The sequence below is a fragment of the Calonectris borealis genome, chromosome 17 (genome assembly GCF_964195595.1).
Source record: "Calonectris borealis chromosome 17, bCalBor7.hap1.2, whole genome shotgun sequence".
Taxonomy (NCBI): domain Eukaryota; kingdom Metazoa; phylum Chordata; class Aves; order Procellariiformes; family Procellariidae; genus Calonectris; species Calonectris borealis.
The window spans coordinates 16,961,282-17,020,008 of record NC_134328.1 but is presented as its reverse complement, the minus strand read 5'-3'; the positions used below and the strand labels follow the sequence as shown (position 1 = coordinate 17,020,008).

At 56.6% G+C, this 58,727-nt stretch overlaps 4 protein-coding genes across 13 annotated transcripts; 1 reads left to right on the top strand and 3 right to left on the bottom strand.

Annotated features, from left to right (window-relative positions):
* Window positions 1-2,782: 2,782 nt before the first annotated feature.
* Window positions 2,783-5,660, top strand: NRSN2 (neurensin 2). 2 transcript variants are annotated; one of them, XM_075166119.1, is made up of 3 exons: window positions 2,783-3,526; window positions 4,670-4,851; window positions 4,963-5,563. In XM_075166119.1, the coding sequence occupies exons 2-3, from the start codon at window positions 4,675-4,677 to the stop codon at window positions 5,344-5,346; spliced, it is 561 nt and encodes a 186-aa protein (XP_075022220.1). In that variant the 5' UTR covers window positions 2,783-3,526; window positions 4,670-4,674; the 3' UTR covers window positions 5,347-5,563. The 2 variants fall into 2 exon arrangements, with proteins under 2 accessions (XP_075022220.1, XP_075022221.1); XM_075166120.1 differs by lacking the exon at window positions 2,783-3,526 and having other exon boundaries at window positions 4,331-4,851; window positions 4,963-5,660.
* Window positions 5,661-7,724: 2,064 nt separating this feature from the next.
* On the bottom strand, window positions 7,725-19,143 carry TBC1D20 (TBC1 domain family member 20). 5 transcript variants are annotated; one of them, XM_075166865.1, is made up of 8 exons: window positions 19,004-19,143; window positions 16,278-16,463; window positions 14,982-15,065; window positions 13,341-13,527; window positions 12,403-12,504; window positions 11,363-11,504; window positions 10,489-10,673; window positions 7,725-10,343 (listed from the first exon to the last, which is right to left on the bottom strand). In XM_075166865.1, exons 1-8 carry the CDS (start codon window positions 19,044-19,046, stop codon window positions 10,088-10,090), a joined length of 1,185 nt encoding a protein of 394 aa, XP_075022966.1. In that variant the 5' UTR covers window positions 19,047-19,143; the 3' UTR covers window positions 7,725-10,087. The 5 variants fall into 5 exon arrangements, with proteins under 5 accessions (XP_075022966.1, XP_075022967.1, XP_075022964.1 ...); XM_075166866.1 differs by having other exon boundaries at window positions 14,982-15,062; XM_075166863.1 differs by lacking the exon at window positions 19,004-19,143 and adding an exon at window positions 17,904-18,460.
* Window positions 19,144-20,377: 1,234 nt separating this feature from the next.
* CSNK2A1 (casein kinase 2 alpha 1) lies at window positions 20,378-44,911 on the bottom strand. 5 transcript variants are annotated; one of them, XM_075166859.1, is made up of 14 exons: window positions 31,506-31,801; window positions 31,095-31,294; window positions 30,649-30,856; window positions 29,943-30,054; window positions 28,954-29,055; window positions 28,478-28,528; window positions 27,605-27,664; window positions 26,840-26,923; window positions 26,318-26,428; window positions 25,388-25,489; window positions 24,388-24,488; window positions 23,550-23,698; window positions 22,134-22,220; window positions 20,378-21,685 (listed from the first exon to the last, which is right to left on the bottom strand). In XM_075166859.1, the coding sequence occupies exons 7-14, from the start codon at window positions 27,620-27,622 to the stop codon at window positions 21,570-21,572; spliced, it is 768 nt and encodes a 255-aa protein (XP_075022960.1). In that variant the 5' UTR covers window positions 27,623-27,664; window positions 28,478-28,528; window positions 28,954-29,055; window positions 29,943-30,054; window positions 30,649-30,856; window positions 31,095-31,294; window positions 31,506-31,801; the 3' UTR covers window positions 20,378-21,569. The 5 variants fall into 5 exon arrangements, with proteins under 5 accessions (XP_075022960.1, XP_075022961.1, XP_075022958.1 ...); XM_075166860.1 differs by having other exon boundaries at window positions 30,649-30,809; XM_075166857.1 differs by lacking the exons at window positions 30,649-30,856; window positions 31,506-31,801 and adding an exon at window positions 44,791-44,911.
* Window positions 44,912-51,776: 6,865 nt separating this feature from the next.
* TCF15 (transcription factor 15) lies at window positions 51,777-54,331 on the bottom strand. The gene is made up of 2 exons (XM_075166118.1): window positions 53,855-54,331; window positions 51,777-51,933 (listed from the first exon to the last, which is right to left on the bottom strand). The coding sequence occupies exons 1-2, from the start codon at window positions 54,329-54,331 to the stop codon at window positions 51,859-51,861; spliced, it is 552 nt and encodes a 183-aa protein (XP_075022219.1). The 3' UTR covers window positions 51,777-51,858.
* Window positions 54,332-58,727: the final 4,396 nt, after the last annotated feature.

The following is a 58,727-nucleotide window of genomic DNA, read 5'->3' as shown; positions in this document are numbered from 1 at the left end:
GCCGTGAGCAGCGGCAGCTGATACCAGTGGGCGCGTGGGGTGTGGGCGATGCTCCGGCGTGTTGCTCCTCCACGCAGCACCATGCTGTGCCCCGCTGCCGGCTCCGCCAAGAGCAGGGCACCCCGGCAGAGCGCTGCCAAGGATCTTGCCGGCAGGAAGGTCCTGCTGCAGCCGCTCCTCCAGCTGGGTTTTTCTTTGCTTTTCCTAATGGCTCCTTCCTGCAATGAGCCACCTCCTCCTGCTGCTGGGGAGCACGTGGCTGCAGCGCCGGCTCGGCGGCTGCCGCAGGCTGCATTTGTGGGGCAGGGGCTGCGTGTGGGTATGGCTGTGCTGTGTGGGGGGCAGCGGGGACCCTGGCCACCCTGAGCTGCCAGCCCTGGGGACATGACCGCAGCAGGGGCTGGCAGTGCCCGGAGGAGCTGTACTGGGCTCGGCAGGGACCGCCGCTTGAAGCAGCCTCTGAGGTCCCCCATGGCCCCGATTCCCCAGGGGCTCTGGGTGTGCGGGAGCCCCTCGGACCCTTCCCGGGCAGTGGGGTGCTGGGGGCAGGGGGGCATCTGCTCCCCGGGGCTCTGCCTCCCCTTTTTGGGGCTGCCGGTTCCTCCGGTCGCATGCTGCCCCATGCCTGCCCATTGCCGTGGGGCTGCGGAGCTGTGACCAGGGGAAGGGCATTCCCTCACCGGGTCCTGGCATCCCCCCGGGGCGGCTCAGAGCAGGGGACCTGCCTAGCCCCGCTGCCGGAGGTGCCGGTGGCCCCAGCTCAGCCCTGGGGACAGGCACTGCGGCGCAGGGAGAGGTGTGTCCCCGGGCCCTTCGCAGGGGTGCTCAGAGTCCCCCAGCCCCATCCCGGGCGGCCTCGGGGTCCCCTGGAGGTGCCTCCCTGACGGCCAGCCATCAGCAGTGTAGATGTGTCGGTGTGTAGCGGTAGCTGTGCGTGTGTGTGTCAGCGTTGCGTTAGCCACGGTGTTTCAGTAGCCCCGGTGCGGGTGCCAGCCTGCGGAGGCAGGCGGGTGTCATGCATCCGACACGTGTTCCCCGTATAGAGCGCGTCCCCATCCCTGCCCCCCCCCGGACCCAGCCCCACACAAGCTGGAAAAGCCAAATAAGCGCCGGGCCAGCCGCGACGCCGGCAGCCTGCTCCTGCCTCACCGCCCTGGGGGGCTCCGCCTTCCCACCCCCGGGCAGCCCCATGCCAGGAGCACCCCAAGCCCCCTCTCATGCGTGAGCCGGGTGTGGGGTTCTCGTGGGGTCCTGCGGCCCCAGAGCTCTCCAACACGCACAGATCTCGCCCAGCACCTCGGTGCCTTCTCGGGGCGCGCGGCCACCGCGTGCCGTGCATCACCCACGGGCCGGGGCGCTGCCTCCACGGATTGTCAGGCGAAACGTTTCCTCAGGAGCAGGTTCTGGGTCAGCACCAGAACCGGAGCCAGAGCCGGGGCCCCCCCGCCCCGGCTGCAAGCACAACACCATCCGCTTCATCCCCGTCCCGTCCCCGTCCCCGTCCCTGTCCCCCTTCTGCCCCCTCCTCGCGTCTCGCTGGGTGTATTTGTCGGGGGAGAACCGTTGTGGACAGTGGTGGATTTTCTGTGCCGTGTGGTTGTAGTGCTTAGAGACCCCCCCAGCGTGCGGCCCCCTCCCGCTGCGCCCCCCGCCTCCCCGCTGCCTGGTGCTGGCTGGCATGCGTGTGCGAGCGTGTGTGCGTGCGCGTGCGCCATCCCGTCATCACTAGAGACAAAGCGAATAATAATAATAATAATAATAAATGAATAATAAAAATAAACCAAACCTCTCTCAGGAAGAAGCCGCCCCGGCGGCGGCCGAGCGGGCCGGGGGCCCCCGGAGCTGGCGGGGCCCCGGCGCAGCCTGCGGACGGGCGCCAGCGCTCGGGGTCACCTTTGTAGTGTCGTGTTAGTGAAGGGTTCCTGTATCTGTTGTCTTGGAGAAACGGGCTTTTAGCCGAGGGGCAGCCCCGGCCCGGCCCGGGGGGGTGCGACACGGCCGGCTCCGGCTGTGCGGAAGCTCGGCTAACGGTTATCCTGACTGTTGTGACTATGGAATAAAGTGTGTTGGTCTGCTGCCCACGGCTCCGGCTCCTCCTGTGCCGCCTCGCTCCTCCCAGGGGGCTGCGGGGCTCCCCGGGGGATGTGGCGTCCCCAGGGGGATGTGGGGTTCGCAGCGGGATGCGGGGTTCCCAGGGGCCAGCACCCAGCTCGCGCCCTGGTCCGTGGGCTCCCGCCCTGGGCCCTGGTGCCTGTGGGCTCCCACCCCGCCCTGTCCCCTGCGGAGGGATCACGGGAGCTGGACGTCCCCTGGGAGCAGGGCCCCGCTGATGGGGGCTGTGAGCGCGTGTGTGCACGCGTGTGCGTGCGTGTGCATCTCCCTGCGTGTGTGTAAGCACTTGCTTGGCGTGCAGTGCGTGCGCCCCGTGCGCGCTCTGTGCGCTGCTGTGTGCGGGGATGCACAGCGTGTCTCTGTGTGTGCACATGCATGTGCTGTGCACGCATGTGCTCCGGGGGTGCCCGTGCCTGCCGTGCGCTGTGCACGCGTGTGCTGTGCCTGCTCTGTGCGCACGCAGCCCCACGGCACCGTCAGCTCCACCCGGGGCGGGGCAGCCCCGCCAGCGCCCCCGGCTCGGCTCAGCCCGCGGGGAGGGGACCGGGGGGGCCGGGCACTAATCCAGCCCCGCAGGAGGGTCCGGGGGGGCCACGGGGGGCACGCGCCGCTTGCGTCACTCCTCCCCCCCCCCCGCCCGCAGCTGTTGCCACGGCAACAAGGGGAGCCCGGAGCATCCCTGGGTACCGCCGGCCCCCCCGTGCCGGGGACCGGGCTGTCCCCGGGGGGGTGGAGGTGTCCGGGGGGTGGCCCTGCTGCAGTCACCCCCCCAGCCCCATGGGAGCGCAGGGCTGCACCCACTCTGGGACAGCACCCAGCACCGCCCCAGGCCCTGGGGTGCCCCGGCCACATCCCCGAAGCCGGGGTGGCAGCAGTGCCCCAGCACAGCGGCACAGCAGCCCCCGGCCGCGGGACACTGCCTGCCTCGGCCAGGAGCCTGGAGGCCTGTGGCTCTGGCCTGGCCGTGGTCCTGGCTCGCCGGCCATCGCTGCTGTCCTCCTGACCTCGCCACGGGCCGGGGCCACGCAGGTGCCCGGTGCCCAGTGTCCAGTGCCCAGTGTCCGGCGCTGCCCGTGCAGGCACGTGCACACGTCGCTGCCACGGCCCCGGCTCTGAGTCACACACAGCGGCTGCACGCAGCATCTCACCGGCTCCGCAAGCAGTGGCGGCTCCTGGCCTCGCAGCAGGGACCCGCTCTGCCCGTTCCCCTCCACCCTGGCACAGCCCACCCGCCGTCCCCACCCCGGGTCCCTGGGAGGAGGACGGTGCCGGGGCTGTGTTGAAGCTGGGACTGGCTGCCCACCCGTGGATGGTGCCGTGGGATCCCTCCCAGACACGAGGACAGCAGAGGGACCGCTGCTGGTGACGGCCCTGGGACAGGGAAGGATGTGCTAAGGCCTCTGCCCCCCCAGAGGTAAGTGGGGAGCAGGCAGGGGTGTGGGCAGGGGTGTGGGCAGGGGTGAGCCTGTGTGGGGACACGGGGGGATGCAGGATGAGGGCAGCCTGGAGCGGGGGGCAATGTGATGGGCACCAGGGTTGTCCTCGGGGTAAGCCCCCTCCCCAAACCGTGGCAGCACCAGGCTGGGCCCCCCAGACCCCTGCATGTGGGAACGGATGGAGGAACGAGTGTGTCCCCAGTTCCGGGGACACCCAGGCTGGGGCAGAGGAGCTGGGGCTGTGCCGGGGGGGGACAGCCGGTCCCGCGGGCAGCGCGTTCCCCCCGCGAGGCCTCTCTGGCGCAGGGCTTTGTTCAGCGCCGCAGCCGGCACCGAAAGGGTCCTGGTCCCCCCTCCTTGCCCTCCTCCGGGCTGACATTTCCACACACATCCCCCGCCCCCCCCGCACCCGCACCCGCACCCGCACCCACCCCCACCCTGCGGGGCCCTGGCAGGGGCTGAGCCGGCCGTTCCCATGGCAATGCCCCATCCCTGAGCAGGCGGTGGGGAGGGGACGCGGTGGCCCCGTCTCCGCAATGTGGTGGCCATGTCCCCCTGTCCCTGCAAGGCAGTGGCCCCTTGGCCACCCCAAAAGGTGGCCGCATCCCTCCCCGCCACCGCCCCTCCCTCCCCATCGCCGGCGATTGGGTGGCTGCGGATGGCCTGATGTCGGGCCTGATCCTGCCAACAGAGCGGCAGGGGCCGTGCTGGAGCTCTGCCGGGTCTGGATCCAGCCCAGGACGGGCAGGACCCCGTGGTGCGGGGGGCGGCTCCCTTCCATCCCGTGTGGAAGCCCCACCGGGATACGGGCAGCGGTGCTCTCGGTCACCCCGAGGATGTGGCCTCGGCCTCGCTGCCCCAGCTGGGTCCTGGTGGCCAAGACAGAGCCCTGCAGGTGGGGGGAGCAGCTCTTGGGGTCCCTTTTGGTGCTCCCCAAAACAGACAATGGCCCCTGCATGGGGGGGTGCATCCAGCACCCTGTCCCCCATTCTGCACCCCGGGGCGAGGGCAGGAGCCTACTCAGCCCCGCGGGTGCTGTGGCTGCAGGAGGGGAGTGGCTGTGGGTCCCTGGGTCCTGTCACCCTCCCCACGGCCTGGCCCGGCCCCCCTGTGCCCCCCAGGCCCGATGCCCACCCACGAGCCGGATTGCAGCTGCGGCCGCGGGCCCAGCGTGGTGCAGGGGAAGTGGTACGGGGTCCGCTCCTACCTCCACCTCTTCTACGAGGACTGCACCAGGGCTAGCCCCGACTGGGACGGCGATGGGTCCTCGCCCCATGGAGCCTGGGCCCCCCTCATCTGGAAGGTAAGAGACCCCAAAAACCCTTCCTCCCGCCTCCCCCTGGAGATGCACGCCCCTGCCCGCATCCTGCGCGGGGTGCATCCCACCATGGCGTTTGGGTGGCCCTGTCCCCAGGTGAGCCTCTCCACGGGGACCCTGTTCCTGCTCGTGGGGGCTGCCGCGCTGGCTGCCGGCTCCCTGGTGCCCCCGAAGCTGGAGGGGATCGGGGAGGAGGAGTTCATGGTGCTGGACGTGCAGGCGGTGTGGTACAACCACGCGCTGGGGACGTGCCGGCTGGTGGGCATGGCGCTGTGCGCGGCGGCCGGGGCGCTGGGCGCCGTCGGGCTCCTCTCCTGTGCGCTGGCCCCGCGCCGCCCCCGGGAAGAGGAGCAGCAGCTCTCGCCCATCCTGTGTGGCAGCCCCCCGCCGCAGCCCCCCCCCACCTTCACCCTGGCGGGGACGGCGATGCCCTTCGGCGTCTCCCAGGTTCACGGTGTCCAGCCCCGGCGGGACACCTGAGGCTCGGGAGGCGACGGGGGATGCCCGGCACAGGGCCAAGCCGTGCTGCACCCCGGGAGCCGGCTGGATCACCTGGAGCTGGACTGCTGCGAGCACTGTGGAGCATCCGGCTCAGTCCCGGCATGGCCACCACGTCCCGCCACCCCTGCGGCCCCCGCACCCCCTTCCGCAGCTGCCGCTGCTGCCACTGCTCAGTAAAGATGCCAAGAAATGCCTCCGCTGGCGGCTCGGTGGCTGTTGCTGTGTCTGTGTCAGAAACGCCGCGAGCGCCGGGTTTCACGTGGTACCCACCGCCGGCAGCACCTCATTCAGTTCGGATCAGAACCCGGGAATGAAACCATTTGGTCCAGTTTCCCTTTCGGAGGCTGCTGAGGCCGTTGCTGGTGGCTGAGCGCAGCGGTGGGCACCCGGAGGGCACAGGGTATGGGCATGGAGCAGGAGGCACAGTTATGGGGGCACATGGAGCCATGTGCCCTCTCCTGCCAGCCCGGCACAGCCCCGTGCACCACCTGCCTCGGCCACCAACATCTCAGCCCCCCTGGGAGGCCCCTGCACCCCGGGGTGCTGCTGCGTCTCGGCAGGATGGTCCTCGCTGCACTGCTGGGCCGTGCTCGGGGACCAGTGTCACTCTGGGAGCAGAGACCCCCCGGAGCCCCCGGGGGCATGGCTGCCGCTCGCCCGGGGGCTGCCCGCACTCCCCGTGCCGTGAGGCTCCTGTCCCACGTCTCCCTGAGGCTGGGACCCGCCAGGGCCTTGCGTCACCCCACAGCAGCCCATGTGTTGCAATACACAGGCGCTGTGCAGCACACCCGGCACCACCGGCTGGGCTGGGGCGCAGCGGGGCAGGGGCAGCCGTCCCCTCCGCCGGGCACCAGGGTGGGAGCGCGAGGGGGGGACGGGGAGTGAGAGAAGGGCCCGCCTCCATGCCCTTGTGGGGTGCCCATACTGGTCATGCACGGGGAGGGTGGTGGGGCAGCGAGGCAGGGCAGGCAGGGCAGGCAGGGGAGCCGGGCCAGGCCAGGATGTTACAACTGGGGTCACAGCAGCATCAGCCGCAGCAGGGCAGGACGGGACAGGAGCTGGTGGCCACCAAGCCCAGCCCGGATCCAGCCCAGAGGAAGGAGCTGGAGGAGCCCAAGGACAGCCCTGAGCCAGCGAGGCCAGAGCCCCCGCGCCTGCAGCCCTGCGCGGTGCCTGACTGCCGGCCCCATACGTCCTGCTGGAGCTGCAGAATGGGGCTGCTGCGCCGTGCATGGCTCCACCGGCCAAGTACCGCTGCCAGGTACGGGCACCCTGCGGTCTCCGGTGTGGGCAACCGCTCGAGGAGGATGGGGAGGAAGAGCTGCGCAGTTACGTGCCCGGAGGTGCCGGCAAACAGGAGAGGAAGAGGAGGGCTCCAGGGCCTGAGAGCGGAGGTACCCAGGAGAGCAGCTGGTGGCTGTGGCAGGATGTGGCTGCCTGGACCAGGAGGCCACTGGGAGGGCTCCGTGTGCGGGTCAGCTCCGGGTACCCAACCCCATGCCCTCGGGGAACTGGGGGACTGTGCTGCCAGCAAAGCTCCGATGGCTGGGAGCAGGCATAGGGGGAGTCAAACACAGCGTGGCCCCCACCCTCAGCACGGTGCTGAGCCGTGCCAAGCTCTGCCCAGCCTGCCCGTGCACAGTGTGCCAGGCTGCATCCACACAACAGCTCCTGGGAGGGACCCGGCTCTTTGCACAGACCCCCATTTCCCTGTTCGTGCTCTTTTTGGGTGAATAGAAGTCGTGTGACATTTCCTAGGGGGCTGTTCTCTCCCCCGAGTCCCACATAAGCCCCAGCTGCCCGGGCCCCGGCAGCTGGGCATCACATTAACGCAATAAAAAAGGCACACGGTACAAGGAACAGTGCTTCGCTCTCCGGGCTTCCCGCCGCCCCCCAAAACCCCACTGAGCCCCCAGCAGCCCTCCACACCCTGCGGGCCTCTGCCTGCGTGTCCCTCCCAAAGGGCTTTGAGCGCTACCGAGAAAATTGCTCCTGGAGAGGAAGCCACAGGGAACTAAAAATAGCCCTGGCCCGATCTGGTAAACACGGCCACCAGCCTCCTGCCACCCAGCCCGGGGACGGCGGCTGCATCACCCCGGCTCAGCAGAGCATGCCCGGCCGCTGGAGGCTGCACGGGGGAAGCGGTGACGGCGGGGCCTCTGCCCACGGGCACCGTGCCCGGGATCTCCTCCCGCAGCCAGGCGCCCTGCAAAGGGGGCCGGCAGGTCAGGTTATTTACAGCCCCGCTCTGCCCGCCGTGCCGCTGATGGGGGGGTACGCCCCGGAGAGCCGACGGCACATGCACGTCCTGGCGTTTCACCAAAGGCAGGCAGATGGAAGGACAACAGCAATCGGGGCACGCAAGCGCCGTTTGGCTCCGCTCCTGCTTCTCTTCCCATGGGGCTGGCGGGTGTGATGCCACACGGGTCAGTGACCGCAGCGCTGGCCTGGCCACTGCAGGGATGTGCCAGCTCTGCGCCACGGGGTGCCACGAGAGCAGATCTGGCATCCCCGGCCTCACGCCATGGCCCCTGCCAGCACAGGGGGAGGGAAGGAAGTGTGTTTAGTAACTGTTTATTTTACAGTTATAGGGTTTGTACAAATCTGCATTTACACGGGTATGTATAAGTCTTTGTACAGAGTAACTGAAGCACCCGAAGCGACCGTCTCCTCCCAGGCCCTTCCTCCCCAGGGACAACGCAAGAACTAAAGTGCATCATGGCCAGAGAGCGAGGGGCTGCAGGGACTTCCCCCGGGGGGGCTCCAGCCATCCCCTCCTTCGGGGCAGTGGGGGAGTGTACAGAGGGGGCCCCAGGACCTCCAGCAGCACTCCCAAGTCACCACAGACACTCCTGCACCACGACTTTCTAAAGTGCTAAATCACCCAGCCCTCCGCCCCGCGCCGCTGCTGCCCTGGGGAGGTGCCGAGGGCCAGAAACAGGCTCTGCCTTCAACCACTGGGAAAGGAAACCCGCGAGCAGCCCCCGGCTTTCACCAGTGGCGCGGACAGCCCTGGCCTGAGCCAGCCGCTGGCACCAGTGAGCAGCAGAGGGAAGGGGTCTCACTGCCCTGCCTGCACGAGAGCAGATTCACACACTCTGGATTTCAGCCTGCAGAGGCAAAGGAAACTCCTCTGCTGAGCTTTACAGAAACTCGGGTCAGGCGTGACGACTGCCCGCACACCCTCCGGCCAGCTGGATGGTCAGAAAGGCACGGCCCCTCTGAGAGCGAGGGCCCACAGGGCAACCCAGAACTTGCCCAAAGGCAGTTATGAACCGACAGGCAGGGGGTTGGGACAGGAGGGTGCTGAGTCTTGCAGGGCACGAGTTTTCTTCTCTATCCTGAAATCCGTAACTCTTCAACCAACACCTAATTTTCAGGTGTGCAGCCCCTGGGCACGGCACAGATGGCTTTGGGCACAACACAGCAACAGCGGGGGAGTTGGGTGGGAGCTGTAAGGGACAGGTAAGGGCACTTGCGGGAGGTTCAGCAGCTCAGGGGAGAGGTAGAGGCTTATAGTGTCTATTGGCTTTGTCTCAGTGGGACACCGAGTTGTCTAGAAGGATTTGCTGCTTAGCTTGGAGGGCAGGGAGCGCTAGGACTGTTAATGGGACTGGGTGGGGAGACAGGAGCATTGCAGGGATCGGGGATGGCCTTTCCGGGCAATTCCCTCACTTGCGTTATTCCGAGGGGTGACACTGAAGTCTGATCAGCTCGTGGGGGAGATTTCTAACAGACTTCCTACCACAATGACTTCTGTCCTGTGCAAAGTGTCTCACAAGGTGGAAAAAGCCTTTCTCCATGTTAGAGCCTGCTTCCAGGGCTGTAAAAAAAGTCTGCAACGGGTTTATGGTGCCACTAAAACTTGTGGTGACGTGACCTGGCACATGACAGCACATACCTCGGGCAGGGTGAGCGACACTCGTCTCTCACCTCGCTGACCCAAGATATGACTGCGGTACTGCCAGCGAAGGAGCCTCAGTGACCGAGAGCTAAGCTCCCCCTGGCAGCCCCGCAGATCTGCTCCTGTCCCCTGCCCTTCTTTCCCGTAAACAGATCAGGCTGCAAGATGAGGAAGCAAAAAGAGCCAGGGAGTGTTACACACTGGAGAGCACCTCGTGGCAGGGCGCTGACAGGGGTTTGTGAAAGGTTTGGCTCTACTCAGAGGTTACCTACAGGAAAGGGAAGGGTCGGACCACTGGCAAAGCTGAACGCAGATGGCGGGACATGCTGGCAGCCTGCAGACGGTGCAGGAGCATAACAGCCCCTCGCGCCCCCACACGCATGCACCCAGGCCAAACCCTGCCGTGACACTCTCCTCCAGGCGAGGATCTGCCCTCACTCCCACTAATTATCCCCACAGAGAACATGGGATCGTTTCAGCATAGCCCCCACACGACTCTCCACTCGTACAGTCACCTGTGCGCAGCCTGAAGAGCCTGACTCGTCCGTGCCTCCGGTTCCTCACGAGACGGCGGCACTGCCCATCTGCTCACCCCTGCACAGGGAGGAGAGAACAAGGTGAGCGTTGGTGTGAGGAACAATCCTGCTGGGCTGGTTCCCATCAGTCTCTGTCGCAAAGGCCAAAAGCGTCACTGGACGCAGCAAGAATAAAAAAAACAATCTTCAGACAGGTCGTTTCTGGACATGTCCTTTCATCAAGCATCAGCCCTTCCCACCAGGGAAGGACGTGGTGACAGGGAAGGCCCTTCCTCTGGCTTCAGGGGAAAATCTGCAGTTCAAACTTGGGCGCCCACTCCAGCGCGCTCTTCACCACGGCCAGGGCAGCTGCTCCCAGTGCGACCGTCAGCCCCATCACCGCCAGCTTGACAAAGCGGTTGGTCCTCGGCTTTGTCAAGATGGATTTTGTCCGCTCCTCCCCTCGGAGCCGCTCCCTGAAGCGCTGCCTCAACACAGTGTCTGGTCTCTGCTGCACTGACGCCAACTCAAAGTCCTTAAAAGTGGAAGCTGCAGTTCTGCAAGAGAAGAAACAGGTCAAGGAGCGTCCCCAGCTCGCCTTCGGGACCAGCCTCCTGCCAGGGAGGAAGATCTTCAGGAGGAAGCAAGACCTGACAAGGGGGCATACGGGACACGCGGGCACATGGGCTGTCCTGCACTCACCGTTCAGCCTGCTGCTGAGCTGCCTCCCTGGCAAGTTCGGATGGTGGGAACTGGACAAAAAGGTCCCCAGCTCTGCTGATCAGAGTCTCGTAAGGAAGGTCCTGCGGGATCTGGGACAGGAGGTGGTGGACAGACGCCATGTCGCACTCGCAGTCCAGAACTTCCTGCTCCCGGTACAGCACGATCTGCAGGGAGGAGCGAGAGCACTGAGGACAGCCGGGGAAGTGGGGACAACTCCTTGTCACTCGCTGGCACTCACTTCAGAGCCGGAAGAGAAAAACATTTCGCTTCCAGCTGAAAGAGCTGCCCTTCCTCTGAAGCATTCCCCATCTGGGAAGAGAAACCCTTCCCGAGATTCTGAGGCCATGGAAAGCCCCTTTCTGGGTAGTTAGGTCTGTCTTCCGAGCAGAGCCTGCTACTGGCAGGTCAGAGACATGGGTGGAACCTCAGCAGGGCTTGACTCCATGACTTGCCCTCAGAGATTTGTTTTTGTTGGATCCTCCCACAGGAGAAAGGGCAGACAGACGCACAGCGCAGGGCTGCGCGCAGCCAGACAGGCTCCCCAGCACCCAAGCAAGTGCCCAGCAGCAGGACTAGCACATGAAAGCAAAGAAAACACCAGGTCATGCTCCACGGCACTGAACTGGAGCAGCCTGCACGTATGGACACCCCTAGGCTGCCCCGAGCTCTCCTGGATCCCACCTGCCCTCCACAACCTCCAAGGACACTGCTGGCCTAGGGGGGCCCCTGCAGAGCAGGGTGCAGCTGGAGACAGCAGCAGCACTGCGTTTGCCAGCCCCCCTCTGCAGCCCCAAACTCCCGGCACCTCGCAATGGTTCAGTTAATCCTCCTACCCGTTCCAGCCAATACCTACCACAGCAGCAAAATAAATGGGCATGAGTGGATGGCAAGCCAGGAAGAAGTCATATAATCGCACGACGTGCCTGAAGTCAGACAAAACGTGCCCAAACCAGGTGATCAGCCAGCTGAGAGCAAAGATGGTTCCCACCTCCGCACTGCACAGAGAGAAAATGCTGTTAGGTCAGCTGCTGCCAGCAGCCTGGAAACAGCGCTGAAATGCTCCTGGGCGATCCCTGCGCCGCACCTCCATGCCCCGGAGGGGAGATAGACCTGCTCTCAGCAGAGCTTTCAGAGCTCAGTCCAGATCCATGAACTGTACCTCTGATACAACCTCAAGGCAAAGTACTGCCACTACTCGTCTTGCATCCAGCGGGATCCACAGTAGAGATCCAAACGGTCTGCTTTCAGGAGAACCTGAACCATGTCACTGTCTGGCACACTGACCCAAGGACATGTGAAGTCCTGCAGCACAGTCAACTTTTCACATTCCTTTCCACTCTAAAGGCTTACTAACTTCTGGGAGTTTCTAATCAAGCTTGGTACCCAAAGACATTCTGGCCATGAAACGTAACAGAGACACTTGCCCAGAAAAGGACTTTGGACTGAACCTTCCCCCTTACCTTCCTGCATCTGCTTTATTCTGCCCGGACTACGCTTGTGCGTCCCTGCTGCACAACCTGGGAATTATCCCCAGAACTAGCAACAAACTACAGCAAGGTGACACCAGCCACAAAACTGGGCATGTGAAGCGGTTGCGGCAGCTTTCTATGACTCCGTCTGTAACCCCCCAGCCTTTCCAATATGGACTGCAGACTACTGGGGTGAAGATGGCACCATGTAAAATCCCGCAAAACAGGCAGCATAGGTTTGAGACTGCTCGGAAGCCGAGTGCCACATGGCTTTGGACTGTCACCGTTAGCTGTGGGTCAGCCGTTGACTCACTCGGAGGAAGCCGCTGTGGTGCTGGGGACATGCTGGTGCAAGCAGCCCCATGAACAGTAAGGTGAGACTGACAGGGCAGAGCTAGGAGGCTCCGAGGGAATGTCTGCGTACCTCTGCATGAAGTCGTGCACCTCAGGGTTCACCTGGTCTATGATGGGCATCAGGTAATTTAAAATGTGCTTGGTATTATCCATCGTTGGGTCCATAAAATCCCTGAGGAAAGATTTAAAAGAAGGTCTGTCAAGCAACCACATCAGCAAGTTCTCCTCCAGGGAGGCAGCCAGAAAGCAAATAAACATACTTGTAATAAACAGCTTTGCTGGCAGGGTGGCCGCCAGCCCCAAAGAATTCTGTCTATTTGGGACAGCCTCCTTCCTACTTGTCAGGGACACACAGGGCTGATCCGCACAGAAAACCTGGACCCAGACAATCACGCTGGTGTCAGCTGACACTTCTTACTTTCCTGCAGTGCGTGCATGAACCGTAAAGCCTTTCCAGCACCCAAAACCTAACTCCCCATCTGGGAGAGGAGGGAGAATCCCTCCAAACCACCCCCCAGCTGAAGGCTTGTTCTCAGTGCACAAACAGGAGAGTCACTTGAGCCGGGGCTCAGGGCACTGGCAGTACAGACCACGCTGCCCAGGGCTGTACGAGGCTAAGTGGGAGGCACCGTGCTGAGCCAGCCCCCAGGAGCCGGAGAGGCCCTGACAGCAGAGGCGGCCAGAGAACTATGAATAATGCATGCGCGTTGGCTTTTTCAACTTCAAGAGGTGTTACAAATTAATTTGACAGCCTTCAATTATCCCTTCCCCAGAGCACAACTCCCTGCAAAGCCGCGTGCTATCGTGTGGTCACGCTGCTCTCTCACAGCACCCCTCTGGGTACAGACATGACAGGCAGCCAGCCTTAACCCAAGGTTCGGCCTTCCAGGCTCCGCGGCTCTGGGACAGGCCAGCCCCATCTGCACAGGCTTCCCCGCCGGCACAGGCGTCCCCACAGCTTGAGGACACGCAGGCGGTTCCACTCCCCCAGCTGAGCCCGGTGAGTACCTGAGGTGATGGGTCGAGAGCTTTTCCACCAGAGCCGTGGCCAGTCTGTCCCCCACCACCAGGAGGAAGGTGACCACGATGTCATGGTAGCCCTGGTAGTAGTGCAGCTGGGGGTTGCGCTTGAGGACGTGGAGGATAATATCAATGAGTTCCTCCTGCAAGCCTTCCCTCTGGTCATCTGGCATCCCTGCAGGGACAGCACCAGGCAGTGGTGGGACAGGCTGTGTCACCCACCGGTGCCTGCCGCAGGAGCGAGCGCAGCTGCGATACGCAAGGAGAGGACCTGTGCATTACCAACCCGCCCGATCCCAAGGGGAGGGAGGTAAAACGAGCAGAAAAAATGTCCCAAGCGCTAATCCTGCCCCTCAAAACTCTGATGGCCCAGGGGAAGCCGGCCAGTTGTTAGCTTGTTTCATCCTCGGAGCTGCAGTGCCCCTACCTGCGAGGAAGTCACCGTGGAATGACAGGAGCAGGTTTTACTGGTGTTTGTACAGTGCTGCGAAGAGCGAATTGCGCTGCACATCCAGCACTGCTGAGGACATTTTAATAATTTTTAATTTCCCAGGGGTTCTAGAAAAAAATTAAACAAGACCCATTTTCACAGAAACTGCGCCAACTGCATCAGGCTGCGAGGCCTCCATCGCCACAACTTTGTATCGGTCCCCTGCTAACAACATGTTTAGGGACAGGATGTCACAGGAAAAACATTGTTCCTGCCATGCACAGCTGCAGCCAGTTTCTGGCAGTCCTTGTCAACAGATAAAATGCCCAAAGGCCAAGCAGAAAGTCCCAGCGGAGATCCTGCAATGACAAAGTTCTCCTTTTCCCCTGCTTCACTAATGCGTCTAAAAATAGGCAGGAGGCTGCCATTCAAGGGCAAAGAAGTCTGTACTAGCAGACCCTCCAGGAATCAGGCTTGCACATAGTATCCGCACTCGAAAGAGAATCAGGGTGAATCAACTGTTTATGCAAAATAAAAGTAGCAGAAAGGGGAAGCAGATTCTGGCCAGGAATAACGACTGCTCTGCAGAGTTAGATAGCTGCTGGATTAAATGATTTATAAATAGCACAACAAGGCACCAGCCACCCATCAGAACTAAACACTGCAAAAACATTTTGCTTCTAAAGGTTCAGAGTTCTCTTAAATTTGGTGCATGAACCCCATTTTGAGACTGTTTTACACCAGAAATCGTTCTAACCACTGACAAACCTGCTTTCCATGCCCCTGAGCTAGACCATGGTCAAAAATAAACTGAAGTAAACGGTACATTTCTCAGCGCTCCATCTATCCTAATCTCACCCTGCTCACAGCAGGTGAGGGGCACGCAGGGTCCAGGCCTCTCTGCGCGGCAACTGTTCGACGGTACCGGCCTGCTGGCAGAGGGGCTCAGCAGGGCAGGGGGAGGTGTAACGTTGGAAGAGCCACATCAAAAACCAGCTGTAGCACAGGCAGCTGAAGGAAACCGATAGCCGCAGAATGGCTCCGCTGCGTGAAGAAGCTGCTGTAAGCTCAAAAGGAAAATGCTTTCTAGAAGCCAGGCTCTCGGAGCAACGGAGCATCACCTACTGCAACCCCCCAAGCAAGGTCTGAGCCAGGAGGAGCCCCACGGCACAGAGCGGAAGAGGAAAATCCCCTCTCACCTGGTGGGAAACGGCGCAGGGATCGCCGCACGTCCAGTAACACTTGCTGGTAATCTTTATTGTCCTCTCGCAGCTCCTTTCCTGCTGAGAAAAAGAGGAATATGATTAACACCGAGTAGTGCAAAGGTACCGGGAAGAGAGCTGGGCGAGGGAGCTCGGAGAAACCCTGCTGAAGGCAGGAGGATGAGGCTGCACACACAGACACACCACCCCATCGTACGTCCCCTTTTTTGTACGTCACACACCAGCCCTGTCCCCTCACTCGCATTGCCGCGTATTCTGATGCTAACGGCACTTCAGTGTGAGGAAATGAGACTATTATTTCTTTAAACAACATACATTGAAGTGCTTAAACTGACACCACTCCCAGCGTTCCTGGAAACATCTTTGCTCCACAGTTTTGCTGTGCAATGCAAAGCATACTCAGCAGCAGCCAGGCACGATACGCTGTGGAGACCACAAAGAACAGTTTATTAAATAGAAATAATTCAGAAGAAAACCCCACCCACGGGTAGCTAAGGTAATTAAAACAGAAGAGAAAAAATTTCCTGGCACACTGAACTATCGATGCGATCACGTGAAATTAAATGTTGTCTTCCAGTAGCTCTGATCACCTAATGTAATCCGGCTCTTGACAGACGTGGGGGGATGCACACTTCTGAATGGCCACAGATCAGGAACGACAACAAAATCTGTCCTGGGGACAGTGACCGTAAAAGCTACAGGACTTGGAGCCTCTGCATTGCCAAGGTTTAAAAACCACGCAGGTACTTCATCAAGAAGGTCATTTTCCCTGCTTCTGCTCTGACCAAGCACCACATGTGCTTCATGCAACAAACTGCTTCATCTATGCCTGGAAGAGACACCTGCCAAGCCAGGGCTCAGCACAGCCACCTCTCCATGGGAGCAACAAAAATTAAGTTTGATCCTTTCTGCTGCAGATGAACTTACACGTGCCAGCTAATTGGTCAGGGCCACACCAACCGCATCCGAAGGGAACCGATTTCCATCACTATCACTAAAGATAACTACACCCTACAGCACAATGGAAATGTTGTTTTTAGGAACTCGTGTATTTCCAAATCTGCCATTTACATACAACACGGCGCGCGAAGCTTCGGCATTCATGCTGCAGCGAGTCCCCTTCGCACATGAGCTTGGTGGGAAACACACCAGCGTACACAGGGAAAAGCTGGTCAGAAAGCACGTGCTTCAGCCTCTGCCATCCTTCCTCTAGCGTGCATAGAGATCACCGAGCTGTTCTTCCAAAGCACCCGAGTCCAGGCTGTTCCATACCTGGAAGAGGGGGCAGGTCGTCTGTATTAACACTTAGCAGCTTCGGCCACACTTTGCAACGAATCTCATCTGTCAAGAGCCCCCCCTCGCTGATCGCCATCCGCCTGAGCGCAGCCACGTCGATGGGGTCGCTGTTCAGAGCCTGATAAATTTCTGCCACTTTTCTTTTCTTCTTAGAATCAAAGTCTGTAAGAAGACCACAAAGAGGCAAGCTGATAGGGAACGCCAACACACGGGGGGCAGCAACTCAGATCAGGGGGGCAAAAAATCCACTCACAGCGATGTCACACAACACACACGTCACACACACAACAAGGGAGATGACACGGGACAGTCGGCACACGACCCACCAACTGACTGTCCCCATCTCAACAGGCTCAGCATCGGGGCACCCCACAGCTCGCAGGGCACCCCCCACCGGTCCCACCCTGGGAGGCAACCGCTGCTCCTCCCGACACGGGAGCTGCCACCGCTGCCCAGGCGGATCCCTCGCCCTCGGCTCCCATGCTCCCCCACAGATCACGGCTCCATTCAGGACTGCGACAGCCCTGCAAAGCCATCCTGCAGCTGTTTGCTCTCTGACGCAGGCGCCAGCTCAGGTGTCAAGTGTTTCCTAAGACCTAAGACTTCGTGTTCCTACCAACTCCCAGCTAGACAGCGGCTCCTGGATGCAGCCGTCCTAGGGAGAAGTCTGAGCATTTCCATTGACAGCATCAGTCACAAGAAAGGACATAATTATACCAGAGTTAACGAATCACAAGCATATTGACTTCTCTCTCAGCAAACACAAATGTGCCAGCTATTAGTGTACGTGCAGGTTAGCCGGTATTAAACAAATACCTCTGTTTTGTGGAGCACGTGAGCTCGGGGGCAGGTAGGGAAGGGAATAACACACAAAGCACACGGTGCTCTGGTTTCAGATGGGTTAAGCGCACTTACAGGACACAGGAGCGCTTCCCAAGGAGCTGAGAAGGGACACTACTTCACACTGCATCGTGGTATTTGTCACCGCTGCCTCACGCGAGGAAGGAGAGAGGGAGCCGAGGGCCACCCGATATCCCACACCGGAGGGGTTTCCACTAAGGAGGCTTTGCTGAGCAGCCACAGGGCTGGAGCGCAGGATGAGGCGCAAACAGTGCCTTTACTTAAAGGCTTTTTCCAACAGATCAAACTAACACCGCTCTTGGGATCCAAACAGGATTCGTTCGATAAGGGACGTGTCTGAATAGGATTTGGGGTGGGAGGAATTAAAAGGATCCCGATGGAGAAACAGCTGTTTCTCCACGCCCCACCCTCCCGGCAGCGACTTGGGGAATGCGTTCCTCTGCCCACGTGGCACCTCCGGCGTCTTGGCGCTGCCCCGGCCCTCTCCCTGCTCCCGGGAAGCTGCGTGCGAGCGCCTGGCTGGAAGCACCACTTTCTGCGGCGTCTGAATGGGAGACAGCGGGACAGCAGACTGCTCAGACACACGGACGCTAAGTAGGTCAAGTGGTGGATGAGGTCCCTTCTCAAAGTATCCTTTTTAAACACTTTTTGGATGAAAACAAGCTGTAACAGCCTACGACAGATCTCCAACTCTGCTCTAAACACCAAGTTCCTGGTAATGTTAAAGCTTCTAACGCTTACCCAGTGACCACAATTTCCTTTTATTTCCTTTCCCGCCCCTCATGCAAGCACAGTTGTTTGCACACGAGCAGAAACCAGCTCTGCTCAGCTGGCCGTTCCCCATCTCCTGCGACACGCAGGCACTGGGCTGTCACATACCGAAGCCTCGGGAAGGAGGAGACAAAGCCTACGGAAGAAGAAACTCCTGTTCACAGACAAAGAACTTAAGGAGTAGTACGAAGGAAGGAGCACGTATTGCAGGCTCCTCTTCTGGGACTGACTGGCAAATACCCCAATATTTACACTGTTCAAACATACAGTGAGCAATAGCTGCAGGTATTAAAAAACCCCTGTATTTCAAAACCTTTTTTGTGCACCCACAAAACCTCAACTCGCAGCATCAGTTACACCTTGCCGGACAGCCAGGAACACAGCCTCAGAGCGCGGGGGCTTACCGCACCCTCACTCAAACCGCACCGTCAGGGAAGGTCCACCTGACCGGCCCCGAGGGGATTTTTATTTACTTGCAGGGCTAAAAACAGCGCCCGGAACTGTTCTCACTGACGAGCCCCCGGAGAACGCAGCCGATCCCGGCGGGCCGAAGCGGGATGAACGCCCGCACCGGAGCGCGGTTCCAGAGAGGGAAGCAGCCCTGCATTCCCCTCGGCTGAAACAACGCGCAGGCACCCGGCACCGGCACTTACACAACGCTTCGCAAGGCCGGGCCAGCCCCGGCGCTGCTGCAGAGCCCCCCCCCGTTACTGCCGTGGTGGGCGGCCTGGAAAAGCCAAGCGCGGAGAGCTCAAGGGCCCGGTCTCGAGTCAGGCAGCGGCCAAACCGCAGCCCCGACTGCTCCCCGCCTGCCCGAGCCCGCAGCCTGCCGAGGGAGCCCGCTCCCGCGCCGAGGGACGGTTCCACAGCCGCGGGGGGTGGGCCCGAGCGGAGGGTTCGGGCCCCCGGGACCCCCGGGCCGGCCCCCGCCCGCCTCCCGCCGGGGCCGCTCCGAGCCCCGCCCCGCCGCTAGGGGGCGCCGCCGCGCCTGCAGGGGGCGCTCCAGCCCCCACCTGCCTCAGAGGAACCGGCGCCCCCCGCCCGCCCGCCAGGCCCAGCCCAGCCCGTACCGTGGCCGCCGACACCGTTGCGCGGCGGGCTCCGCCGGGCCATGTTCCCGTGCGCTGCGGCGCATGCCGGGCCGGAGACCGGGCCGGGCCGGGGCTCCGCGCTCCCCCGCGCCGTCCGGTCCCGTCCCGCCCCCACCCGCTCCCCCCGCCCCTCCGCCGCCGGCGCGCGGGCGGCACGTCACGGCATTTCAACGCGCAGGCGCAGCTCCTTGAGGCAGATCACGTGGTCGGAAGGGGCGCGGCGCGGTTGCGCATGCGCAGAGGGGAGGGCGCGGCACGCGTTTGCTCACGGGCGCTGCTCAGCGCGCGGGAACGTTCGTTTAAGGTTTTTATTAAACTTTATTTATTAAACCGTGCGAGGGCTGGGCGCGTCCGGAACCGCCCCTCCGTGCGCAGGCTTCCGGGCTTCCTCGTGCAAGGGCTGACGGGCTTGGGCACCAGCCGCTGGCCGCCCCGCTTCCCTGCGGCTTGTCCGCGGGTGTCGGCCCGGAGGGAGCCGCGAGCGCCCGGGTTGCAAAAATAGAAATAATAGAAGAGAACCGGGCCGAAGGTCCCGTGTAGCTCAGAACCTCGTGCAACCAACCACAAGCTGTTATTTTTGTCAGGCCGGGTGCTTTTGCGCTACAGCGCGTCAAGGAAACGGTCCACACGGTCCAACTTCCGCATCGCTCTAGGATATAAAAGATGAAGCACGATGTATTTCCACCGGATGGAGTCATCCCCGCTACCCCGGTGCACGCGAAAAACCTCATCTCCCCCGCCAGCGATCCTCACAGAAAGGGGCCGCGTCTCACCTTCTCCTGCCCCGTTTCTCTTCAGTCGGTTTAACCCAGCCCACACGCCCCACCCCGCCTTGCAAAATTAACTGAATTAACAGGGACGGACGTGGCCATCGCCCCACAAAGAACAAACTTCAGAGGACAAGCAGGAGCCCGAGGCCAAGGCTTCAGCACCAGCTGGGGAATGGGACGAGCACCCAACGCCCAGGACAAGCGACTGCTGCGATGGCTTTAGGACGGGAGGTGACCGAGAGGGACGGGTGCTGCTGTGCTTACAGCCGCTCCGGCTGAGCCCCGCAAGCGTCACGGGACTGAAAACAAGTCATTGAAATCCAGTGAATGGCAACACACACAAAAACCTAAGAATTGGATCAGCATCTCCACTCCCCATCCATCAGGGCTGAGATGAAGAGGAGGGTTTTTTGGTTTTATGGCGAAAGACCCTTCTCCCAGGAGATACTTTGGCTCGTGACGTTTGTGTAAGGCTTCTCTGCACTGCTCACCCTGCAAGGTGCGTGTGAACGGGGACACGGCCCTGTGTCAGGGTGCACCACCACCCCGGGGAGGCCTCTACACAGGGAACTTAAATCTAACCTCGATAAATAAAACCAAATGTTTATTTACACCAAAGAATTCCAACACTGGATCTTTCACATATGAAGGACAAAGTATATATACACAGCAAGGGGTAGCAGGGCTGTAACAAGGGTGCTTTTCCGTTGTCAATGATAATATTTGTCCACAATTACTGATCTACCATTTCAGTTTAAGTTAACGTCTGCTCGCTCCTTCCTCTCAGTGCATATTTACAAGACTGTGAGGTAACTGGTATTCTCACCACATGGCACGTGAGGGAGGGGATGGTGGGTGAAGATGTGATATCGGACTTGGCGCAGTCTGATTTTTCCAGCTTTAAGTAGCCACCAGCTTGAAACCTATATAAACAATTTAAAAACAATATACCCAATAACAAACTAATTCCAGAGATCCAAGCCAAGCAATGGCAGGAAGAGCCCTCCACGAGAAAGGGGCTGATCAGAGTACAGCTTGCTCTACAGGAGCACCTTTCTCAGGAGGTGGCAAGGACTCCAATTGGATCAGTAACTTCATCTTTTAAGACTAAAATTACATGCAAGGGGGCGAGTTGGCATTCTGGTTGGCTCCTAAGGAGGCATGATTCAATCCAATTAGGGTTTCAGACATTATCTGCACTTACTTTTTACGCTTACACCACCTCTCCATACTGGAATTGTCTCCTCAGTGTACCCCAGCTGAGTCATATACAGGACATGGGGTTAAAGTGAGTGGTACTCTAAGAATCCCCCTCCCCTGCCTCACGAAGACTTGGTTTGGTAGTCTCTGGAGAACAGCACAATCCCCCAGGGTGTAGGCTCGTGGAGGAGTAATGGTGGGAACATGAAGAGAAGAGATTTCCAGCAGGATGCAAGAGCTTGGAAATGCTGTTGATTCATCTTTGTTCTTAAATGAAGAGTACTTTTTTTGGGGGAAAAAAAACTGTCCGAGAAATATTCCATCTGTAGGTATTTTCAGGGAATCCCCTGAGTTACGAAAAGTTCAAGTAAAAAAAGAAAAATCAGCCTATAATAATTTTGTATATAATGACTGAACTACTATAAATCCACAAGCAACAGTTCAGACACGGTGCCTCCAAAGCGTTCATCCCCTCCCTTCCCCTGCCAGGCACGAGCTGCGTCCTGAGGAGAGGTGGAGGGGGAAACCTCTTCCCCACCTGACTCAGCTCAGGCAGCAGGAGACAGAGCCCATCACTACTGCTGAGCGCCTGCAGCAGCTGGAACGGGCATCCCCAGAGTGGTGGTGGCAGAAATGACGGGTGAGCCTGCTAGAGGTCCAAGGGGTGAAGGTGTTGGCACTGAAGAAATCCCTGGAAGAGAGACGGGTAAGCAGGAATTAGAGCGAAACCGGTGCATCGCTATCCAGGGCAGCTCAGCTTCTTACATGAAGTGGTATCTTTGCAGGTCAGTTTGCTGCCGCTTTTTCAGAGCTGCCAAAATAAGCTGAGATTAAAGATCTGTCACTGTACTCTGCAGCCGCTGAAAAGAGCGCAGATTTGTATACATACAAGTGTCACTGACGGGCAGATGCATGCCAGGATCACCGTCCTTCAAACTGCTGCCAAAAAATTCATCTGCAAAGCACTTTTTAAAACGAGACCAGAAAAGCAGGTCAGGCTGCAGCAGGGCCTTATTTATCTCCCACCCACTTCCTCATAGCCCTCCTTGCCCTTGTCCTCGGTCCCCAGAGATGATCCACACACATGTGTAAATGCTTTAAAATGCCACGCACCAAGAAGAGTCAAGAGCGGAACTGACCTGACATCATACTGGCACTGCTGACAGGAGTGCTGCCACCCGGCATGTTGGACGAGCCCATCCGAGCTTGGTCTTTCACGATGGGATCTAGGAAGAGCACACTACCCTTAGACGCCGTGTTGCCAGACAGCAGCTGAAGCACACTGATTGCCCGCGACCTCTGTGCTCAGCCAGTCCTGCCAAGCTGCCTACGTCAAACAATATCAACCATCATCTACCGGAACACAGAAGTTTCCACCAACCCTAGTGGGAAGCACCCAAGAAGGTACCAAGGTAATGTGATGAGTGAAAAGTCGCCTAAATGATGCGCTTTGGAGTTCAGCAGGACTGCTTGACAGCAAAACGGAAGGAGATGAAGGTGAAGTTGATCTCCTTTCTCTGCTAAGCAACTGCATAATTGCATAAAGCCAAACGCAGAAAACGGGTGTAGCAAGCAGAATGATTATCACAAATTACAATCATGTCATGTCTCCATACACATCCCACAGCAGCCTGTGAGTTGTAATGAGTGTTACTGGAGCTTGTTGTCTTCTGTAAGATGTCCCCAATTTACTCACCAACTCTTTATTTTCAGCTGCGGGTAAATAACGCACCTGTCTGAACAGAGACAACCCCCTCCTGCCTCCCAAGGCTACTGCATCAGACAGGGGAATTTCAAATTTTGCCCTTCCTCATGCTAAGTTCAGTACAACCTGTATCTCTCTTTGGACACAAGTTAATTTAGCTGTTTGTCCAACTCTCACGTTCAAAGCTTTCAGCTTTACTAATGCTCATACTTGCAGAACATTTCAGTTGAACATTTGCCACAGGCATAATGCAGATCTATACCGTTTGTTAATTACACAAGTTGTTCAGCAGCAAGAAAAAAAAATATAACTGAGCCAATACTCATATTTTGTATTGTTACAGCTGTTTCAAAAACCTAAATATCAAGATTTGTGAAAAACAGCAAGAATTTAAAAACATTTACCAGTAAAAGTTACGTTTTTGCTTGCAAAACCAAGACCTGAATATACCATTCGCTAAGGTACACATTTAGTAACAAGAGGAGTTAAAAGGGCCCGTTTCTCAACAAACCAGTTATCTGGTTTTACTCAAAACACAGGATTCCGTGTACCCAGACACCTGCTGAAATTAGCATGGGTTTAGCACCGAAGTTTTAACACAGTGCTGCTGATTCACTGGCCTGACACGGGCATATAACACTTTGTTTCCTCGGCTGGTGTAGGTGGCAGTGGCCTACTTTATCCACCACAGAGACAAGCAGCCTCAGCTCCAGCGCAATGATTTGCAAAGACCAGCCTTATTATGTTGCCATTCTTAGCTCCTATCTGCACAACCGACTGGAACGGAGATTTCCCAGAGGCAGAGGAAGAACCCTTTGGACAGCAGATGATGACAGCAGCTGAAACTTACAGAAGTAGGGATGTTCCATGGCTTCTCTCGCTGTGAGTCGTGACTGGTGATCGTATCGCAACAGCTTGTCTAAGAAATCCAGAGCTTCTGGACTCACCAGATGTTGGTTCTCACTGTGAACAAAGCGCTCCCATCGCTTACGGGAGTGTCTGCAGAAAAAGATACCCAAATCAGGCTGGGCAGAGGACATCAATGCCAAAATTGACTTTTTTAAAGAGTAAGAACTGCGACAGATGTCTGCCTCCGAAAGGGGCCGCTGCTTGGTGTGGCAGCAGCGGGGCTGAGCTGTACCAGAGCATGAAGCAGCAGTACACCGTGTCTCCACGCGGCGGCACAGCCGCCACAGCCCTGGACAGCATGAGGACTCAAGTTCAGAATGGATTTACAGCCTAAAATCCCAGATTCTGCTCTTCTCTTATGCTCCCAACATTAGTTCCTTGTAGTTTTGGTATGTGTCATACAAAATAACTCTATGAGGGAAAAAAACTGTAAATGCCATCTTAAGCAGCACCTGATTTTCTGCACTGTAATTCTGAGAAACACCGTTTTGTTTTTTTCCCCAAAATATTGGAGAGCATTTGCATTCATGCTTTACGCTCCGGCAGTTCATTTATTGCCTAGATGGCATTTAAAAACCTTTCCTCAAGTCCATTTGCAGATAAAGGACCATGGGAAGCACTGGCAAAAGGGATCAAAGGCACAAAGTGACAGTTCTCAAGAATCTTGGCTCTGATTTCTCCCATAAGCGTAAGTTTTTGTTTACTTCAAGGTCTGTTGACAAAGCAGTAGCTGTCCAGGTCTACCAAGAGCTTATGAGCTACTCCGGACCTTAGCTCACCTGCCCAAGATGTCATTGAAACGTGGATCCAGTTCAATGTTGTATTTGTCAATGTAGTCATACAGATCTTCTGTTCCCAGCACCTTGGCTATCCTCACCAGCTGGGAACAAACAGAAAAATAAGTCACTACTGTGGGGGTACGATAATGCCAGAGCCAGCGTGAAGACACAGCAGCATATTCCCTGGGGAGCTCGAACTTGATCTCAGTGGTCTGAACCAGCAGCCACAAGGTCATCCCGTGGCTCTGACTTCCCTGGCCACACACAATCACAGGCATCACGAACGTGCCTCTGCTCACAGTCGGAACTTAGTAACCCAAAGCGGCCAGGAGGGAGCTGCATACCCTAACATCACTAAAACTTGAGAACTTGCAACTCTAACTCCCTTTGTAGCAAGAAAATATTCAAAACCAACAGGGTAGGAAGGCAAGAATAACTGGTCAAAAGAGCAGAAACTCTGTAACTTGCATGTGAAGGGTGAAGCACCACTCTGCAGGGCTCCAGAATGAAGGTTTGAGAACAAAAGGTCACTGTTCTTGAATGTCTGCATGTTAGTTCAGATGCAGAGCACATGTCAAAGTATAAAAATTTTGGCCTAAAGGCAACACATCAAAGATTTCAGAATCTATATAAAACTGTACCAAATTCTCAGTTTCTGTACAGAGGGGAGGGAGGGTGGATAGTGGCAGGGGCTTTCCACATCTCATAATCTCAGGTATAGTTGATCTACGTGCCAGAACACACCAGCCTTAGTATAAGTATTGCTATAACTTTTTCCAGATATCCACTGAGGAGCTCATAAATACAAAGCACTATAAATCTATTACTATTCAATTAGTTAGATAATCTTGCACTCTTGAGAAAAGGAACGTGGCTTCAAACTGAGCAAAAAAGCCATTAGAGAAATGCTTAAATTCTTCTTTGGATCCCTCAATAGAAGTGTAAGCAGGAAACCTTCATTGTGCTAAGAGAACAGAGATTGTACATGACCAGCTCTCACCTGATCATAGTTGTCATGGCCATGGAAAAATGGCTCCTTTCGGAATATCATACTAGCCAACATGCAACCCAAGCTCCACATATCCAGACTGTAATCATACATCTGTACAAAACCAGAAGGACAATTCAATTTCTAATGAATTAAGCAGAACAGACTCCCAATACTAACAGGGTCCCCCCCTCCCCTCCAGTGATACAAACGCGGCCACATTACGCTGGGAACAGACTGAAATATCTTCATGCATCTTCATCACTAGATCACTGTTCAGCTCAGTGTTCCAGTTACTGAAACTGGGATACAGCAATTAGCAGAACAGCAGGTATCCTATTTCCATCCTTGTCCATAAAGATATTGAAGACCAGCGCCTTTTTCTATTTTCACTGCAGACTTCAATGTTATGAATCATTGAGAAAAACATGTTGAGAAGGGAAGCATCACAAGCGACAAAAGGAATGGACTCCACAAGGTACATGGGTAGATGAGGAAGTGCCTTCATTCAGAACCCGCAGGATCTGAAAGTCACCAGTGACACTGCTATTTCCAGCCCACAGCATTTCCATAATGCAAACTGCCATCAGATACGGGGATGTTTTTATAGCTTAATTTAGAAGTCCATGCAGTACTAGCTATTCCCACAAGGGCTTTGTTTCATTCCTGTACCTTACTGCAAATGCAGGCTTGCTAAAAAAAAAAATTCAACATTTGTATTCCAAGATCCATGAAGATAGCTCTGCGGCTCTTCCTCAGGTCCTGAGACTACTCATTAGTTTCTTTAACTCAGTGGCTTTATAGCCGCTGCTTTCTGCGATACATTTTAGAATGGACTGTCTTTAGCTTCAGGTCTCTAAATATCTGAATTTCTGGTTTGCTGCCTTGAAATGGCACAGACTTTCCATATAAAAGTCAGTGATAAATCCTGGTAATTCTTACCTGATAATCTACAAGGAGTTCAGGTCCTTTGAAATATCTGGAAGCCACTCTGACATTGTACTCTTGGCCGGGGTGATAGAATTCAGCCAAACCCCAGTCTATTAATCTAAGCTAGAAATGGTAGAAAACAAAGAAAAAAGGCTCAAGGGATGCTCCAGCTCTCCACTGGCTGAACGACACTACAGGTGAGCTTAGTTTGAAGCTTCATTTACAAGTCTTCTATTTTCAATTAATTTGAAGTTGATCAGAGTATCTATTTAGATAGTCTCCCCAAACCCGTATCACCAACCAGTCTAAATAAAATACCTCTCCTTACCAACCCTATTTACGGGTTACATGTAACCCATAAAAACTTAAGAAAAGCGGTGTATAGAATTTCGTTTTGCATTTCTCCACATGATGGAAGTGCAGTCCCTCTTGAAGGTGTCTGCTCGTACCACTACACAGGAGTACCCAAAAGGGATCCTAGTTTGCCAAGAGAAAAGTAGGACCTCTCCCTGCCCTCCAGCCACCCCACGTTACCTTTCTGTGCTCGTGGTCAATCATGACATTGTGAGGTTTGACATCTCTGTGCATGATTCCCATGCTATGGCAGTAATCTAGAGCCTGTAGGTGACACACAAAGAAACAGATGCTGGAGTCGCAAGAACCTTTCAAGTTCAATCATATTCAGAAGTATTTCCACATATACCAAGTCTAACTAGACAACAAGACTTTACTGTCCAGTGTTATGTCCTGGTCTCGACTCGCGGACCACTGAAAACACCTCTAGAGCCCCCTCTCAAAGGGAGGTCCCAGCAACAGAAGTGTTTGGACTTCACCTCATGTACTTCCTCATAAAAATGGAATTTCAGAGTCCCTAAGAGCAGAATTACTAGGCACTATTGATCAAACAAGTCTCCCCGTCTCCAGACTCCTGAGGAGAAAATATTTGTTTCAGAAGAATGGACAAATACATTTGACTAACATTACATTAGGGCACAAAATCACCCAGTAACATATTACAATTTTCTGTTTTCAGAAGCTATATGTACTTTTGATTTAGGATCTTAAGTTATCTCAGTGTACCCAAAGGCTACGCTAGCCTCAAAAAAAAACAGGACTGGAATTTGTTGCAGAAACAAAGCTGAACAATTGATACTGACTTGATATATATTTTTCTATTCAATTCTTCCATAGGCTTTCTCTTCTCTTCTCCCCCATTAGTGACATGATAACCATCTTTATCGGATTAGCTGAGTGCAAATCCTAGAAATAAACCGACAAAACAGCAAAATACCAACTTACCTTCAAAATCTCATACATGTAGAATCGAATATCATAATCTGTTAATGTCTGGTATAATTGCTGTGGGATACAAACACATCATATCAGTGTTCCACACCCAAGAAAAATACCACATCCCTGCCAATCCAGAACAACCCAGCCCTGTTCTCTGCTGCTGTGGTTCTCCAAACACATTTGAAGGAACAGTAAAAGTTTCCCAAGTTACTTGGATCCCACACCCAACTCTGATCAGTCTGTTCCTCTCCCCTTACAAATCACACACATAGTTTACTTCCAGCTCTGCTCAGACAGTACATTCTGGTTCCTGTCACTAACTCCCTCAGGTTGTGCTCGCCCACCACCAGCACAATGCATTATGCCTGCAGACTGGGTCTCAAAAAGACCCCAATAGTGCTCTGCAACGTTGAGAAGCTATTCCAGATGGCATTGCACAGCCATTCTTCTCCTGAGGCAGGTCAGTAGGGAAGGGGACAAAGAAACATTTAAATTCCTTTTCCCAGAAGTACGGAAAGCCACAGAAACAGCTGTCCACATTTAAAGTGGTTCCAATAAATAGTTACACACTGAACATAAAAGCAAATGTTTCAAAAAGACAGGCACTGATGGTCCACAAGATAACAGATTAATTTGTTCCGAAGGTTGGAATACCACTTGGAATCTGGATTCTCACCTTGTAACTTCTGTGGCAAAATGGTACGAAAGGACTAATTACAAACTTCTGTCCCACGTGTATTTACCTTTAAAGACAGTTACTATGTTGGAAGGAAATGATTAAATAACCTGCCTGCCCCCTACGTACTTGCCTTTCCCCAGAAAAGCATTACGAGTGGCTTTCAAGTGGACAATGTTAGAAGTTCACATCCCACACTGTACCTTAAAGTCTGTGTTGTTTACGTGTTCAAAAACCAAAGCGGGTGTCCGAGACTAAAACAGAGAGAAAAGTGTTCAGCCATGTTAAGTTGAGATAATATGTTTTCATTTAGGATAATGAATTAAACCATTTTTACTCCTAAAACTGCTAGAAGCCCCTCTGCCTCAGACATACTTATGATTCCCCTCAGACAGAGAAAGCAGAGCCAAAGCCTGCAGCCCCTGGCAGCACTGTTTTAGAATGAATTAACTTGTCTCAGTTCACTGGTATCTCACCCTTACAGAGCAAGGGGCTGAAGGGACCTTGGGGGGAAGGGCCCTCCCAAAGAAGTTAATCAGATTAAGAGCTGATCTGATTAAGCAATTCAAAAGCAGGATTTAAGAGCAGGGGAAAACAAAAAGCCAGATCAGAGCTGAAGTCAAACACAGCAACTTCACCCATAACCCCAGTGTACCCTTTAAGTTCCTTCTGTACTCACCACAGGATCTTTTACTATATCTGCAAGAGTGATTATATTGGGACCACCTCGCAAGTTCTCTAAGATCTTGATTTCACGCTTGATTTTCTTCTTTTTAACAGGCTGAAGAATAAAAACCCAAAGTGTAAGACAAAGCACTAACAGACAGCTCAATATCCAGATGACAATGGTAGGTGACTGCAAGTCAGCAAAATACATCAGAGCCTTCGCAAGTTAAGTTCAAACACCTAGATCTTGTTGTTACCTGACTATGCGTCATTCCAGTAAGGGCTCAAAAATCTGCAGTCTCCTTTCTAACCATACAACCCTGACAGCTACAAACGTTAGTTTCATGTGAATGAGGGTTGGGAAGATGGCATATTTTTTCTAAAGCTGTCTGAACATGATCCAATAGTCCAAAACTTCCTAACTGGCATGTGGTAAATGTATAACTATGAGAAGTCCATGACTTATCTGAGGGCCACTAAATGAAGGTATTTCACCAATTAAGGCTGTGGAATAACCAGCATCCAGGAGACCATTACTCAGTCTGGAAGGATATTACATGTGCAATGGTACATGCAGAGCAGAAATGAAAATTTTAAGGTTAGCCATCCCTAAATCTAATCAGTGGCTTTAAAGGACAATGATCCCATTAGCTCATAGGCCTCTACGCACATGACAGCATGCCAGGGCACTAGTAGTTAGAGAAGGTGAGAATTTTCTAGTCAGCTGTTGAAGTGTTGCTTAGCTCCAAGTAAAAATGTGTTGCACATCAGGACTTCTTTAAGATAGAGGGCAATTCCTTACAGAGATTTGACTTAATATCCAAGTGCAGGGCTTCTATTAGGAGGCTCAAAATGATGGCCCATTTCACTGAATGACACTCCAAAGCCAGGCTTTAAAGACGTCAGTTTTAGAACATCGAACGTTTTAGCTCAAATCCTGCACTTCCTGGCCTCCTGATCACCTCAAGACAGATTTTATCTTTTCCCCAATCCCCAGCTCACCTTGAGAATTTTAACAACTACTTTTTCATTATTTGTGATGTTGATGGCTTCAAATACTTCACTGTATTTGCCTCGGCCTAATTTTCGAACTAGCTGGTAGTCATCTTGATTTCTGTGGAGATAAAAAGTTAAGAGTTCCAAAGAGCTCAGTCATTTCCATCACGACTTACAAACTGCTCCTTAACACTAAATTACTGGCTCACCTTCCAGACAAGGTGTATTAACTAGTGTCTTACATCTCCAGAACGCAATGATTAAGAATTAGGAGGGAAACACAGAGCTTCTACTCGCCCAAGTTAGATTCAATCCAGAACTTCCTTCTTCTGTGGTAACATAAGCCCAACTATGCGTTTCAGCATCAGCAAACTCAAGCTATCCCTTCCACCAGTCTCTCTATATTTGGAAGCTACATTTTTCCTTGTATAATGTTAAAAATTTAAGTGCTAGCCTGTTTAAACACATCACTTATGCTCAGAAGACTGTGTACATTTCAGAAACCAGGAACTGCAACAAAGCTGCGGGCAGAGCTTAGTCTGGGTCCTGCTATACAAAAGCAGAGCTACGAAGCTGGCATTACTGCTGTCTGATTCTTGGATGGTTTAGTCATGAGCTCAATTTAGACACCTCCTTCCTTCAAAAAGCAGCAGACATGTCTTTTCCAGTCACTCGCAGAGAGCTAAGCAACAAGTCACAAAATAGAATGTACCTATTTAAGTCTGCTGAGTCTCTTCACTCATGCAAGTCAGAAGCAACATCCGATGTCTTTTCACTTCTTTTCAGCCCCACACCCAGGGCTGGTTAGACTGTTTCACGTAAAGATTTTCTGCCCTCTGAAAGGACAAGTTTCCCGACTACCTGGCAAAAATTCTTCAAAACAAACTCTTAAGGGAGCTGCTAAAAATGTTCTTGCACTGCTGGGGATTAAAAATTTGACAAGAAACACTTTCAGACACGCAACAGGTTATTCTGCTGTTTCCGCAATTCTGAAGAAAAGCTGTGATCCTGACACTGCCATGCATGCTAGACATCTGCCAAGGAGCATGAAAAAGCCTAACGCAGCAGAGGTGCCTGAACTCCCCATGCACCACTACGCCTGATCCTACAGGGATGGATCCCAGTCCAGGGACACGCACAGGCAGCCCAGAGACTTACCCCCACTCAACAACATGCGACTCATAGTCCCAGTACTCCCGGGGTCTGTGCGTGTTCACATCCGTGTAAACCCTGGCCCTGCTCGGCACGGGTCCCGACATATCAGACAGGTTGGCAGGTGGAAATGATGAGATGTCTGAAGTCAGAGGCTACCCCAACTGCAAAGCTGGACAGAGGATAAAGGCCTCAGATTCTTCCACCTGCAGAGAGAAAATAAACCAGAGGTTAAAATCTCCAGATACTATAAAAATACTTAAGTTAATCATTAAAAGCTGCTGAGGAGAAGCTGGAGCCCAGCCACAGGCCTGGGATCATTTGTCAGAGCTTGAAAACAATTTGTCTGCTCTCCCTTAGGCAGGACAGGACCATGTGGCCCCACTAGCAAAAGTAACACACGCCCCCGACACACACCTTGCAACGTTCAGCATGTAGTTTCCAACTTATGGTTGCAAAGATAACTTTCCAAAAGGGATGAAAAGCAACGTGCTCTGTATCTGCAGACAGACTCCTTCCTTTCAGCTCCAGAGTGAAAGCAACAGCCATCGGCTGCAATCTCTCCCCCATCCAGGAAGAAGTCTTGTGCCACCCCATGTAACCAAAACACTTCCTCCACTCGAGGTTGCACAACTATCACCTCTTGCAATGCACTAATAAACGAAGCTGCAAACAGAGCTGACAGATCAACAAGGTCACCTGTGCAACCTAAATTAAGCACTTTCTGAAGTTTCAACTTCTAGAAACACCAATTTTCATTTAAATCAGAACTTCGGGATTTACTTACAATTCTTAAAAGGATTGAAGCCTTTCATGTGCTCATGCACAAAGGTTTGTGTGGCTATGTTGATTCATGCTGTGGAAAGAAAAAAAGCCCTGAACTGATCCACCACTACTCTGCTCTTTCTGTCCACTGGAAAATGCAGGTACTAACCGACGCATTTATGTACAAAGCAAGGCTGGTCAGCTCAGAAGCAGGTTTCTGGAGGAAAGCAAAGAAATCCAAACACTGTGTCAGAGGATGGATCTTCTCCGTTTTAAGCACCCTCCCACCCATATATTACTGTGCAGGCTTGTATAAAACAGCTTAATGGCATTTCAACACAATCACCCATGCTGCCTTCCCCACAAAATAAAAATTTAAATGTATTCACCTGAAAGCAGCATCAGGACCAAAACATTATCCAAAAATAAGACTGCTGAAGGCTGAACACCACTCTGGCGATTTTCATAGTACATTTCTCCCATTTCCATATATTCTGAAGAAGGCTTTTGCTACGCTGTTCATGCCCTCCTGCACGGACCTCTCATGCCACCATCTCACAACAGATACCTTCTACATATAACCCAGTGCCCAAGTGAGCAAGGCTTACAGAGCAGGCAGCCACTGGTCTCGTCTCTGGGCTTACTTAAGGAAAAAAGCAGCACCACGCTGTACAATGCAATTAAGTCCTAGCACAGACAACAGCATTCTCCAGAAGATGTAGGACATTTATAGTGATAAGCTACACCCACACTAATTAGACTATCATGAGGAAAAGTACATCCCCAACTAGCAGCGAGACAAGAAAGGACATCGGGAAGATCTTACAGAGGCCAGTCATTACGAACCATTCAGGGACTAAATGGCTTGAGGATGCTCGGAAGACTTCACGACAAACCAAGGCAGCCAGAAGAGTTCTGCTGGGATAGAGCACCAGTTTTGATCACAACTTTCTATAGTCAAGACATTAAATCCGACTGTCCAAAAGACAGTGGCATCTGTGTTGGATTGTGACGCTTTATCCAAACATGAAAGAAAAATTCTGCTGCAATGGTCTAAAGATGTTTCTTTGCATTCTGCTTGTCCAAAGGATTTGGTAAGCACTTCCACTTCTTCCTCCTTACAATGTGATTTTTGCAAAACTTCTGTTAAGTTTTATCAGTATTGAGACTAGTCAAAATAACTCAAAAGAAAGTTACTGTATGTCAGAGACAAAGACTCTAATTTCTGAATATTTAAAACAGTAACTTACTACAGTTTTATATCAATATTGTCCTACCTAAAACAAAAGTAGTGCCTTTGCACCTCTCAAATCTTTCACAGGTGAAAGCCGACACATTTTTAAACGTTTAAGTACAAGAATCTCTTTGTCAGCTTTCAAAACTTACAAGGAAGGAAGCTGTATTGGACCATGAAAGAGTATTGTCTGGTGTGTAGCATATGGCAGAGACTATACAGCCCTGTTTACAGAAAGGCACTCAATCAGTGGGCAATGCTATCATCTAAATGAATATAATGTATTTATTTGCTATGCCAATCTTAGCCCTTCACAGAAAACGGGCAACTGCCAGACTGCAGGGGAAAGTAATAGCCCCATTAATCAGAAATTAATCAGAAAGACCTAGAAATCTGCTCAGAGCAGTTAGCTTAGGCTATCAGGATACGTCACACCAGAAGAAAATTCTAGAAGCAAAATACTGCTCTATTGGCAGCGTCCTGTCGTTTATTCAAGGTCTCAGTACTTCAGTCTGCTGCAAGGACCACGCCAAGAACCACTGGCTGTGAAGATGGTGGAGGACCTGGGGGACACAGGTCTGATGTCCTTCTGTGTCACACAACTTGACCAGCAGCTGGTTCTGCATTCGGAGGCAGAAACGTACGCGAGGTCTCTTTCTGGCGTGGACTAAGCCTCTTCGGGTGGTTCGGACCTTGGCAGCATGGGTTATTTTTTGACCTACTGACACACAAATGGTGCTGAAGGCAGCTCCAGGTAGACGGGGTTGTGGTAATCCAGCCCCGAGGTCAAAAAGGGACACGGCACTGTTCCAAAGTCCACAACAGAGGCGTGAGTGAGGCCTCAGCCCAAGAAAGGAAGGATGGCGCACTTCAGCCAGGTGTTCAGCTAAGAGAAGAATATCAAGTATTACTGAAAAAAAAAAAAATCTCTTCTTGGACAAAATGTTAGTCCTGTAACAAAATACACTTTCGAAAGATTAGGCAGCAATCATCTAAGACCTCAAACCATTTATGTGGCACGACTCAGACACTCAGAAATTAGATGTATATTCCAAAAAGTATTCAGGCATTAACAGAGCATGCAAGTTTACTAAAACACTTTTAGTACAATGAAATTTGTTAGACTTCAAAGTTTAATCACTGTGGTTTTATTTCTCCTCTTTCCATGTGCTCTGGCAGGACACGCACTAGCTAATTTCCTCTGCCCAATACTCCTTGTGTGGGAATTAACTGAACCTATACATGTCTAAGATGACTTAGCAATTTTAATTTTTAAGCACAACTCGATATCAATAAAGAACACGTACTGCTCCACCTCATCCACCTTAGCAAGATCAGTTGCAGCAAGGAAAAAAATAATGAAAAAGAAAAATCAATCACATTATCTAAAGACAGATCAAATTTCACAGTGGATATTTTTTGTCACGTAGCTCTCGCCTAGCACAAGCTGTGTGTCGTAACAGACTGCTCAGAGAAGGGCTTTTTTAGGAGATCATCGGACTGTAGCTTCTAAGAATGGCACACAACGCCTATTTATGAAGGTAGGTATTATTGTCTACTGTTCTTTATACAGGAAGAGGAGAGAGTCTACACAGATAATTTGGTTTTAAAGCAAAGTTCTGCACATATACAAACTTACCCTGCCTGAAAGCTTCTCACTCTCTCTGCTCAAAACTGTTAAGGAATTTGTATATATTTTTCTTTCACTGCCCCTAGAGAGGGATAATTTTGCAGTGGATCCAAGCTCTTTGGCAGAAGGGACCGACATAAATAGGGACAAATAATGGGGACAGGTGTGGTCATTCAAATGTCAGTTTAGCTTGCAGTTTTAAGGCAGAAAATCTACAGTATGAGCAGCGATTATATCTAGATGAGATGAGTGTCCCGAGCTTGTTACAAAAGATAAGTCCTATTTCTGCACTCAGAATCCAAACAGAATGTCATTTATTAATTCCTGCACTAATGACAGAATCATAGAATAATTTACATTGGGAGAGACTGCTAAAAGTAATCTAGTCAAAGTAGATCTAATTAGATCAGGTTGCCATGTCCAGTGTAGTCTTGAGCATCTCCAAATAACACAATGCATCTCTGAAAATTCTGATTTCTCTGGTAGAGAAGTGCTTAACTAGAAAACATAACCATGAGCTTTTAAGCAACATACCAGAGATCACAGAGAGGAAAACAAAGCTTCCAGTTACTGTCTGACACACACTGTTCAATGCTAAGGCTTGAGAAAACAGCTCTCTGTTTCATCACTTGTGTGACGCCCCTTGGGCAGACATTACCGAACAGCGCTCACATGGTAGCTATACCAAATAAGCAACATGCAACAATTTCAGTGCCTGGTTTTCCCACCTAGGCCTGCCCTTAAAAATGCCATTTAAGTATCAGCAAACTGCCAATTAGCTAATCTTTTACACAGCATCCTTACCAAGAGCACCCCACAGGACCCTGTTCTTCCTGTGTACAAAAAAAAAAAAGATAATCACAAGAACACAGCCAAATACAGCACTGCATGTACTACTGATAATTACTCCGCAGGAGAGCCCGAGAGCCCCAGTCAAGAGACAGAAACAATTGTGCTGCCATCATATAGGAATTTTTTAATTGGAAGGTCTATTAATTAAAAGAGATCAGTTCTTAAAAGTTTGAAATATTCTAACAGTAGCCTATTGTCTGAGCAGCTTGGTAAGCTAGACTTTTTGTGCCTGAAGTTCAATAAAATGGTAAAAAGCCTCTCAATGTTTACTTTGAATTTGATTTTTAAAACATTTTAATTTAAAGCACTGTTACAACCCCCCTCCTTTTTAAAAAGGGATTTTATCATCCTGACAACGCACTCTAATCCCAACAGCAACCCCCGCCCCCATGGAGGACTTGATTTCTTGTGAAGTATCCGTACTTACAGCACCTATACCCAATTAGTATATGAATTTCCTATGCTCTCTGTCCTTCCAGATGTATCCACTTACAGCAAGTAGCAACAAAATATAGCTAAGAAATCTACGCAAATTAGTTTCTGAGAAACACACCTACTTAGCCTCTAGTAAAATTCACCTCTTTTTTTTTAGTCAAGAATAACTGAGATACCAGAATCTTTTTTTTCTCCTTTTAAAGGGACATGTTTTTGGCACGGAGCTTCTCTCAAGCGCAGTTACTCAGAACCTCAAACCTAGGAAGTTGCACCAGTATGATGCAGCGCGGATACAAACTCCCAGTGAGCTGGAAGCCAAGAGGTCCCCAGAAGACTGGTGTCCCGAGGAACCTGCAAGTGCTACCCAAGCGATGACCTTTGTGGATAAGGTTTGGAGTATAAATAATGCACCCGAGAACACGAGCACTGCTTGACACTGGCCTCCCTGCGGACTGCTGCTAAGAGCACAACTTGCCCTCAGCGTGCGCAGTGTATCGCCAGGTAGTTCCAGGTTCATCCAGGGAGAGCAGAGTGAACTCAGTGAGCTATGTTCAACACCACATAAAGGTGATCATTGCCGATGACCCACTTGAACTCAGTTAGCGGAGAGCAGTCCCAAAGGAGAAAGAAAGGCCCCGAATTGCACCAAGCCGAACTCAAAGAGCCAAGAATACATTTCCGTCACATTAGCAATTCCAGATAGACCATCCCAGAAAACCTCATCTTCCTCTCAAGGAGAAAGCGAGATGCACAGATTGGTCAAACAGGTCTGGACACTTTCCTTTCACTTCTACTTTCCCCATGTAAGCTCATTAACAGCTGCGATTGTGACAGACTAAGACTGTTAACAGGCCAAGACAGACAGCAGCCGGTTCATTTTGAAAAAAGAAAAGCCCTCCGTCAGCTGAGAAGAGCAGAATTACAGTAAGTAGCCTGGGATCAAAAGGTTGTTCCTCTCTTTTATGCACAACTGCAAGTGAGACATTACCTTTCATAGCAAATGGCTCAAACCCAACCTCTGAAATCATGAGTGTATAATGTGCTTTATGAGTGAGAGGAAGCATTACAATTATCAGATAAAATTAATTATGATTTCCTTCACAAAGCCCATTTATCCCTTGCTTGTAAGCCTCCCAGGGAAGGAGCACTCTTCTTCAGTGTTTGGAGAACATCTAAACACCATACTGGATAAACACCACTGAAATTAAAAGTTCAAGACATGCTTAAATACTACAGTATAGCCTACTAGCAGCCAATATTAATCAAAACCCAGCTTACCTTTAAAAGAAGACATAATAGTAACCAACTTTATAAAAGCTATGTTCTATCTCACAAAAGAAATCTGATTTGCGTATTTTCATGGTGCTGGAACTGCAGAAATACGAGTATGGAACAGATGACCTCCAGAAGTCCCTTGCAACCTATATTTTTCTATGATTTTATAGCTGAAATAGAAACAAGCCTCGATTAACAAAACTGACATTTTACATCCTTTCCTGAAGACCATTTATCTACTAAAGGGACAACATCAATAGAAGAACAGATTTTAAAGTTTAATTGAGTTAAAAAAAAAGCGCTTATGTTTGAAATCAAACTTTTCTCTTGGTATTTTTTTGGAACAGCACAGTTTGCTCTAACTACATTTTTCCACCAACAATTTCTTTTAAATAGCTGGTTGTGTCCGGCTGTGGAAAAATAACAAATCATAATATATAACAACCATATATAACGACCTCAAACATTCTCTTAAAAAAGAAACAGGAACAGTTGTGATTTAATTCAAAATAAGACATGACCAGTCACTAGGGAAAAGAGTTGACAGGTTTAGTTAAACTGGAAAAACATCTTGGAGTAATTCTGTAATAGCAATGTCCTAAAATTGAGACTGGTTCCTCCTTCACCAGCTTCACCGATTCCTCCCCTGAATTCTTGCAGTTCCTGCCAATGAAGAGGTCAGCCCTTGTAACGAGGATCACAATCTGTACAGAAGTCACAGGACCGACCATGAAACGGTTTTACTGTAACTCCCTATTTTATGATAACCTCCAGAGTCTTGGGGAAAACTTAACTCTCCCACTTCACAATGTAGAAAGCAGCGTCTACCACGTCTGACAATCTCCGGGTTGCCCTGGCAGTATCACTGGTACCCACATGCTCTCCTAGCAGAAGTTCTGTCACGGTTAGTCTTTATTTTTGTTCAGACCTCTAACAGCCAAATTTTAGCGGAGCTTACACAGACCCTCCACAGGTCTCCCACATCTCAGCCTAGTTGGACAACTCTCCTCTGCAAAACTTCAGTCTTGGCAACAGCACATGTACCTGGGCAGAACAGCCGGGATTTTCTCCAGCAGCAGGAAGCTGCCAGTGACGGCAACGCTCCTCACTTCATCTCCTAAGGGATTTTATACAGAACAATCAACTTTGAAAGCTCTTCTCTTCCCCCTTCTCCCCAAAAATCATGGACTCTCCCTCATATTTTCAGAGCTAAGCTAGTCCACAGCACACAGAGCAAAAGGAAAGATTTTCCTAACACAAAAACGCCAAGACTGACCTTGGATGAGGCCGTGTAGCCGCAGTGGGCAGCGACACCAGCAAGACACGCAAGCCCCAACAGCTGAGTGCAGGCTCTGCTGCCTTCCCACACCTGCGGCTTCTCCTGCCACCATTCCCAGACTCCCACAAATCACAGCGGTTATCATTACTGCCAGCGCTGAAGACTCCTGACACAATCAAATAAAAACGGCTACAAACATAACCAGGAATTGCCAAACTAACCTGTCAGTACAGACACCAAAACAGAAACCGATGACAATACTCTTCTGCTGGCATCTCCTCCCCGCCCCGACAGCTCAGGCCGAGCAGGGAGCGCAGGAAAGGCAGTGCGGTTTTTTGGAGGCACATCTCTTTAGGTCTGACCTAAAGCCAAAGCAAGAGCACTTGCAAGGACTTCAATGTGAAGTGATTCTTTTTCTTCTAAGAGCGTTACTAAAACCAAAGCTCCTACTGCTGGAGCTTCAGAGAGTATTTTCCAAGAAGTCAATTACCAAAACTACCGTTTCTGAGATCCCGGCAACACCAGGTAACTCTTCCTGAAGGCTCACAAAGGGCAATGTTTCAGAGCACCACTACAGGCTCTTCACAGCTGACATCAGGTCAACTGGCAGCATCCTCTGGAAAGTTCTACCTTCCTAATTACTGCCAAGTGACACAGTTGTTTTCCTCATTAATTAGTACGCACAGAGTACTGACCGGCCAATCGTTCAGCTGATTTGACTGCTATGGTTCACGTACAGAGAGGGATTTAGCTAGAACTCAGACAACTGAACTGTACCTACCATCTGTAAAAGTTACACGTTTTTAATTGATCTGATCATGCAATTCCTAGAGGCAGGAACAGTTACCAGAGCCAAGGGATAAATCAGCGTACATTGCATGTAACTATTTCTTCAGGAAACCCCTGTGATCAGCTGTTCCCATCGAGCAGGCAATGTACTGCAAACCATCTTCACGGTTCGGGGGGCATCCAGAAGGCTCAGCAAGAGATACCCGGTGCAAACCCCTGCCAGAAAGTAGTTGTTCTAACATAATTCTCTGAAAATTCATCAAGACAAACCTAGCTACAACCGTTCCGAAAATCAAATGGAAAAAACCAGCTATTGAACTCCAGAAATCAGTATCTATTATGCACTGGGTACCCTAACACAACACACCAAGTGCTGGGTTTATACAGCTACTCCCAGACATTGCAGGCGATGTAAATGCATTGACCAAGATTTTAGTATTTCACACCAGTGTTTTGGAGATTACCTGAAGCCTGGTGACCACTGCATTCATCACTCAGCGTAACCCAGCAGTGACACAAATGCTGAACCCTCGCCGTGCCAAACAAACTCTCACCACTGTTGGCCACATACAAGGACAAGTTTGTCCATCTCCACAGCATCTTTCTTCACGCCTTGCAATCGCCCAGTAAAGCCACTGAGCAGCATTAAATCATGGCTTGGAACGAATATACATTTCCATGCCTGGTAAGACGCACACGTCGGACATATGCCTAGATGCTATGCGTTCTAAAATACCGAAACTTGTAACTTCTAATTTGTAAGCTGAGTTAACACGAATCTGGATGCTGCACAACTTCCTCAGTGAGCAAAAAGCCCTCCTTTTCCTTCTGGAATTCAATCAAAGTGGTGCTTAATCTGCAGAAGGCAAGGCTGGAATTTAACAGCACACTGGTAACAGAAATCTGCGACAAAACTTGTAAGAGAAGGAACATTGCAGGAGCTCTTGCTTTTCCGTACTGGAAATTAATTTGTTGTGCGCATCCACGCTCACCCATTTTCAGATCACTAAAAATAAAGATTTACTGACAACTCATGCACACGAATGCAAGGATGTGCTGAGAAACTGCCTTCTCTGAGGGCTTTGGCCAGAACATGGGAGAGGCACCATTTCACCTCCCTGGACACGCAGGAGGACTTTGGGGGCACTTCTTCACAACACGGTGAGACCTCTCCCACCCAGCGAAAGCCAGTTCTGGCATATGATTCTGTGTTAACACCGCGAAGCACGCTGGACTCTCCCTACACTTAGCTTAATTAAGAAAAAGACTACTTTACCCTGTGGTTGTTTCAGAAGGTGCAAGGACAGAGGCCTACTTCTCTGCAAAAACGGACAGAATACCTTCTTTTTTCTAGAACTGCTGCTAACACTCGAAGACACGACTATCCAGTTGGCAACCTGCAGCCAAATTCCGCCTTGGCCCAAAATTATTTCTGATTTCCATCTAGTACACATTTTATTCGCCCTTCACTTCAAGTAAACTGCCATAATATAATCCAGCCATTAGATTAAGCAGCTGGACAGTCTGCTTTAGAAAGCACCTCCCTGCAAACAGTAATATTCCTTAAAAATTAGAAATCGGTTATAAGAAGGACAGAAATAAACTCTGTGGAAAATTAAAATTATTGAAACTGTAACCTTCCAAATACAAGCCTGTGGTGGTATTGTCTTCAGTCTGCAAAGAACTCCAAGGTCTCCCTCCTGCTCTTCAGCTTCCCAAAGCAGCAGCATGAAATGGATAATAAAATCATTTGTTTGAATAAAACTGTCCAGAACAGTCTGAACAAAGAGCAGGTAAGACTTGTGTCAGGCTCACGTTTCTGCTCCTCTGTTGCTGACGCCTGAGCAATAGAAGATATCCGTGAATCACTGATCTTACGACCACATCAACAATCCCATTTCTTATCAACCTTCCCTACCAACAGATAGGTTTGGCACCTTGATGGCAAATGGGGTCCAAAACCAGCTTGTAAAACCACTCTGCTTTCAGCAAGAGCACTAACGCCAGTTCAGAAAGCTGCAGTCTCCTCTTCAAAGCCATTTTTCTATGTCCAAAGGAGAACTCCTTTTCTCCAGTTAGGTTCTGTAAATTCCAGGAAAGTCCGCTCTTGGAAGCCCCTGGAAGGAGACATCCAAGCTCAGAAAAATTATCCAAGAGTTGTCTTGCAATCAAAACCAGATAATGTTTGTAGTCAGACTAAGCCACAGCAGTCCTTCCTGATCTTAAAGTCTGTGGAGTTTATTCTCTCAAGACCCTTATGGGACAATAAAATCTAAGATGGCATCAATCTCTCCCAGATAGCTTATAAAACAGATACCTTAATGTAAGCAATTCAATAATGGAGGAACAGCAGAGGTGACAGGTCTGGTAACCCAGAAATAAATCCCTGCCTCTTCAGAAATGTGACATGAAATTAATCACACCACCACAATGTCACCCATTTGCTTCTCCTGTCTTCCTCTCCCTTATTCCTCAGAGGACATGAGGAAAGACAAAAAGAGAAAATTAGTTCTGTAAGGAGAAAATGCAGAAAAAGAATTCAAGTAGAATGTATAAGGACACCCGCCATTTAATGAAATTGGGAAAAGTTACGTCCCTGTCCCTTTTATCACATTAGAAACACAGTTTTCTTCTCTACAAATCCACAAATCTATTACCACCTGGCTTCCCTACATTCCTACCACAAACCCATTTCATGTCTATGTCCCTAACCTGCACTACTTGAAAATGCCCCAAATCTCAAATACTAAAGTCTTTCCATGTCTCACCTTCAGGAAACAGTATTTTACCACGTCTTTCCCCAGTAATTCCCGCTCACAGGTTTGCATCTTCATTCTCACATTTCATCAGCTTTTTTCAAGTAAGCAAGTACCATTAACTGCCCCTGAACAAAACTAAACCCCACTTAATATCATGAAATATTCCATGTTCCAGTTTCCTCCACATTTGCTAGAACCTACTGCCAGTGTTACCATCCCTCTTCCAAAGAGCCATATTCCCAGCAGAACCCATTTCTCCTCGATCCATGAACCCATGTGCCCTGCCAAACCCAGAGAACCTGTTCTGAATCTCCCACTTGGAAGTATCAGCTTTCTCCTCCAGCATCCCATTCTCTCACCACATTTCTCCATATTCTGTGGCTTATCCCCACCTCAGCACGTTATCCGGCTACTCAGCTACATTAGCTTCCCCTCCTCTGCTACAGCCAAGGCCGAGATGATGTTACCTTCCTCAACCCCGTTTCAACTCCTCGTGGGCAGCATCCAACTCAGCAAGCTCACCGGTCTGAGCTGCAGGACATGTACACTGAACTCTCGGCTACCGCCCACACTGGGAACTAGAAGACAGCAAGGTTTCATTAACAACGCATAAATAATAGAAATTACATTACCAGGTTAACAGAGAAAGGTGAAAAAAAAAGAAATCTCTCTCCATTGCCAAGATGACAGGGAAGGATCACTGCCTACCACCAAAGATCTACATATTTCATACTCAAGCAAAGGTCTGGACCTTCACAATAAACCCTTCTCTGCCAGGAGGCATCTGAAGAGCCAGACCTCCAGCCCCACGACACGGGCGGAACTTCTCCTGAGGGCGGAAAGCAGACTGCCCTGTACGTGGGACGGACACTCTTCTGCCGGTGGGAGCCGCATCCTATTCCAGTTTTCTTTTTCCAGTTACAGGCACAGTGTGCCTCCACAGGGGACACACCACTGTTGGTATGTTTTACCCAGGCACGGCATTGTGCTGTAAGAACTGGAACATTACCCTCGTCCTAATTCTAGGCGTAATTAAGGAGCTGATCAAGCTTCACACCTTCCCCAAATTCTGCCTAAAGTCTTCCCAAGCACAGTCTCCCCTCTCCTAGCACAACCTTCGCCTTTTTCTACATCATACCAACAAGAACAACGCACAGGACGAGCGATTTCTCTGCACCTACCTACACTACACCCAGAATCCGCGCTGGCAGTCACATCCAACACCCAGGTCGATTGGCAATACGGTGTGAACACCAACTCTGTTTGAGCCTGAATATTTTGAGCAACTATTACGTTTTTGAAAAGCGAGAGTGTTCAAAGAGCAAACTAAATTGCTACCTGCCCCCAGCAGAAACGCTGCTGTCTCCATGTGCTTCTCTCTAAAAAGATGACGTTGCCCCCAGTCACCCCCGACGGGTGCTGGCCCTCAGACGCGGAATGAGCTCCTCTTCCCAAGCCGTTTACGGAGCACGCTGAGGACAAAGCTTGCACAAGCCAGGCGAGCACACGCAGAGCACAGAGCACAGCCACCTCCAAAGAGACGCGCGCAGCACCCAGTTTCGCAGCCTGGCATCAACGGTCAGCACAGGAGCAGCTCTCCAAGACCCCAACCTGGTGGCAGGGCTGAACAGCGCAAACCCTGCGCCATTGCAGACCTCTCTCACAGGTACTGGGGCTCAGCACGGGCGCGAAGGACCGTGCCACCAAACACCACAGGCTCAGGATCCACAAATTTAGCTTGCAGAAGTGAGGCTCTCATGACTCTCTGCATAGATCACCAACTGCTGTCAGCAGAAAATATACCGATGACTGAGTGTTCATAATCCAAACTTTATTGGTTGTACCCAAAGCGCTTAGTAAGAAAGAATAAAGCAATCTGACAACAACACGCATAGGGTTTCATAATCTTATCTTACGTTTCGTTTACAAAGCATATTTTACCAACAGCCACACAGCCTGTTGCCCCAAGGCACAATTAACTAAATTATAGCAGGGGCGAGACTGACCACCGCTGCTTTCAGAAGAGGAGAGCGACCGGTGTGGAAATCTGTGAAAACCACGTTCCCCTCCACCCAGAAAGGCCCAGAACAGCGGCTGGGGGTGGGAGCAAGAAGAAACAGGCCTCTCCTTGTCCCTCCGCACACCTCGCAGCCCCCTGCTTTTTTGGGCAGGGCGGGGAAAAGGCAAGACAGAGCCTTTTAAGTAAATAACACCTACACCGCCTGAACGTGCGAACTCGGAGAGCTGGGGGGAGGGGAAGGCTACCCTTCCGTGGGGCCCTGCCCTTCCTGCGTGGCCGGGGGCAGCGGGCGGCCCCAGAGCTGGTCCCAGCCCAGGCTGAGGGCAACCCAGGCGGCCCCCCGGCAGCGCCCTGTCCTGCTCCACCCCGGGGGCACGGAAGCCCCCTCCGCGGGCAGGAGGCGGCGGGCCCTGCCCTCCCCGCCGCGCCAGGTCCTCCCGTTCTCCCCCGCCGCCGCCCGCTCCCCCTCAGCGTCGCCGGGCCGGGCCGCCCGCCGCGGCCCACCTCTCCTGAGGGGCGGCCGCGGCCCCCCAGCCCACATCGTCCCCGGGGCGGGGGGGGCGGCGCGGGAGACACGGTGGCGCCTCCTCCCTGTCGCCCCCTCCGCCCGCCCCCGCCGCGTGGCCCCAGGAGGGTCGCCGGAGCCGCCGCGGCCCGCCGGTACCTGCCGCGGCCGCCCGCTCGCCGCCCGCCCGCCGGCCGCACACAGACAATATGGCGGAGGCACAAGGCTCGGCCGCCAGCCGCAGGGACCAGAGCGAGGCGCGCCGGAAGCGGAAACCCCACAGCCCGCTGGCGCGCGACGTGCCGCGGGGGGCGGGGCGCGTATGGGCAGGGGAGGGGAAAGCGCGCCGCAGGGGATTGTGGGGGCTGTAGTCCGCGGCAGGGTGCGGGGCGGCGCGGGGAGGCCCGGGGGGGGCCTCGGGCCTTGTCCCCGCTCCGTGCCGCCGGGCCGTGCCCGGCACGGGCAGCTTGGGCCGCCCCGTGAGGCGAGGCGAGGCGAGGCGAGGCGAGGCGAGGCGGCGGGGCCCGTAGCCCAGCGCTGCCCGCCCGTGTCGGCCTCCCTCACCCCGCGGCCCCGGCGGGAGGCCTGGCCGTGCGCGGCGGCCGCCCGGACCCGGGCCCCTCCGCGGAGCTCCCGAGGGGCCGCCGGCGGCCGCCCCTCAGCGGGGCTGTGCGCAGGGCCCGCCGCCAGGTGGCAACTGCGGCCTGCCGAGGCGAGCCGGGCCCGCGGCGGGGGCGGCCCTTCCCCCGGCCCGCAGGGCGGCCTGCCCGCCCTCCGGGCCCCGCGGCCGAAGCCCTGGGGACGCCGCAGAGCGGTAGGGCCCCGGGGTGCCCCGCAGCGGGGGATCCCCCAGCCGTGCGGCTGCAGGGGCTGCGGCGGGGTTGATGGAAGGGGCCGCCCCCCCCGGCAGCGCCCGCAGGGCCTGCGGCAGCGCTGGGCTGAGCCCTGACCTTTGCCAGGGCCCGGTGACCTTCGCTCGCTGCCTTTCATGTTTTTAGCCCCGATTTCCCGTCCTGCAGCCCGGGAGATTAGCTCTCCCTCCAAGGGTTGGCCAAAGCAGATCGTCCGCAGACCCCTTGACCGCAGGCTGAGCCGGGGGAGACCCCGGGGAGGAGGAAACCCGTTGGGGCCCAGCCCGGCCCCTCTGCCGCTTCCTCTGAAGCCGCACCGAGCCCCCCCGGGCAGGGCAGGAGTGCGGCTCATGGCACCCTCAGAGCGGGGCTGGCTGGGGACACGCAGCCCTGGACTGGTCACTGTCCTGCCACCGCAGCCAGGCTCTGGCCAAGCGCTGCTGCCCACCCGGAGCTGTGAGCCAGCCCGGTGCTGAGCCCTATCCAAAACCCCCTGCCCCCCCGGAGCCCCCCGTGCCTGGAGCCCCGTGCCCTTCAGCATGTGGGTGTGTGGCACAAGCAGCCAGGAGCCGGCCCCCCGCAAGGCTCCCCCCAGCCGCGGCCTCATGGAAAGCTGAGCGCGGCCACACTTCACCCCGCTTCCCTCCCAGTGTGGGAGTCTCCCCCACGGGAGGCTGCTGGCCTGAATCTCACAGCCCCTCACCCCGGGTCACTCCCATTAGGTAAAGGAGCAGCTCGTCTTGGCGGGGGTATCTCCCTCTTGCGCTTTCCTTGTATTGTACGGGCCTGGGTCATCGAGGAAATCTTACAGGTCCTTCTGCTGCCGAGTGGTCACGGGGGAAGCCCGGCCCCCTTCCCCCCATTGTCAGCGGCCGGGCCGTATCCTCGCTCTGAGCCCCGGCCCCTAAAAATAGCTCTTTGTCAGGCGATTGTTCCGACACCTTCGCGGCGGCATTGACGTGGGCCGGAGCGGGAGAGCGGTGGGGTAGGTGGAGGGGAAGGGCTGGAGGTCCCCCCTGGGACCGCTCCGAGTATTCGCTGCTGATAACAGCCCCTGCTGTGGGGAAATGGGCTCCCGGCGTGCGGCTGCGTGCCGAAGGCCTTCCCGTGCCGCTGCCCGCCGCTGCCGGCTGCTGCCCGACGGTCACCTCTCCCCCACCTGTCCCAGCCCTGCTGCCAGCTCTGCGCCAGACCCCCACCCTGGGGTCCCCAAGTGGCCCCGCAGCAGGGAGGCCTCTGCCGAGGTCGCATGGGGGGTACAGAGCCCTCCTGAGCCCCCGGTTCAGACCCCGCAGGGTGGGGTCCAGCCCCGCACCCCCCAACCAGCCCCCTGGGTCTCCCCACGTGCCCCTCCCCTGCTCACCCCCTTGGGGCCAGGACAGGCAGGGGTCTGCCCCAGGGAGCGGGGTTGCCAGCGGGTGGGAAGGCAGCCCAGACCCCCGCCACGTTTCAGAGGGGTTAAGCCCAGCCCCGCAGAGCTGCCCCTGCCCCGGGCACCCGCAGGAGCGACCCGCAGCACGGCCCTTCCCTGGCCCCAGTGAGAGCCCCGCTAACACGGCCCCATCTCTGCCGACGGTGCCTGTTTGGTTGAGGAGCCCCCGCAGGCCTTGCCCTAGGGAAGGTGCTGTGCTGTGGCAGGATGGGGCTCAGCCCCCCCCTACACCCTTTCCCCAGTGCCGATCCCAAATGCCTCCTGGGAGCTGCGGTGCCCACGGCCCCCCGTACCTGCTCAGAGGGGCCCCTCGCACGGCGCAGCCCCAGCACGGCCCCACGCAAGGGAGAGACCCCGGGGAGAGCCCCCTCACTTTTCACCCCCTGCCACCCCGACCGCTGTCAGCTGGAGGTGACCGTCCCCCCGGGGCCCTCTCCTGCAGAAACAGGATTTTATTTCCCATGAGCATGAGCAGGTCTGGATTAAAATAAACTCCTGGCCCAGATCCCTTTTCTGGTGCCGCAGGAGATGCCATGTTTGCCGCGAGCGCTGCCTGCGGCCCTGCTGAGCGCCCGAGCCTCGACCCTCCGGGCTGCGCGTCCCTGCGGCGGGGACATGCATGTCCCCTGCCCGGCCCTTGGGGACATCTCCCTCTCCCAGCCATGCCCGGCCACGCTGGCTCTTGGGGACGTTGGCCCCGCTCAGCGGCCATCCCCAGGCTGGGCTGAGCCCCCCGGGGCCACCGGCCGTGGGGCAAGGCTCGGGGCCAGCCCCGCTCTGATTACCCCCAGCGCTTTTTCCTCTTTCTTCCTTAATTTACTGAGTGCTAAATCCAAATATTACAACTTCCCCTCCGCACCGCTGGTTACGCAGGCGGCCCCCGGCCGGGCATTGTCTTATTGTTTGCAGAGGGAAGCTCCAGTGGGAGATTAACCTGGCGTTCACCCCGCGCCGCAGCTTCACACCCTGTCCCTGCCGGCGGGGCCCGCGTCCCTGGGGACCGCAGCCGGCACAGGTCCCGGCGGGGCGAGCAGCTCCGAGGGGTCTGGTGCGTGGGGGGACGCGGCGGGGCGGTGGCACCGGGGGTGCCTGGCAGCGTGGGTGCCCGCAGAGGCATTGGCGTGGGGCTCAGCGGCTGCAGGGCCACTGCTGGCCCTGGCGGGGTGGTGAGGAGCTGGTGGGTGTCCTGGGGGTCTCAAGCAGACCCTTTGGCCCGTTCCTTCACCAGGGACCTTGGCAGGGTGCTGGTGGGGTCGGTACAGTCTGTCTGCCGGCACGGGGAGGCAGGGACTGCCTGGCACCCCAGCCCGGGGGCCATCACACCAATCCCTGGTCTAGCCATCCCATCCCATCCCGTCCCATCCATCCCATCCCATCCCAGCCCTCGGTGTGCCCATCCTTCCCCCGTCCTTCCCCCGCCCTCTCCCCGTGTCCCCACCCGCTGCCATCTAGATCTTGGGGGTTGCTTCACAGTCTTTGCCCCCAGGTCCGACAGGGCCGGGGGTGATCTGTGATGCTCGGGTTGCTGCGGTCACTGGAACAGGCAGGATTCCCCGGGCAGCGAGCGGCTGAGCTCCAGTGCGGGTGTGGGACAGGTTGGGGTCTTTGTTCCGAGCCTCCGCTCTGGGAGGAGCCCAGGGAGGGCCAGGCAGCACCCAAGGGTGTTGCCAAAGGACAAGGCATGAGGAGAGCTGGATCAGGGGCTGAAACCTGCCTTCGTATCCCCCATCCCCGGCTGGCTCCGCTTGCTCAGCTGGCACGGGCGCAGGCTCAGGCTCAGGCTCAGACATGGCTTGACCCCACTGTCCCATCCCAGGGGCTGTGGGTCGGGAGCGCAGCTCTGCCAGACCCCTCTGCCGCGGCGGCTCCATCCTCCCACGTCCCCAGGGCCAGACGTCTCCGCGGAGCCGTGGGTCCCTTTCCACCGGCCCTGGTGCACAGCGGTGCTGGGGGCTACAGGGTCCTGGCCCCCCCATCACTGGGGAGTGAGCCCCGGGCTGAGCCCCCTGCCCGCCTGCCCGCGGCTCCGGCAGCTCCTGCCCGGCCAGACCCGGCCTCGGCCGTCCCACCAGCGTGGCAGCTCTCGGCACCGCCGGGCTCCAGCCGTGGGTGCAGCCCTGCTGCATTCCAGCCTCGCTGGCCCAGCAAGGTTAAACTGCGGAGAGGCTGAAATATTTGGGAGGGGAATGGAGAAGGGAAAGGGGAAAAAAAAAAATCTATAAAAAGAAAGTTTAAAAACACAAGTTAAAGAAAAAAATACCAGGCGCGGAGTGCAGCTGCGGTTCTGATTCCAGTTCCCAGGTGATGTCAGGCCTGGAGCCTCTCCAGCCCCGGCCCCTCGGAGACGGTCTTTGTGGGTTCAGCACTGAGTGTTTTTCCTTCCTGAGACTCGGGGACACCTTCCTGTCTCAGAGAAAGCGGCCAAGAGCCTTTCCGAGGGTGTCCGCGCGCAGGAAGGGGAGAGGATGGGAGGGGAGTGCGAGAGAGGCAGCGCGGCTGGGCTCGGCGCGGGGCTGCGGCAGCCGGGGAGCCGGGAGCATCCGCGGGCGATGGGCTGCGGTGGCCGCGGCGCTCGCCCAGCGCGGGGCAAAGGGGCGCCTGGCTCCCACCAGCCCGGCAGGCTCCGGCGCCTCTGAGTCACCGTTTCCCTCTCGTGGTGCTGGGAGGGGCTGGAATGTACTGGGACCCGCAGTCCCAGTAGGCACTGGCACATGCTGGGACCCATGCGCTTGGCACTGGGACGTGCTGGGACCCATGCGCTTGGCACTGGGACGTGCTAGGACCCATGGGCTTGGCACTGGGAAGTGCTGGGACCCCTGTCCCCAGTGCTGGGACATGCTGGGATCCTCAGCCCCAGCACTGGGACGTGCTGGATCCCACAGCCCCAGCACTGGGACATACTGGGTGCATAGCTCCTGCACTGAGACATATTGGGACCCATGGCTGTTACATTGGAGCTTGCTGGGGCCTTAGTCCCTGGCACTGGGACGTGCTGGGACCCATGGCCCCAGCACTGGGACGTGCTGGATTCCACAACTCCTGCAGTGGGACGTACTGGGATCCAAGGCCTTTACATTGGGGCTTGCTGGCGCCCTAGTCCCTGGCACTGGCACATACTGGATGCACAGCTCCTGCACTGGGACTTACTGGGACCGAAGGTCTTTATATTGGAGCTTGCTAGGGCCCTAGTTGCTGGCGCTGGGACATGCTGGGACACTTGTGCTCAGCCCTGGGACACACTGGGACCCATGCACTCAGTGCTGGGACCTGCTGTGCCCCCAGCACTGGGACCACCAGCCCTCGCTGCCCCCCCGAGGCTCCGGAGCTGCCGCTTCAAGGGGCCGGTCCCCTTTCATGTGCAGGTTGGGCTGTTTGCAGAGCGCAGCCCCCTCCCCGCCGCCCCTGCCCCCCGATAAACCCGGGGGCAGGGATTCTGTGTCCTGGGCTGTTTGGAGAATCTCACGGCTGTTTATTGGGGTCTGGGACACATTAGCCACGCTGAGAACAAACCTCTCCCACCCACCCCGGTCCCTGCCTGGGACCAGCTCTCACAGCTGCGCCGCGCTGTCAGCTCCATAAATCAAACCCGGGGGGAGGGAGCCGGGGGCAGGCTCGCCTCGGCCGAGCGGGGGGCCGAAAGGTGCCGGTGGGCTCCTGCCTTCGCCTCCTCCCCGGGGCAGGCTGGGGGAGGCTCCTGCGGGACCCCCAGGGTGTTCCCTCTGCTCCCTGCTGGCTCCAGCACCCCGGGGAGACGGGGCAGGTCTGGCCTCGGGAGCCCCCGGCCGCCCCATCCGCAGCTGCCTCTGCTCCGCGGGACGCGCCGGCCCCTGGGAGCCGCGGCCCCGGCACGGCACCTTTCCCAGGCTCGGCGCTCCCCGCCGCCCAGCCCAGCCCGGCCGCACCGAGCAGGGTCCCGGGGGGGAGCCCGGCCTGGGAACCCCCCGCGTCCCCACCTGACCCCGCGCAGGTGCTGCTGCCTGCAGCCCCGCCGTGCACGGCCCTGGGCGGCCGTGGTGGTGGTGGCAGTCACGGCGGGGGTGGCAGACGCGGCAGTGGGGACAGTCATGGCGGTGGGGACAGTCAGGGTGCTGGTGGCAATCATGGTACTCGTGGCAGTTGTGGTGATGGTGGCAGTCGCGGTGATGGCGGCAGCCATGGTGGCGGCGGCAGTTGCGGCAATCACGATGTACCAGGCGGAGGAGAAGGCACACAAGCAGCAACCCCAACCCCGACCCACCGCCCGGGCGCTCGGGGCTGCGGTCCGGGGCTGGCAGCGCCGTCCCCGTCCCGCGGCACGGCACAGCGCAGACCGCGTTGGGGCTCCTGTAGCCCTCGCAGGGCCAAAGCTGTCAGCAGGGCCTGGGGACGCGGGGACAGCGTGTGCCCGGGGGTCTCGCCCCACGTGGATCCCACTGGGGCCCTCAAGTGCACCCACAGGGAGAGCTGGGACGGTCGCACTGGCTCCAGCGGCACAGAGCAGCGGCGCGCACAGGGCTGGGGGGACAGGGCCATATTGGTGACCCCATGTGCCGCCCACCTTGCCCCACGCCGGGGCAGCAGGCAGGCACCGGCCCATCAGAAAAATAAGGTTTATTTTCCAAGCGGCTGCACGTGCACAACCAGCGCCCGCGGGGCCGTGACACCGTCCCCCCCGGAGCGCCTCGACGCCGGCCGCACGCGGGCGCCTTCCAGTCCAGCCCCGGGGCGCAGGGACCCCCTCCCCGGCCCTGCCCCGCGTGGGCAGCCTCGGCCACAGGAGCGTCCTCCCGCCCCGCTGCCGGCTCCGGGGCCGGTGTCAGTGCGGTCCCAGCCCGCGGCCCTGGGCTCGGCTGCCGCCACCTCGGGGGGCAGCTCCCTCCCTCCCCGCTCCGGTCTCTGGGGCTGGTGTGCGCAGGCTCCGGCCGGCTCTGCCGCTGTCTCAGGCGGGTGCTGCCGGACCCCGGCTCATCTCCGCGACACTCGCAGGGGGGTCACACCCCGCACCTTCAGGCAGTTGCCCCCGAGGTCCCTCCGGCCGCCCTGCGGAGAGAGGAGGGGAGAGCTGCAGGTGCTGGGGGGTGCCCCGGCCGGGGGGTGCCTCTCTCCTACCCACCGCTGCCCCGTGCTGGCTCCGCACGGAGGAGCTGCCCCAAAATGGCCGGTGCCCCAGTTCTGGGATGGCTCAGCACTGCCTGGGACAGACAGACAGACAGGGCTGTGCCCGGCGAGCGGCTGGGTAGCCAGTGTGGGGTGGCTGCTGGGAGGGAGGCCACCCGTGGCCCCATCACCCTACAGGGACATGGCCCCCATGGCTGCTCAGTGCCACCATGCTCAGACCCGCGGGCAGGGCTGGTGCTGCGCCAGGACGGACCCACAGCCCTGGACAGACCCATGGCCCCCAGACAGACCCACAGCCCTGGACAGACCCATGGCCCCCAGACAGACCCACAGCCCTGGACAGACCCACGGCTCCAGGACAGACAACAGCCCCCAGACAGACCCGCAGCCCCGCTGGGGAAGAGGAGGCTCAGCCCCACCTCCCAGCACAACTTCAGCCCAGTACTGCCCAGTATAACCCAGCACAGACCAGCATGGCCCAGGTCTAGCCCAGAACAGCCCCGTATAACCCGGCACAGCTCAGCAGAGCCCGGGACAGCCCAGTTCCAGCCCAGCCCATTTCCAGCCCAGCCCAACCCATTTCCAGCCTAGCACAGCCCAGTACAGCCCAGTACAGCCCATTTCCAGCCCAGCCCCAGAGCCAGGAGATGCAGAGCCGGGTCCCAGCCCAGCTCCTGCCATTGCCCCCGGGGTCCTGGCTGCTGCATCAGTTCCCAGCCCCGGTGCCTCTGCGGGGTCCCCTGGGGGGTCCAGTGCTGTGCCAGCCCCCCGGCTCCAGCTCCGGTCCTGGAGAGCAGCTCAGCCCCAGCTGGAAGGTCCCAGCCGGGGGCAGCTCTGCCAAGGCGCGGGACTGGGGGTCCCCCGGGGAGGCTGCAGAGTCCGGCCGGCGAGGGAGGGATGGGAGCAGGAGGAGCCCTGAAAAATGGAGCAGCAGAAACTGAAAGAGCCCGAGGTCTGGAGCGTGCCCCGAGGCCATGCTGCTTGGGGTTGCACATGGGACGGCTTGGGGGGTCTCGTGGGGATGGTGGCAGGTCCGGCAGCCCCTGCCCATGGCTCTGCCCGGGGGTGCCCATGGGGCTGGGAAGCTGCCAGCCCCTCACCCTGCATCCTGCATGGCCCATCCCAGAGCAGGGGCACCCAGGACCCCGGCGTGGGCAGCGGGATGGGCTCACCACGGGAAAGATGACTCCCGAGCCTCAGGGGTGCTGGGGAGGGCCAGCCGGGCGGGCAGGGCAGGTCAGGGCAGGGCAGGGGTGCCCAGCTCAGCCTCCCACCGTGGCAGCCGTGCCGGCACTGCCAGCAGACCCTGAATGGGACCACGGGACGGGGAGCCCTGCCGGGCCCTGCCGTGCAGGGTGTCTGCTGTGCCCTGCCTGTCTCCATCATGTCAGGGTGCTGCCTGGGGCAGCCCTGCCGCAGCGCCGGGGGGGCTGGCGGGGTTGGGGACGGGGTTGGGGACGGGGATGGGGTCGGGGACGGGGATGGGGTCAGCCTGCGAGCTCTGAATTCCACCCCTGGAGCAGCCAAGTGCCCCCGGCACTGGGGTGACTGTTTAACCCCCCGAGACCTCCCGGCCCGGATGGACGTGGGGGAGCAGCCCGGCCCTCTGACGCGAGCAGGAGCTGTGGGCGTGCGGCTACGAGCAGGATTTGGCCGGGAGCAGCCAAAACCTCCGGCGGGGGCTGGAGCCAGAGCCTGCGGTTCTCGCAGGGACGTGCCGACCCTCCTGCCCCGCTCAGCCCGGGCAGGGGCTGCTGCCCCCCATCCCATGGCGACGTCCCGACCCTCCTGCCCCGCTCAGCCCGGGCAGGGGCTGCTGCCCCCGTCCCACCGCCCCGCTCACCCCTTTCCGCTGGTTGCTGAGGCAGAAGGTGCAGATGCTGCGGGGCTGCTTGCTGTCCAGGTCGCCCTTGGCCCCGTAGATGGCACTGAAGCAGGGCTGCCCGTCCTCGCAGCCCTCGCCCAGCAGCAGCACGTTGGCCAGGTGGGAGATGTAGCTGGAGGCCAGACGGAGGGTCTCGATCTTGGACAGCTTCCGATCCACCGGCTCGGTGGGGATGAGGGTTCGCAGGGCGGTGAAGGCCGTGTTGACGCTCTGGGTCCGGTCCCGCTCCCGCGCGTTGGCCGCCTGCCGCTGCTTCACCATCACCATCGGCCCCGGTTTCCGCGGCAGCTTGCGGCGAGCCTCGGAGCCCTCGCAGCAGCCGAACGACTGGTCCGACGTGTCGCTCTCGCTCCGGTTCTCCTCGTCCTCCGAGAGGATGCTGAGGTCAGGGTAGAGCACGCGGGCGGCCACGGGGCGCAGCATGGTGAAGGCCATGGCGTGGCGCCCGCCCGCGCCCCCGGCCCTGCTGGGGGGACCCCCCGGGCTGCGGGGAGCCTTCCCCCGCCGGCACGGCTGCGACGGCCGGCTCCGGACGCCTTCCCGCTGCTGCTCCGCTCTGGCAGCCGAGCGGGGCTGGGACGACTGTCTGCGGGGGGAATCGGGATTTATACGGCCGGGGAGGGGCTGGCGCCGGAGCCCACCCCCAGCCGGCCCCCCGAGCCGCCGGCCAGCGGCCAGCGTCCTCGCCCCAGCCCACGGGAGCCAGCGCTGGCTCCGGCCACGGGCCTGGCCCTGCTCCGGCACGCCGGCCTGGCCGCAGGCACCTTGCACCCGGGACCGGCTGCAGGTCGTGCCCATGGTGGTTCCGGACTCCGGCATTGCCGCAGACAGTGCCAGGGCCACCGCATGGCCACCTCCCTGTGCCACAGCCCTCGGTCCCCGGCGCCTGCAGAGCAATGCACACGCAGTGCCAGCCCGTGGGCAGCGTGTCCCCAGCCCCTGCCCGGCTGTCCCCTGCCAGCCCCGGGTCCCCTGCAGGGTGGCATGGGGCGAAGATGGGGTGCGAGAACTGGCACGGGGCAGGTACCCGGGAGCGAGTGGCACTGGTGCTGTCCCCAGTGTTTATCAGATGGGATGCCGGTGCCCGGCCGGAGGACACGCTGCTCCCCGCACCCCACCGTGCCCCACTGCGACAGGGTCTGTGCCCGGGGATGCCTGGGGCGGGCAGGGAGCAGTGAGGGCAGGCAGCCCCGCGGGGATGCCCTGCACCCCTCGCCCCTCTGTCCCCAGGGCCTGGCACCCTGCCTGCCCGCTGTGGGAGGGGGACAGGGGGACACGCTCAGGGGCACGGGCAGCGTTGCAGGCAGCACTGCCAGGCAGCCAGGAGCGTTTCCTCCCGCCCGGGAGGAAGGTGTGCGCCGGCAGTGGAAACACGGAGTCTTTTCCTGCAAGGGGAGAGCTGAGCTGGCAGCAGTGGGAGCCGCCAGCGTCCCGGGCAGGGCTGGGGGTGCCCCCCCACCACGGTCAGCTCCTGGTCCTTCCTGGGCATCCGCTACCGCAGGCGATGGCCACCCCCTGCTCCTCTTCATCGGGGAGGTCTGTGCGGGTCCTGCTCTGCCTTCACCCCCCCGACCGCCAGCCCAGCACCCCCGAGAGCAGGCAGGGGGGCGGCCAGCTGAGCCGAGCAGGCAGGAGGCTTCCTGCCTGCCTTCCTCCCCGGCCCGCAGCCGAGCGGAGGTCGGCGGCTTGGCGATGCTCTGGGTATGGCAGGTCAAGCGGCAAAGGCAAATGGCGGGCAGGACCCGGCTCCCGGCGGATGGTCCCGGGGCCTGGCGGTGGCCGCGGTGCCGGCCCATGCCAGCTGTGGTCCCCATCTGGCCACCAGCTCCACAGCCGGAGGGGGATGCCGGGGGAAATCTCCAGCTAATAAGGTAAAAAGGGCCAGCTCAGGGGCTTGCCGGGGGCTGGGACAGCAGTCACAGGACACAGCAGGCATGTTGCAAACCCCAGAGTGAGGTGGTTGCCGGGGGGGTCTGGGGGCCATGGGACAGGGTGGCATCATGTCCCACTACACCCCATGGCCGAAGCCCTATGGCTGTGGGACCGGAGCTCGCGAGGCGGCTCCCAGGCCAGTGGGTCCCCCCGGGGCTGTGGCTGTGCGTGCCAGGCTTGTCACTGCTGGGACCATGGCAGGGGCGGCTGTGCTCCCTGGCACTGGCACTGGCACCGGCACCGGTTTGCTGCCGCCCGGCCCGTCAGGCTGTGAGCAAACGGCCCCTCTCCCCCCTGCGGGGCGCAGGCAGCCCCTCGCCGGCGGGACCCCCCTGCCCTGTTTTCCTTCGCCATTTGTCTGCCTGCACAGAGCCTGTAAATCACGCGGTGGGGGGGAGAGGGCCGTGCCGGGGGCCGGAGGTCCCGCTGGGGCTGGGGGTGTCCGCACTGCCACGGGGACGTGTCCCTTGCCGGCTCCGGCTCCTGCTGCCTCTCGCTGCGCATTGGTCCCCACGAGGGACCCCGACGCTCTCCTGGCCCTGGCAATAGCCCCTGCCCGGGCGCAGACTGGGGGCTCTTTCTACCCCTGCAGAGGTGCCGGGGCAGAGCTGGGGATGGGCAAGCCCCTGGCGCAGCAGGCAGGGAGCAGGCAGGTGCCTGCTTGGATTGGGGAGCCCCCGCTCTCGCCCCGCTCTCACCCCGGCGTCCCGCTGGGCTGGGGCTGGGGGGCCGCAGCAGCCCCCGGCCCTGACAGGCGGCAAGACGGATGGCAGGGGCTGTGTACTCAGCTGCGGCCGCCCCACACATGGCCACCAGCTGACGGGGACGGGCTGGGGGGGAGAGCCCCGGCCCAGGGCCCAGCCGAGCTGCCCTGGGGTGTTTCTGGGGGGCACGGCCATGCGTGGGGTGCTGGTGGCCTGTGCTGCTGCGGTGGAGGACGGGGCACCTGGGGACATGGGCAGGGAAGGAGTAGCAGGCTTTGGAGATGGCTCGGTGTGGGGCGGGGGGCAGTGCATACGTGTGCATGCGTGTGCATGAAAGTGCGTGCATGGATTTGCATGTGTGCATCGGCATGGATGTGCAGCTGTACACATGTATGTGCACGTGCATCCATACATGTGTGGGCATGTGTGCGTGGATGTCTATATCCATGCATGTGTGTTCATGGATATATGTGAGTATGGGTGTGGGTGCATGTGTGTATGCAGTTGCACATGTGTGTGAGTATGTGCATGTGCACGCGTGTGCATGCATGTGTGTGCTGGTGCATGCAGAGGTCTCTGTGTGTGCACGGTGCCATATACACCCCGGCTGCCACCACCTCCTGCTGCAGAGAGCTCCCCAGGTTGGCTCACGTGTGTGACCACTGCCCTGCCAGGTCCTGGGAGGACGGAGGGACAGAAGGAGCCGGCAGTCCTGGCCAGGAGAGCAACGGGAGCCACGGGAAGCAGCGAATGCTGCCGGCTCCCTGCCTGTCAGCCGCCAGCTGCCTGCGGATGCTGCTGCTGCTGGGGCTGGAGGACGCGCGGCAGCAGCCAGGTTTTCCTGTGCTGCCCGGCGGGCGTGAGGGACAGGACGTGCGTCCCCGTGCCTGGACCCCCCCGTCCCCCCCGACACTGAGCGCCTCGGGTCTGACTCAGCCGGGCGGCACGAGGCGCAGCCGGGGGCCGCGGCATCGCAAACCTCCCGCCGGTCGCTGCGCCGCGCGGCTGACTTGAGCGGGTGCCAGGACACGGTTGTGTTTGGCATCACGGCTCTCCCAGCTGATCCGGCCAAACAAACCGGCCGCGGTGCCGAGGGCTGCCGTCCCGACAGAGCGGTGCCGTGCTGCACAGCCCTGGCCACGGAGCGGGCAGCACCGGGCGGTGGGTCAGGCATGCATGGCGGGCCCGGGGCGGACGGGACCCTGCATGGGACACGTGGCATGGAGGGGACATGGGCTGAGCATGGGGTCGCATCATGGCCCCAGCCCAACCCGCCAGGCACCCCCCAGGTGTAGGCTGGCCAGTGGGGGGGCAACCCTGGGGTCGGAGTGCTGCCTCTGCTGGTGGGGAAATGCCCCCTGCCCCCCGCTCCAGGGAGTGTTTATCTGCGAGGTGATACTTAAGTGTAAGAAAATAAACAGGGAGCAGATGGGCCGGGGGGCCGGGGCTGCCCCCAGCCCCACGGGGCCACTCCGGCCCTGCTGGGAAAACACTGCTGCCGGCGAGGCAAATGGATTCCAGACCCGCGGCAACGCCGGCACATGTGGCTGCCAGGACACCGGGCCTGACCCTGCTGAGCGCCGGCAAAGTAGCGCCGGACTGACCCGACCCGTCCCATCCCACCCCATCCCATCATATCACATCCCACCCCATCCCATCCATCCCATCCCACCCCACCCCACCCCACCCCATCCCACCCCATCCCATCCCATCCCACCCCACCCCATCCCATCCCATCCCATCCATCCCATCCCATCCCATCCCACCCCATCCCATTCATCCCATCCCATCCCATCCCATCCCATCCCACCGAGACCCTCGAGGGTGCTGCCTGGCCCTGCTTGCCCGCAGCCCCTGACCAGCCCCCCAGTGCAGGGGGATGTCGGGGACTGGCCCCTCTGCCTGCAGCTCCCCGATTTCGGGGCAGTTCAGGCCAGCGAGGCTGCAGCCCCATGGAGCTGCCCCATCGCGGGCGAGCTCGGGGAGCTCTGCCCCGGCCAGACGGGCACATGCAGCATCCGAGTCCAGCTGCTTTGCACCCAGCTCTGAGCCCAGCCCGGGCCAGGGGCTCATCCAACGCAGGGAGACCAGCGCTGGCAAACCTGGGAGCCCCTGGAGCCCTCCTGGGTGGGGACAAACAGCCAAACCCACTCAAGGGGATGGGGTGTTGTGAAACTTTTTGGGGAGCGTTTCCC

What these genes read in the sequence shown, in the direction of transcription:
- NRSN2 (XM_075166120.1), top strand. Translation starts at nt 4,675, where the DNA reads ATGCCCACCCACGAGCCGGATTGCAGCTGCGGCCGCGGGCCCAGCGTG. An exon ending in GGGCCCCCCTCATCTGGAAG is followed by an intron (nt 4,852 to 4,962) that starts GTAAGAGACCCC and finishes CCCTGTCCCCAG; the next exon opens with GTGAGCCTCTCCACGGGGAC.
- TBC1D20 (XM_075166863.1), bottom strand. Translation starts at nt 18,006, where the DNA reads ATGGGGAACGGCCAGCTGAGCAGAGCTGGTTTCTGCTCGTGTGCAAAC. An exon ending in AAGGAAATTGTGGTCACTGG is followed by an intron (nt 16,464 to 17,903) that starts GTAAGCGTTAGA and finishes GTCTTCTTACAG; the next exon opens with ACTTTGATTCTAAGAAGAAA. An exon ending in CGACCTGCCCCCTCTTCCAG is followed by an intron (nt 15,066 to 16,277) that starts GTATGGAACAGC and finishes TCTTTTTCTCAG; the next exon opens with CAGGAAAGGAGCTGCGAGAG.
- CSNK2A1 (XM_075166857.1), bottom strand. Translation starts at nt 31,195, where the DNA reads ATGTCGGGACCCGTGCCGAGCAGGGCCAGGGTTTACACGGATGTGAAC. An exon ending in TAGTTGTTAAAATTCTCAAG is followed by an intron (nt 29,056 to 29,942) that starts GTGAGCTGGGGA and finishes TTTATTCTTCAG; the next exon opens with CCTGTTAAAAAGAAGAAAAT. An exon ending in AACTCCTTGTAGATTATCAG is followed by an intron (nt 25,490 to 26,317) that starts GTAAGAATTACC and finishes GGTTTTGTACAG; the next exon opens with ATGTATGATTACAGTCTGGA.
- TCF15 (XM_075166118.1), bottom strand. Translation starts at nt 54,331, where the DNA reads ATGGCCTTCACCATGCTGCGCCCCGTGGCCGCCCGCGTGCTCTACCCT. An exon ending in TCAGCAACCAGCGGAAAGGG is followed by an intron (nt 51,934 to 53,854) that starts GTGAGCGGGGCG and finishes CTCTCTCCGCAG; the next exon opens with GGCGGCCGGAGGGACCTCGG.